The sequence below is a fragment of the Manis pentadactyla genome, chromosome X, assembly GCF_030020395.1.
Source record: "Manis pentadactyla isolate mManPen7 chromosome X, mManPen7.hap1, whole genome shotgun sequence".
Taxonomy (NCBI): Eukaryota; Metazoa; Chordata; class Mammalia; order Pholidota; family Manidae; genus Manis; species Manis pentadactyla.
The window spans coordinates 50,408,543-50,480,631 of NC_080038.1; the positions used below are offsets into that span (position 1 = coordinate 50,408,543).

At 42.8% G+C, this 72,089-nt stretch overlaps 1 protein-coding gene and 1 long non-coding RNA gene across 3 annotated transcripts; one reads left to right on the forward strand and one right to left on the reverse strand.

Moving 5' to 3' along the window:
• Nucleotides 1–16,127: 16,127 nt before the first annotated feature.
• On the forward strand, nt 16,128–17,545 carry MAGEH1 (MAGE family member H1). The gene has a single exon (XM_036930862.2). The coding sequence runs from the start codon at nt 16,368–16,370 to the stop codon at nt 17,025–17,027; it is 660 nt and encodes a 219-aa protein (XP_036786757.2). The 5' UTR covers nt 16,128–16,367; the 3' UTR covers nt 17,028–17,545.
• Nucleotides 17,546–21,106: 3,561 nt separating this feature from the next.
• LOC118934925 (uncharacterized) lies at nt 21,107–40,434 on the reverse strand. Of its 2 annotated transcripts, none has more exons than XR_008995204.1 (4): nt 38,211–40,434; nt 38,013–38,091; nt 33,851–33,980; nt 21,107–22,665 (listed from the first exon to the last, which is right to left on the reverse strand). It is a non-coding gene; the product is annotated as an uncharacterized LOC118934925 (long non-coding RNA). The 2 variants fall into 2 exon arrangements; XR_005033635.2 differs by having other exon boundaries at nt 21,107–22,653; nt 38,211–40,429.
• Between the last annotated feature and the right edge of the window lie 31,655 nt (nt 40,435–72,089).

The window sequence follows — 72,089 nt, forward strand, 5'->3', positions numbered from 1 at the left end:
AAAGGCCAGGAAAGTCTACTTAAAAGACTCAGAGTTAATTAATTAAAGCTCAAAAAGACAGGAGTAACTTGGTTTGGAATGTTTGAATATTCCTCAGATATAGGAGGGTACCTCAGCATAGCCTTTCTTTATTATGTTAATCATATAGGCCTAGCTGCTTTTTTTGTGTCTTTTTTAACTTTACTTATACTATTTTTTTCCTCTGATTCTAATCAAATAGTCTGCAACCCAGGCAATCAATTCAGCATGCAGGCCCAGCTGTAAACAACATAGCAAAAGGCAGGAAGGATTTCATTTCAAAGATTGCATTTTAATACCTAGTAGGTCAAGAAGCAAGATTTTCAACTTACTCATTAGGAAACAGACAATAAATCTGCCCCCTTTGGAAGAAGGGCAGCCAGTCTTGATATGCTCTTAAACCAGGAAGCTGTTATCCTGGGAGGGGACTAAAGCAGTAAATTTCTTGTGATACGCTAATTTTGCAGAATTACTTAGAGGACTGATAAGAAATACAGTGTCTCATCAAGGATACTTGAGACTACCTAACAGGTCTACACTTCCAGGTCTCTGATACATTCTTAAAGAATCTTTTAAAAGGGAACCCCCAACCCCTGGGGTGCTCTTCTCTCCGAGGCCGCCGGCACCTTTAAAGTGCACAACTTTTTAACTTCAAACTTTCTCTAGCTTCTTAGGGCACCCCTTCCTGCCGAGGCCGCCTGTACTTGTTCTCTCTCTCAGTAACTTTAAACAAAACTCTCACTCCGCCTCACCACCGTGTCCCCGCCCCTCAACTTTCCGCTGCGGCTGCGGTGGGGAAAGGGACTGAGGAAAACACACAACGCCACAACGCTCTCTCAACACCAGGGCTTGTCCTGGGAAGTCTCTTGTAGTTTCTCTGTAGTTTTCCCTTCTCTAGTGTTAGGGGAAATAGGGGAAGTGCCCTTGGTAACTAACAGGTGAACTGGAGGCTTTATTACTATCAAAAAAATAACTTAAACTTGGCAAAGCCAGTTTTCATCTGATCTAACTCAAAAACGCAAAATTTGATTATCTTCTGTTTGTCTTTAATCTGGTACAGGAGGCTTCTCTTCGTACCATAACCTTCACCCCAGCAGGTTATCTGGCGGGGAATTTCAAGGGAGCTCATCTGGTTTCCTTTCTCTGCTTCTCTAGGCCTAGAATTTGTATTTCTCATCTTTCAAGAGGTCTTGTGTCTGAGTTCCCTGTTTACTCAACCCCCATAATGGAAGCTTCTTGCACACACTCCGATATCACAGAACTCAGTCACACACACTCAACTTCTGAAAAATGCTCAACTACTAAGGCAGTACTTATAGCCCAATTTTTCTACCTTGGCTCATGCACGAGGTTGCTTGGTTGCTGCAGTGCCTGGGTTTGCTCTCCTGTATCGGTCACGCTGTCTCTGCACCACAGTCTCAGGTCTCCCCTCGGCTTCTATGCAAAGGTGTGATGCTCAGACACAGCGGGCTGCCCAAAGCCAGGCAGGATGCATCTTCCCACTCCACTTGGTCCCCCACGTCTCACAGTCAAGAGGATCCCGGATGAGCACCCAAACTGTGAGAAACACACTCATTGGTGCAAATTCAATAAGTGGACATGGAGACAAAGAGAACAGCAGAGCAAGGCTTTAATGACTGTCTTGCAAGATCGAGTGTCTGGTGAGCAGGCACACCTGGGGAGTTTGGCACCAATAATTTATCTCCTAGTTTGCGAGTCCCTCCCCTGGTTCTTCATTGGCTGAGTAATACAGGGTTCACATTCTTTCCCAGACGTCGCGTAAGCCAGTTTTATCTTTCCTTTACATTTGTCTTAATCTTACTGGTAGGTTTGAAAAACTCAAACAGGTATCGCCAGGCTCTTATCAATTCCCCCACCCACATGCTCAGCCTGAGCAGCTTTCACCACGTGGCCCTTTGTTAATAATTTACTGTTAAAATGTTTGAACATCTTAGTGGGAATAAATCACATTTAGGTTTTATATTCTTTCCTAACATAATGATATCAAAAATAAAATCTTAAAAATAAATTTAGCCGAGGAGTGAAAGATCTGCACAATGAAAATTACAATATCTTGAGGAAAGAAAATGAAGAAGTGGGAGGATCAGGGGAAGATGGCGGCATGAGTAGTTCAGAGGAAATCTCCTCCCCAAAACATATATATTTATGAAAACGCAATAAATGCAACTACTATTAAAAGAGACACCAGTGGATGCAGTACAACAGCCAGGATACATCTACATCTGTGAGAACTCAAAATCACATGAAGGGGGTAAGATACAAGCCGTGGGCAGGCGGGACCTGAAAAGTCCCCCACCCCAGAACCTGGCAGGAAGAAAGGAGTCAGAACAGGGAGGGAGTGAAAACCCAGGACTGCTAAACAACCAGCTCTAGAAATCCACACCCGGAGCACAGACACAAGGTGCACGGGGTGCTGGATATTAGAGAAAAAGAAAAGCAAAACATGTGGGCAGATCCCTGCAACCGGCGCCCCTAAGACAAAAGAAAAGCGAGTGCTTTCTGCAAGTCTTAAAGAGACAGGGACCCCATAGCTGGATGAAGTCGTCCCAGCAAACTTAGCTAGCAGCTGGGAATCCCGGGGGACCTTTGGCAACCTAAACCCCAGGGAAGCAGCACAGCTCTGAAGCCCCTCAGAAGACTAAGCAGCCTGCCAGTCATTACTCCAACTCGCACAACCCCGACACCCCGGCCCAGTAGTGGGAGAGTGGCAGAACGCGCTGGGAGCAGTGGCGCCGGAAGGGACCGGGAGCGGATCGTGTCTGCCAATGGCACCAGAGGGGAACAGGAGATGCTTGTGCGAGCCTGCAGCGGCGGCGACCGAACAGGCCCGATGCGGCTCACATGCACCGATGGCAGTGGAGCCAGAGCAATACTGGACAGGTCCACGTGGGAGAGCCCAGCGCGCACCTGCAGTGGAGCCAGAGGGAGCAGGCGCACTCCCAGCAGCCGATCAGAATGCCAGCCCAACGCACAGCTGCCCGGCCCAGACCCAAAGGCCGCTGCTGCCACACAGCTGCCCGGCAGGGGCGCCTCTATCACGGAGGAGTGCACCTGGAGTTCCTGCCACTCCACGCAGGGCTCCACGCTCCTCTGACAGAGCCCCCGCCCACAGCAGCTTAGGAGGTTAACCCGGTGGCTGCTCCAGGAGTGTGGGTAACTGACACAGGCAGCAGAGAAGGGCAAGGCATCCAGCAAGCAGGAAAGTACTTTCTTCTCCCAGCTGACACACCCTCAACCTGCCTACAGCCACTGCTCTCACCATGAAAAGGCAAAAAAATTTAGTCAAGTCTAAGATAGTTCAGACAACACCTGAGAGAGGATCTGCAGAGGCAGACCTAACCAGTCACCCTGAAAAAGAATTCAAAATAAAAATCATAAACATGCTGACACAGCTGCAGAGAAATATGCAAGACCTAAGGGATGCTGTCTGGAGAGAGATTACAGAAGTGAAACAAACTCTGGAAGGATTTATAAGCAGAATGGATAAGATGCAAGAGGCCATTGATGGAATAGAAACCAGAGGACAGGAACGCATACAAGCTGATGCAGAGAGAGATAAAAAGACCTCCAGGAATGAAACAATATTAAGAGAACTGTGTGACCAATCCAAAAGGAAAAATATCTGCATTATAAGGGTACCAGAAGAAGAAGAGAGAGAAAAAGGGATAGAAAGTGTCTTTGAAGAAATAATTGCTGAGAACTTCCCCAAACTGGGAGAGGAAATAGTTGCGCAGACTACGGAAGCACATAGAACTCCCAAAAGACAGAACCCAAAGAGGACAACACCAAGACACATAATAATTAAAATGGCAAAGATCAAGGACAAGGACAGAGTATTAAAGGCAGCCAGAGAGAGAAACAAGGTCACTTACAAAAGAAAACCCATCAGGTTATCATCAGACTTCTCAACAGAAAACTTACAGGCCAGAAGAGAATGGCATGATATATTTAATGCAATGAAACAGAACGGCAATGAAGCAAAGATACTGTATCCAGCAAGATTATCATTTAAATATGAAGGAGGCATTAAACAATTTCCAGACAAGCAAAAGTTGAGGGAATTTGCCTCACACAAACCTTAATCTACAGGGAATCTTAGAGGGACTGCTCTAGATGGGAGCACTCCTATAAAGAGCACAGAACAAAACACCCAACATATGAAGAATGGAGGAGGAGGAAAAACAAGGGACAGAAATAATCATCAGACTTTGTTTATAATAGCTCAATAAGCGAGTTAAGTTAGACAGTAAGGTAGTAAAAAAGCTAACCTTGAACCTTTGGTAACCACTTATCTAAAGCCTGCAATGGCAATAAGTACATATCTTTCAATAATCACCCTAAATGTAAATGGACTGAATGCACCAATCAAAAGACACAGAGTAATGAATGGATAAAAGAGCAAGACCCATCCATATGCTGCGTACAAGACACTCACCTCAAACCCAAAGACATGCACAAATTAAAAGTCAAGGGATGGAAAAAGATATTTCATGCAAACAACCGGGAGAAAAAAGCAGGTGTTGCAATACTAGGATCAGACAAAATAGACTTCAAAACAAAGAGAGTAACAAGAGATAAAGAAGGACATTACTTAATGATAAAGGGCTCAGTCCAACAAGAGGATATAACCATTATAAATATATATGCACCCAATACAGGAGCACCAATATATGTGAAACAAATACTAACAGAATTAAAGGAGGAAACGGAATGCAATGCATTCATTTTGGGAGACGTTAACACACCACTCAATCCAAAGGACAGATCCACCAGACAGAAAATAAGTAAGGACACAGAGGCACTGAAAAACACACTAGAACAGATGGACCTAATAGACATCTATAGAACTCTACATCCAAAAGCAACAGGATATACATTCTTCTCAAGTGCACATGGAACATTCTCCAGAATAGACCACATACTAGGCCACAAAATGAGCCTCAGTAAATTCCAAAAGACTGAGATCCTACCAACCAACTTTTCAGACCACAAAGGTATAAAACTAGAAATAAATTGTACAAAGAAAGCAAAAAGGCTCACAAACACACAGAGGCTTAACAACATGCTCCTAAATAATCAATGGATCAACGACCAAATTAAAATGGAGATCAAGCAATACATGGAAACAAATGACAACAGCAACACAAAGCACCAACTTCTGTGGGACACAGTAAAGCCATCTTAAGAGAAAAGTGTATAGCAATTCAGGCATATTTAAAGAGGGAAGAACAGTCCCAAATGAATGGTCTCATGTCACAGTTATCAAAATTGGAAAATGAAGAACAAATGAGGCCTAAGATCAGCAGATGGAGGGACATAATAAAGATCAGAGAAGAAATAAATAAAATTGAGAAGAATAAAACAATAGAAAAAAAATCAATGAAACAAAGAGCTGGTTCTTCGAGAAAATTAACAAAATAGATAAGCCTCTAGTCAGAGTCATTAAGAGAAAAAGAGAGTCAACACACATCAACAGAAATAGAAATGAGAAAGGAAAAATCATGACGGACCCCACAGAAATACAAAGAATTATTAGAGAATACTATGAAAACCTGTATGCTAACAAGCTGGAAAACCTAGGAGAAATGGACAACTTCCTAGTAAAATACAACCTTCCAAGACTGACCAAGGAAGAAACACAACATCTAAACAAACCAATTACCAGCAACGAAATTGAAGCAGTAATCAAAAAACTACCCAAGAACAAAACCCTCGGGCCAGATGGAATTTTATAAGACATACAGAGAAGACATAATACCCATTCTCCTTAAAGTTTTCCAAAACACAGAAGAGGGAATACTCCCAAACTCATTCTATGATGCCAACATCACCATAATACCAAAACCAGGCAGAGACCCCATGAAAAAAGAAACTACAGACCAATATCCCAGATGAACGTACATGCAAAAATACTCAACAAAATTTTAGCGAACTGAACTCAAAAATGCATCAAGAGGATCATACAACATGACCAAGTGGGATTCAACCCAGGGATGCAAGGATGGTACAACCTTCGAAAATCCATCAACATCATCCACCACATCAACAAAAAGAAGGACAAACACCACATGATCATCTCCATAGATGCTCAAAAAGCATTTGACAAATTTCAACATCCATTCATGATAAAAACTCTCAGCAAAATGGGCGTAGAGGGCAAGTACCTCAACATAATAAAGACCATATATGATAAACCCACAGCTAACATCATACTGAACAGCGAGAGGCTGAAAGCTTTTCCTCTGAGATCGGGAACAAGACAGGGATGACCACTCTCCCCACTGTTATTTAACGTATTACTGGAGGTCCTAGCCACAGCAATTAGACAAAACAAAGAAATACAAGAATTCAGATTGGTAAAGAAGGAATTAAACTGTCACTATTTGCAGATGACATGATATTGTACATTAAAAAAAACCCTTAAGACTCCACTCCAAAACTGCTAGAACTGACATTGGAATACAGCAAAGTTGCAGGATACAAAGTTAACACACAGAAATCTGTGGCTTTCCTATACACTAACAATGAACTAATAGAAAGAGAAATCAGGAAAACAATTCCATTCCCAATAGCATCAAAAAGAATAAAATACCTAGGAATAAACCTAACCATGGAAATGAAAGACCTATACGCTGAAAACTATAAGACACTCTTAAGAGAAATTAAAGAGGACACTAGCAAATGGAAACTCATCCCATGCTCCTGGTTAGGAAGAATTAATATCGTCAAAATGGCCATCCTTCCCAAAGCAATATACAGATTCGATGCAATCCCTATCAAATTACCAACAGGTTTCTTCAATGAACTGGAACAAATAGTTCAAAAATTCATATGGAACTGTCAAAGACCCTGAATAGCCAAAGCAATCCTGAGAAAGAAGAATAAAGTGGGGGGGATCTCACTCCCCAACTTCAAGCTCTACACAAAGTCACAGTAATCAAGACAATTTGGAACTGGCACAAGAACAGAGCCACAGACCAATGGAACAGATTAGAGACTCCAGACATTAACCCAAACATATATGGCCAATTAATATACGATAAAGGAGCCCTGGACATACAATGGTGAAATGACAATCTCTTCAACAGATGGTGCTGTCAAACTGGACAGCTACATGTAAGAGAATGAAACTGGATCACTGTCTAACCCTATACACAAATGTAAATTCAAAATGGATCAAAGACCTGAATGTACATCATGAAACCATAAAACTCTTAGAAAAAAACATAGGCAAAATTCTCATGAGTGACTTCTTCATATACATATCTCCCCGGGCAAGGGAAACAAAGACAAAAATGAACAAGTGAGACTATATCAAGCTAAAAAGCTTCTGTGCAGCAAAGGACACCATCAACAGAACAAAAAGATATCCTACAGTATGGGAGAATATATTCATAAATGACAGATCTGATAAATGATTGACATCCAAAATACAGAAAGAGCTCAAACACCTCAACAAACAAAAAGCAAATAATCCAATTAAGAAATGGGCAGAGGAGCTGAATAGACAGTTCTCTAAGGAAGAAATTCAAATGCCCAAGAGACACATGAAAAGATGCTCCACATTGCTAATCATCAGAGAAATGCAAATTAAAACCACAATGAGATATCACCTCACAGCAGTAAGGATCGCCATCATCGAAAAGACAAACAAGAACAAATGCTGGTGAGGTTGCGGATAAAGGGGAACCCTCCTATACTGCTGTTGGGAATGTAAATTAGTTCAACCATTGTGGAAAGCAGTATGGAGGTTCCTCAGAATGCTCAAAATAGAAATACCATTTGACCCAGGAATTCCACTCCTAGGAATTTACCCTTAGAATGCAGCACTCCAGTTTGAAAAAGACAGATGCACTCCTATGTTTATCACTGCACTATTTACAATAGCCAAGATATGGAAGCAACCTAAGTGTCCATCAGTAGATGAATGGATAAAGAATATGTGGTACATATACACAATGGCATATTACTCAACCATAAGCAAAAACAGATCCTACCATTCGCAACAACATGGATGGAGCTAGAGGGTATTATGCTCAGTGAAATAAGCCAAGCGGAGAAAGACAAATACCAAATGATTTCACTCATCTGTGGAGTATAAGAACAAAAGAAAAACTGAAGGAACAAAACATCAGCAGAATCACAGAACCCAAGAATGGACTAACAGTTACCAAAGGGAAAGGGACTGGGGCGGATGGGTGGGAATGGAGGGATAAAGGAGGTTAAAAAGAAAGAGGGCATTATGATTAGCATGTATAGTGCGTGGGGGGCATGTGGAGGGCTGTGCAACACATAGAAGACAAGTAGTGATTTTACAGCATCTTACTATGCAGATGGACAGTGACTGTGAAGGGGTATGTGGGGGTACTTGGTGAAGGGGGGAGCCTAGTAAACATAATGTTCTTCATGTAATTGTAGGTTAATGATACCAAAGTTAAAAAATAAAAAGTAAATAAATAAATAGTTGAAGAAGTCACAAACAATTAGAAAGATATCCCATGTTCATGTATTAGAAAAATTGATATTACTAAAATGTCTATACTACCCAAAGCCATCTATAAATTTAATGCAATTCCTATCAAAACTCCAATGGTATTTTTCACAAAAATAGAAAGAAATCCTAAAATTTGTCACAAAATAACCCAAATAGCCAATGCAATCTTGAGAAAGGACATTGCTAGAGAAGTCATATTTCCTGCTTCGAAACTGTACTACAAAGCTTTAGTAATTAAAACAGCATGGTACTGGCATAAAAAATAGACAGACTACTGAAACAGAACACGTAGCCTAGAAATAAACTCATGCCTTTAAGATCAATCAATATATGACAAAGGAGGAAAGAATATGTGATGGGGAAAGGGTAGTCTCTTCAACAAATGGTGCTGGAAAAGCTGTATAGTTACATGCAGAAAAATGAAATTGGATCCTTATCTTACACCTTTCACAAAAATTTAACCTGAAATGGATGAAATACCCGAGTATAAGACTGACAATGCAAAGCTCCTAAAAGAAAACAGGGAAGAAGCTCCTCAACACTGACTTGGGCAATGATTTTTCTGTTTTTATACTACACCAAGAGCACAAGTAACAGAAACAAAATTCAACAAGTGGGACTGCATCAAATGAAGAGCTTCTGCACAGCAAAAGAAACAATCAACACAATAAAAAAATATGAAATAGGGGAATTTATTTCCAAACCATATGTCAAATAAGGGATTAAAATACAAAATATACGAAGAACTCAGAGAACTCAGTAACAACAGCAAAATTCTGATAAAAATTGGCAGAGGAGCTAAATAGACATTTTTCCAAAGTAGACATCTAAACTCAACATCAAAATCATCAGGGAAATGCAAATGAAAACCACAATGAGGTATTATCTCACACTTGTTAAAATGGCTATCATTAAAAAGACAAGGGATAACAAGTGTTGGCCAGGAAGTGGAGATAAGGGAACCTTTGTACACTGTTTGTGGGAATGCAAATTTGTTCAGACATTAAGGAAAACAGTATGGTGGTTTCTCAAAAACCTAAAAATAGAACAACCATATGATTTAGGATTTCCTCTTCTGAATATATATTCAAAGGACATGAAAACAGGATAGTGAAGAGATATATGCACTCTCATGTTCACAGCATTATTCATAATAACCAAGATATGGAAACAACCCAAATACATGATGAATAATACATGAATGAATAAAGAAGTTGTGTTATATATGCAATGGAATATTATTCAGCTATGAGAAAAAAAGGAAATAGTTCTATCTTTAATTACATGGATGGCCCTTGAAGGCATTGCTCTATTTAAGATAAGTTAGAGAAAGATAAATACTGTATAATATCAATTATATGTGGAATCAAAAAAAGCCAAACTTGTAAAAATAGAGAGTATAGTGATGGTTCCAGAGGTTAGGTGACAGGGGAATTGGGGATGTCTTGTTCAAGGGTGCAAACTTAGAACTCTGTAAGATAAATAAGTCTTAGAGATACAATGTACACATAGTGGTTATAGTCAACAATGCTGTATTATAAATTTCAAAGTTGCTAAAAGACTAGATCTTAATCGTTCTCATCTTAAAAAAGAAATGATAATTATGTGACATGATAGAGGCATTAGCTAATGCTTTCATGGTAACCATGTTGTAATATACTTCATAAGCTTGGATTACTGCAAAGAATTCATGATACTCTGTCTTATTATTGGATGCCCCTAATCCAAACAATTCTCTATTTTATGAATACAGAAATGTTTCTGAATCAGATATTGCTGACTCTCCTCTTTAAAACCCCACAACTTTAACTTCTTGACCCCATTTTAAAAACTTGGTTTCTCCCTACACCTCTTTGTGCAGTGCACACTATTCAATTGTCTATCAAATGCCTTTCTTCTATTGGGCAAGGTGGAAAAGCCAGCAGCTGACTTGTATGACTTCTTGGCACCCTTCCAGGAGTACTCCTTCTATGCCAATTTTTAGATCCCTGCAAAAGGATTGTATGGAATACAATAGCACAGGCTGCATACAACAGCAAATTCTGAGCAAAATTATTTCCTCTATACATTACAGAAAATCATAACTAGAGAATGGAAATATTTTAGTAGCTTTCATGCATTAGGGCTTCTATAAGTCATGAATCATTAACTCCTGGCAACTATGGAAGAGGTGAAGTTGGCCTGTAAATAAGACCCATCCTAGGGGTCTTATTTAGATTAGTATTAGGGTTAAGGTTAAGGTTGGGTCTTATTTAGGTTATGGTTAGGGTTAGGGTTAAGAGCCATCCAGGATCTGAGTGTGCTGGGGAAAGGAGTGGGATTACACTCACCTGAGATATCCTCATTTGCCTTGTTACTTTCAATCCTTTACACAGTCTTTTCTCCTTCAGTTTGCTCCCACACATCAGTCTGGTACTGTGATTGGAGCTTGGACTATAATATCAAACAAAACCAGGTTTGAGCCCAGGCTACACAACTTAACTCTGATACTGAGCAAGTTGTATGCTCCTGCTGTCTAGCATGCCTCATCTGAAGAATTTTGGGCATAATCGTAAATACCTTGTAAAATTGCTGTGGTGGGTAAGTGGGACAATGTGTGCAAAATGCTTGGCACTGAGGAGCTGCTCAAGAAATGGTCACCATTATTATAGCTACTGTACTCCCATTCCTCTTCTGTGTCCATGCTGCCTACAGATGTAAGGAATCTACGAGTCATACTTCCACATCTACAAGCTTAAAGTGAGAGTGGCTGCTCCTCAGGAAAGCTGTAAACATTAAATGAGATAATGCATGCCACGTCTTGACCAAACAGGTACTGAGTAGATGATTTAACTCAGTGCAACCAATGTCAGAACCTCCATACAGAACCAAAAGCAAGCAGAGAGGTGAGCAAGAAAACTCTGGTGAACGGGTGGGCACCTACATGTTTATGTGTGCACAGGCATGCACACACAATCAGGGGCTGAGTCCACAAGGTCACTCCCTGCCTGGTCAGGAAAAGCTCATGACCTAGGCAAGCCTGGGTCTGGATGCCAAGCACACTTGCCTCCAGCTGAGAGATACTGAGGAGGGAAGATAAGTTGCCTCATTTCTACATTCATTCATTCATTTGATCCATCAGGTCTCAGTTTTACCCCTTTGGGCTAGCAAGGAGCCTGACACAACATATAAAGAGTACAGTCTGGGGTGAACAGTGAGTGGGGGAGCACCTCAGGAGGAACTTCTTATGTCCACATGCAAGGTGCAGTTGGATGAGGTGGGGTAAAGCCAGGAAGGAGCCTGCTGCATAAATCTAGGCATGAAGCCCTGTATATCAGGGTGATGTTAATCCAAATAGAAACATTAATGATTCAGAGGGGAAAAGTACAATGTCTCTGGTATTGGGATAAAAAAACCTGGCTTCATTACCTGTCAGAGATTTGATATCATGACACTGTGCCTGTCAGTCTCAGATACCTCATGTCTACATTGGGCATCGTAATGAGAATGACCACCTAGAGATAATACACATTAAGAATGATAGAAGGATGTTACTTATTATTGATATTATGAATAATAATAGGCTGGATATAAGATATCTGTTGAGGAAAGAAATGCAATAATTGGTTAAGTGATGTTTCAGTTAACAGCTAGAAGAACTTTAATGTGACTGTGTCCTTATTTTGTTTTCAGGAGGTAGATATTCAAACTCCCACTCAGAGTCATTTCCACCGTTAAGCAGAAAGTACAAAGAACTAGAATCCCCAAAGGAAAAAAGCTTGGGCATGTCTAGGTATAGCTAAGGAGGGACTCTAAAGCTTACCAGTGGTATGCACCTAGGGTCCACAAAAGCACACGGGCTGATTTCATGGATGTAATATTTGGCACCTTTTGTTCATGTTACCCCTGATGTCATTTGAGGCAGGTTGGCACCCTGAAGACCCCAGCTAATGTTTGACTGTACACAAAGTGGGGACTCTCTAAGAAGAAAATTTGATTTCAAAACAGGCAATGGAAAGGTCATGAGTTAGTGTTATGCAACAGAGGCAGGGTAGACTGACCCCTCCGTTTCCCTCCCTATCCCACCCCTAGCACTTAACCACCAGGTTGTGGCTATGGCAATGTCTTCCTATGCGAGAGCAATGCCTGTGAAAACATGGGCATATAGCCAGGACAGTGCCTGGGAATAGGTGGGTTTGTGGACAATCCCAGGGAAGAACAGTGTGCATCAACACCCACAAGAAGTGCTGCCAAGGTACCCAGTTCAATCTCATATCCCACCCCAGTCCCTCCCAGTACTTTCATTGAAAATATGGCAATTCACCTCAACAGTAATTATGGCTCTTATTTATTAGGCACTCCACATGAATGAGGCACATATGACTTGTATATTAGTTTCCTTTTGTTGATGTGACAAATTACGACAAATGTAGTGGCTTAAAGCAACCAAATTTATTATCTTACAGTTCTGGAGGCCAGAGGTCTAAAATGTATTCATGTCTGCATTCCTCCTGGACGCTTTAGGCTCCACTCCCTTATCTTTTTCAGTTTCTAGAAGGCCCCTTACATTCCTTGGCTCATACCCCCTTCCTCCATTCACAAAACCATCAGTGTAGCATCTTCTCTCTTCTTTGAGCTCTGCTTCCACCGTTAGATCTTTCACTGACTTTAACAGTACTGCCTCCCTTCTATAAGGACTCTTGTGTTTACCTGGGGTTCACCCAGATAATCCAGTACCATCTCCCCATCTGAAGATCCTTAAATTGCCTTTTGCCACGTGAGGTAGCATATTCATAGGTTCTGGGGAGAGAGATATGGACATCTTTGGAGTCTGGGGGGAATGTTTCAGCCTACCCCATCTTTCATGAGTTATTTCCTTTTAATCTTCACAACACCACTATGATAGTCCCACTCACAGATGGAGAAACTGAGGCTTAGAAATATTAAGTAACATGCTGGACTTGACTCAGCTTGGAAGGTGCAGAGACAAGTATGGAGAACCTGTCAAGATGAGCAAGGCTCACTGCCTTGCTCTTTCCCACATCTGTCCCTCTTCTCATCTCTTTCCCTTCTGCTCCTATCCCAAAGGAGCAAGAACCCTCCCTTCCATGTTAAGCTTCCTTGCACCACCAAATGTGCACTCAGTTGGAGCAACTGTGAAGTATATGATGGCAATCTGAAGATGTGAGTTCAAATACTAACATTCTACCAGCAGTGCTATGATCTTGGCCAGGAGAGTTAGCCTCTCTCTAATTTCAGTGGTAGTGGAAGGTTTTTGAAAGATTCCAGTGTGGAGGTAGTTTAGGTACAAAGCCTACCACAACAGTGTTAGTTTCCCTCCTCACTACGTAACTCCTAGGGCCTTCACAAGTCAGTTGCCCATTCTTTGTCATGTGCTACATACAAACAGACCTATGATTTGCAATGTCCCAAGGCATGGTTTTATGATTTCCTCCTATTAATACCATGTCTGTGCTATTTTGGCTACTAAATACACCGTGTTTATTGACTAGCAACCTCTGTGGCCTGTCTTATGTAAATGTGATTTCTGTTGAGCTTTTGGGAACACTCACAGTAGTTCACAACCTAAACCCTGTTCCTGATTACTTCTTTGAGGAAACTGGTTGGAAGCTGCAGCCTACATTGTACACTGCTTAAGGATAGGCTCTGATATAACCAGGGTGCTATGCATGGCGGCCTTGTCCTTTCTGTGGAATGGAACAAAGGGTCACTCAGATGAGGGCAGTGACAGAGAAATGGCACCCCCTGCTGGGAAGAAGGCAGTGCAGCAACAAGCACACACTGCCCCAGATTAGTTTATGGATAGGCTTCCCCAACAGGAAGCCTTGATAGGCTCTGGATATAAATAAAATTTCAGTTAGAAAGTGACTGTTGGAAAAAGAAATAGTTTGCTGGATTATACTCCCATAAAATCCCAACAGAATGGAGAATCTGTTTCAAAGAATACACGTGATTTTGCAATCCTCTAGACACACAGATTCACAAAGAGCTAACACAAAACAAACAGATGAAAAAACAACTGAAACTCAGAGGAACTGCTCTAATCCAGGGTTGCTGGTATGTGCAGTTGGATTTCCAGAGAGCACACTGTCCCACCCCAGATTTATTCACCAGCAGTAGCCATATCTTATTTCACAAACTCTGACAAGGGCTGGGAGACACCAAGGAGCAAGACAGGATCCCTTCCCTCAGTGGGATTACATTCTGAAGTCCTGTCAAGCAGGCATTTAATCTCTTCCGGCCAAACGGGTATATTCACTTGCTTTTAAAAAGTTCAGGAAGAAAAACGTGCAAAATCTTTTCCACCATGCATTCCTTCAACATGCATTTATTAAATGCCACTCTTCCACACTGCTTGAAACACCTGAGAAGCAAAGGCTGTGTTCCCTGTGTATTAATAGTTTTTGTTTATTATCTCATATAATTCTCACAACCCTCTGAGGCCGGTACTTCAATTAACAGTACTTTATAGATGAGGAAATGGAAGTTCAGAGAGGTGAAGTGACTTGTGCAAAACAGTGTCTTTAAAAGGACATAAAAAGGTACAGAGTACTTGCTATGGAGACTCCTCCCTCAGGGGAGCACCCTTTGGCACACCAAGACAACCTTCAAGGAGAAAGAGGCTTGTGACAAGTCACAGGGAATTTAGGTAGCTGGAAAGGCAAATCAGGCTGAGGAAACAGTAAGCAAACACCCAGAGTGAAAAAAGTTCCTAATATGCTCTGAATTACATTCAGACTACAGAATAAAAGAAAGAGGCAAAATAATCAAGTATCCAGGTAGACTTGAGGCTAGAAACTTTGGAGCCAACCTGCACTCCACCACCCTCTCTTCCCATACCCCACTTCCACCCAGTCAGTCTCTAAAGCTTGTCAATGATCACCCTTAAAATGCCTTTCTGCCTCTTTATTCCCATAGCAACGACCTTAAGGCTCACTTTCACTCCCTCTTGCTTCTTATTCTAATTGCTTCCTAAGTGATCTGCCAGACAATAGTCTGCTCCTCTGTGACGCTGTACAAATGTAAGTCTGATCCAGTCAGTGCTCTGTTTAATAATCCTGTGAGTATATAACACTTTGAAGGCTCTTCACTTCTTGCACACCATTTGCTTTTGCAGTCCCATCTCCTCTCATTACCAAGCACTTCAGCCATACACATCTTATCTGGGTCCTACATGGGTCCACAAATTAATCTGTATAAACAGTAACTCCTTCTGAAAACACGGTGAGTGAATGAATGTGGTGTGTAAGCCAAGACGGGAAAGGAGAGCTGGGACTATGTGTTTCTTTCCAAGAATACAGTACCCCTAACCTGTCACACACACAGCCAGCCCGTCCTCTGTGTGATTTAACCAGATAGTGCTCCTCCACAAGATCCTTGAGCCATTCTTGTACTCGTCTGAAAAATACAGGAAATCTATGTTACCCATTTCTCCTGTGCATATCCCTGCCTTTGCCAATCCCTAAATTGTCGTTCCTCCCCTAGTCCCAGCCTTGCTGTGGTCTTCCCTTTCTCCGTCTGACAGCGGAAGTCTGGGTGTGGGAGCCGCCTACTTCCTCTTTAGGGTTCGGCGAGTGCGTGGCAGAAGAGGTGGAGCCAATTTTGCCGAGCCTTCTTGCCCCTTTGCTGTTGTGACGAGTGCTGCTCAAGCAACTCGGGTTGTGTGGGAGTGAGCTCTTTTGCTGAGAACGTCTGGCTACTTGCTACAAAGACTCTATTGACATTGGTGGCTTCAGTGGCGGCCCCTTCTTAAGGTAGAGATAGTTGCTTTCTGCAGAGGTTACAGGCATCCTTTCCTAGGATTGCCTTAGGCTCGGCACCCCTAGCAGGAGACATGCCTCGGGGACGGAAGAGTCGGCGCCGCCGTAACGCTAGGGCCGCAGAGGAGAACCGCAATAATCGTAAGATACAGGCCTCGGAAGCATCCGAGACCCCAATGGCAACCTCTGTGGTCCCGAGCACCCCCGAGGATGACCTGAGCGGCTCGGAGGAAAACCCGAGCACTCCGGAGAAGGCTTCCACCACACCAGAGGAAGCTTCAAGCACTGTTCTAGCGCAAAAGCCTTCTGTAGCCCGGAGCAATTTTCAAGGCACCAAGAAAAGTCTGCTGATGTCCATTTTAGCCCTTATCTTCATCATGGGCAACAGCGCGAAGGAGGCACTGGTCTGGAAAGTGCTGGGGAAGTTGGGGATGCAGCCTGGTCAGCAGCACAGCATCTTTGGAGATCCAAAGAAGGTCGTCACAGAAGAGTTCGTGCGCAGAGGGTACCTGATTTATAAGCCGGTGCCTCGGAGCAGTCCCGTGGAGTACGAGTTTTTCTGGGGACCTCGAGCGCATGTGGAATCTAGCAAGCTGAAAGTCTTGCATTTTGTGGCAAGGGTGCGTAACCGATGCTCTAAGGACTGGCCGTGTAATTACGATTGGGATTCAGATGATGATGCAGAAGTTGAGGCTATCCTCAACTCAGGTGCTAGGGGTTACTCCTCCCCTTAGAGAAAACAGGGGGCAGACCCTACAGGGGGGTTGGAAAGAGAATCAAAGGTACCCCAAAGTGTAGATTACCTGGGTCCTGAGTTGAATATAATGGTGAAGAGTGGGGTAGATACTGTGTTTAGTATTTGTGATCAGTGCTAATTGCTTAATTGCAAAATAGAGTTTCCTTTGGATATTGTAAAATTTTATTCATCTTAATACAGTAGTTAAGATCACAATATGTTAAAAGATATGATTGAAAAATGTTTTCTGTCATTAAGATTAAATATAAGATTTGCTAACGTTATAAAATGAGAACCTTCCATCATTCTGTGATCTAGAACATATTTTAAATCATTGAAATAGGCTGTTCTTTGAAAGTTTGAAATAACCAATGATGTTAGAGAAGAATGGGGGACTTCTTTTCTGTGTGAGTGTTCTGGAAACCGTTGTGTCTGCTGTTGTGTACACTGACAACTACATTGGTTTTGCTTATTTACTGCAGAATATAGAAAACAATAAAAACATCATGACGAAGACACCTTGTTCATTTATTGACCACCGGTTATGTGTGAGGCACCAATCTAGTTTCTGGGTACACTCCATAGCACACAGCCCTCAGTTCTACGGAATTCTAGATTAGGTGGTGGGAGTGACAAATACATAAACTGGCAGTGTGGTGAATGCTGTAGTGGGGAGTGAGCATGGGGTGCCCATGAAAATTCAGAAAAGCTTACGTGACCTGTCTTGGGAGTGGGACAGGAAGGAGGCCACCAAAAGGTGCTATGAAAATCCAAGAGATGCTTAAATAAGCTTGGGGGAATTTGAAAGGGGCATCAGAGCATACTCTGACAATACTATGTTTTAGGTACTTTTTGGGTACTTAACCCAGCTGCGGGGAGGAGGCATTGGCAAAGGGAAAGGAACGTGAAGGGATGCTGTAGAAATAGAAAATACACTTAAATCAGCTTGAGAGAAGGGCAGAGGAGAGAGGGGTGGTTGCAGGGAAGAGGATGCTGTGGGATACTACAGAAATGAAAAGGATAGGACTGTCAGAAAATTCTCACTGCGATGACATCCTGAGGTCTGATAAATTATTGCCAGAGATGGGGAAGGAAGCAAATGTGAGGGCACTAAAGGCAACATGGACATTAAAGAAAAAACAAATTCTTCACTGAACTATTAAGGTTATGTCGAGGGGAAAGTGGAGTAAAAGGAATGAGGTAGGGAAGAGGGGAGCAGGGACTAGAGTCTCAAAGGTGGGAGCTACAGCTGATTTTAATGAGAACAAAAGTGATTAATAATAATGATAATCCTGGAACAATGGGAACAAAAGGAAAACAAAAATACTCCAAAACACCGGACCCTCTTGGATGAACCAGGGAGAAGTCTCAACCTGTGGCATCTCTGAAGGGTAACCTGGCACTTCTCTCAAGAAATACAGTTTGTTAGGGTGCACAAATTGTTTTATTAAAAATGTGTGTGTGTGTCTGTGTTTCCAGGGTGTGGGGCAGAATTAGCACTTTGACTCTCTCCTTCAGCCAGTGTAGTAAGACCAGAGGGCTTACCTGGCATGGTGGCCCATGGTGTCCTAAGGCATGTGGTATCAGGTTTCTTCCTACCTCTAGGAGCTTTCTTATTTTCTTACCTCATTGTACCAAGGAGCTCAATGTTCTTTCCATCCATTCTATCACTAGGGGCTCCTGAATCCTCTACCTCACCCTGCTGCAGATCTGGAGATGTGGGAGTCATCCCTCATACTCTCATCAGTTTCATGCAAAGGACACAAATAAGAAGCTCTGGTCACCCCCAAAGCCTACCACATTTACCCCCAGAGTTGGACACAGTATGAACTAAGCCACCTAATAGGGAGCTTCAAGGAAGGGTGCCTCACTTAGCCTTGTGGGGCTCGGAGGGAACAACTATCACACACAAGAGTGGCCAGAATACCTTCTTCTTTCTTTGCCCCCAGTCAGTCTCACCGTGCTCCCAGCTGTGTGCAAGGGAAAATCACTGGGGCTAGGGTAGGCTAGCAAATGACTTTCCGGCAAAGGCCCAGGGACCCATAGACATCAGCCTGCAGGCAAAGGAGGCTCCAAACAAAAGTAGATACTATGACCCTTCAGCAGCTCCAACTTCACTCAGCAAACAAGAAAATGGTGATAGTCTTCTATGAATGATTCAGGCAGTGTGAGGGAAACTGGGGCTGCAGAAAAACCAAAGGCATGTTTCTGGCCCTGGAGGGGCCAGCTTTGTCAGTACTACCTCCAGAGATAGAGAAGGTGTGAACCTGAGGTTCAGATTACTAAGTGGCTTTCCTGTCTAAAGCTACAAGGGTGGCAAGCAACAGATCCTCAACAAGACTCCATGCCTGCTCCCTGCTTCCTATAGGCCACCCTGCTGTCCTTCTCTGCCTGGCGATGCACTCAGAAGGTCTCTGTCTTCAAAAGAAATGTGTGAAGTCAGCGAGACAGCTCTCAGTAACCCCAACTGCAGCACCAAACCCTTTTGAGGACAAGGCTGACTTTAAATTCTCCCCCTTTTACTGATAAGGGCTCAAAGAAGTCAATCAGCTTCAGATCAGTCAGACAGTAAGTGGGAGAGCCTGCAGAGAGCAAAGACTGATTGAGCCTCTCCTCTGTATTGGGGGCTTGTCACATATTATCTCTGCCAGCTCGGTAAGATTATGCCGCATTTTACAGGAAGCTCCAGCTAGCTCAGGGGAAGAAATAGTGTCCCTCCGAAACCTGTCTGAGCCCAGGTTTCTTTGGTTCTGGTGTGGAATAATCACCCAATTGTCTAAAATGGTTACTTTGCAAGTGTGGGCCAAGATGCTTAATTCAGTTGGAGAACAAGTAGTTCCCAGTATAAAGGAAGAAGAGTGGGAGTTTACCACAAGCTGCACTGTAGAAGAGATGGCTGGGCTGCTGGAATCCTGAAGGCCTCAGGCATGAGGCTTCACAGGGAGGCATAAAGGATTGGGTGGCCTGCCTCAGCCCAGCAAGGAAGCAATCAATGGGCCAGGCCCATTCCTCCCTTGGCCTGGAGGTTTATTGTGTCATCCACCCCTCCCTGTCCCCCAAGACACTACATTGGTACTGCAAAGAGTTAATCTTCATTTGATTAAAGGCTGAGCAAGGGCAGGATTTCCGTTGGCTGTGAAACTCTTTACCTTGAGCACAGTGGAGTGAGTGCCTGGGATAAATAAAGCACAGGCAGCCCTGAATGACAGGGCTGAGGGAGAGGCAGGGAAAGGGGTTTCTGGAAGGTAGTGAGAAAAAGGGACTATTTATTGCTTCATTTACATAAATTCTCTGAGCTTGGAGCAGTATCCAGATGGGACACAAGCTGGGATCCTCTTGCAGTGTAAATCAGCAACCTGAGCTGGCCCCACGCTAACAGTCTCTACAAAGTGAGTGGAAAAGCTACAGTTGTAGTTGCCAGAATGTCTCTGAAATGGACTGAGTTTCTGGGTCCTAGAACACTCCAGTTGTTTAGTCAGCTCAGGGATAGACAGCCCGAGTCTGTAATGCATAGCTGGCATTTCCTGACTAATTGTACCAGGCACTTTGATGGCTGTTTTCATACATTGTCTCTAACTTTTGCAGCAAGTCCAGCAAGGTAGGGCCCACCAGGCCAAGTTTAAAGAGGAGAAAACTCAGGGTCAGATATGAGAAGCAAATTGCTAGGCCCAGCTTGTTGGTCAGTGACAGCCTTGGGCATGAACCCACGGCTGGCCAAGTCTGAAGCCCACACTGTTACACTAAAACATCAGACTGCATCATGAGGACACCTGGGGTTCCACCCAGCCTTGGGGACATCTTGTGTCTTCAATCTTCACTACAACCCAGGGCAGGAGTGAGAAGGAGCATGCTGGGGTGGGGTGAGGAGGTGTGGGAAAATAAGGTCAATAAGCCATTTGGGGATTAGCACTGGGCGTCCCTTTATTCTGATTTGTCACAGCCCCAGTCGCCACACATCCTTGAGCACCGTTTTAGCTTTTATAACTTTTAATAGTTATATAACTTTTAATAGTTATTACACATAGCTATTGTTATGTGTACAATAGATATTTCTTTCCAAGACAAGTGTGCCTTCCCCATCACAACATATTGCTCAGAAACTTTGCCCCCCTGAACACTCCATCAATTCTCAGATCTTAGGTCCTGGCTATCACACAGTGGGCCAACCAAGCAGAAACCTTTCTGGGACTGCAACGTTACTCACTGATGCTGTTTCCAACCCAGAAGGCACAACAGGCTGGCAGAGTGGAAGGCCTGGGATAAAACACAGGCAGCAAGCAGTGGGTATCTGCCCATGCAAGAGGTCAGGCTGAGGGGTATCCTCCTTGGTCTCGGTGTTGTGGACATGGCCTCAGCAGTCAGGTGCAGAGCAGACAATGGCCATGGTGAAAGATAGGTATGGATTCTGCCTGGGCTCACATTCGCCACTGTGAGATAAGTAGCAGTGGGACAGGGACCGTGGATGTAGTCAGAGTAGAGTGAGGGCCTCTGGAGGCGGCAGGGCGGGATATTTGCAGTCAGAGTAATGTAACTGCATGCAAGGAAACCCCCCTGCTAAAACTCGATGTTAAACATTGAGCTCTAGAATCACTCTTCAGTGAGATCAGTTAATGTTCCCCAGATAAAGAAGAGTAGCACATGTTTTATTATGCTAATCATTTGTAACCATGTGTAAGATTCACTTTAGCATACTAAAAGGCCCAGGCCTATGTGCTGTCTTTCCTCCTTCGGATCTGACGAGGTGATTTTGCAAACTGAGCAACTTACTTAGCATGCAGACCCAGCTGTAGACAACATGGTAAAAGGCAGGAAGAATTCCACCTTAAAGATAAGATTGCATTTTAACACCCAGGAATTTCAAGAGGCAAGATTCTTTAGCAAGTAGACAATACCTCAGCCCACCTTGGGGGCTGGGCAGGCAGCCTTTTGATGTGATCCCGGACCAAGGCGCCGGTGTCCCAGAGAGAAATCAAGGCAGGAAATTCCTTATGTTAATTTTTAATATTCAGGGACCACTTAACAAGTCCACACTGAAAGGGGATCTCGCCGCGACCCTCCTTACCCAGAATGACGCAGGAGACATGGGCCCACGCAAGAGAATTTATTATCTGAAGGAGAGAGTGGCTGCCCCAGACGGGGGTGGGGAGAGAGAGAGAGGGAGCAGCAGAGAGCAGTGGGACGCAGAGAGAGAGCAGGGAGAGCTGGGGGACAGAGAGACAGAGACAAAGAGAGGGCAGCAGCGTGGTACCTTTTATTGTGGAGGATCCGCTAGGCCTGTTGCCTTGGGGGAGGGTCGGGATGTTTAGAGATAAGGCGGGGTAAGCCCAGCAAGCCCCAGGCAAGCCCAGGCATAATTCTCACTGGTTTATGTGCTTGGGACCATGGGGCAAATGGAGGATAAATTATATATTCTTACATTCCTCCCTTTTCTGTTTTATAAGTGGTAGAGGATTTGGGAAGGGGTGAAGGTTAGTCTTCAGTAACTGCTTCCTGCTGATTAGGGGCGATGAAGTTCATTTTTGTATTGATGGGGGGCGGTCCTCAGATGAGCCCTTGGTCTGCAGTGGTGATGGCATTTTCCAGGTTCAATAAGGATCATCGTCTTCGGAGAGGGGTTGGTAATCCTGTAATATAAGCTGGTTAAAGGTTTGGTTAGAAATTTTTTGCATTTGGGCTGATTGCTATGTTTACATAGGGTGGCTGAATTAATAGCATTTTTGGGGACATATGTGCAGGCAGCAAAGCAACTTGTAGGGCAAAGGGAATCCTTGATGGTGCAATCTTTTGGACAGTCTGAAAGAGAAGAAAGGGCTGGCATTGGGAAGATAGGTCTGGTGAGAGAGTAAGTGTTGAGACCAGGGTTGATAATCCTGAAGCATGACGCATGGCGGTTGTAAGGGAGGTCTTAGGACTCTGTGCTGGCAGAAACTTCTTCAGTGATGAGTGGAAGTGGAGATGAGCAGCGCGAAATATGGAGAGTAAGAGGTCCCGTCAGGGTGGAGGAGTAGGAACCTGTGGGAGATTTGGTGGGAGAAGAATAAGATGAGACAAATGGCTTAAGGTGGAAGCTGTGTATCTAATGGGGAAGACCCTGGAGTTTAACTGCATTTGGCGTGGAAAGGATTACTGTGTACGGTCTTTGCCATTTGGGAGTTAGGGATGGTGTCTTTGTTGTTTGGAACGGGCATGGCTTGGAGAAGTTTTTTTTCCTGTCTACGGTAATGGCCTTGTAGCGCGGGGAGAGCTGAACTCCCAGGTATGTGACCTAAGCGGCAGACAGGTGAACTTTGGAGGGTGAAACTCGATAGCTGTGTTCTGAGAGAAAGTTTAAAAGGAGAATAGTATCCTGTTGAGAGGTTTGTAGGGAGGGACTACACAGGAGATCATCTACATATTGAAGGAGGGTGGAGCTCGAGAGAGTAAGGGATTTGAGGTCTTGTGTGTTAGAGCCTGTCCAAAAAGGTGGGGACTATCTCTAAAGCCTTGGGGAAGGACTTTTTAAGTGTTCTCTGAATATTAAAAATGAACTTAGCATAAGGAATTTCCTGCCTTGATTTTTCTCTGGGATACCAGCTTCTTGGTCTGGGAGCATATCAAAAGGCTGCCTGCTCAGCTCCCAAGGTGGGCTGAGGTATTGTCTATTTGCTAAAGAATCCTGCCTTTTACTATGCCATCTACAGCTGGGTCTGCATGCTAAGTTAGTTGCTCAGTTTGCAAAATTACCTCATCAGATCTGAAGGAGGAAAGACAGCACATAGGCCTGGGCCTTTTAGTATGCTAAAGTGAATCTTACACATGGTTACAAATGATTAGCATAGTAAAACATGTGCTACTCTTCTTTATCTGGGGAACATTAACTGATCTCACTGAAGAATGATTCTAGAGCTCAATGTTTAACATCGAGTTTTAGTAGGGGGGTTTCCTTGCATGTAGTAACATTGCTCTGACTGCACATATCCTGCCTTGCTTTCTTCAGAGGCTCTCACCTTATTCTAAAGCCTATGGTCCCTGTCTCATTCCCCCCTCTACAGATGGAGACTCTAGCTGCTGCTAGGGAAAAGGGGCGATGACCGCTCTGGCTGCTTCATGCTGAGAGAGGGTGCAGTAAAGGGTGCAGCTAGGTCTCCATCACTGGTCAGTTGAGAGGGCCTCGGAAGGTTGGCACTTCTATTCCAGGTTTCATTTCTATTACTATTTGCAGTTTTGTGGCTTCTAGGCAAGATAGAACAAATTGTTATTAGGTTAAGTAACGACATCTGGGGTTGGATTTTCCATTCTGGAAGGACAAACTTGACGAGGTTAAGAATGCATGGCTGCTGTGATGGCTGCCCTTGTACTGTTCACCATGTAACTTATTCACTATGTAAGAATCTGTTTTCCATGTAAGAACTTGTTTGTTATGCCTCAGAAGATTGGAGACTGACGAAAATTAGGCTTGGGGTGGATTAATGATTGTGCATTGAGCATTGACTCCCCTATACAGAATTTTATTGTTGTTAACAACCATTTGATCAATAAATATGAGAGATGCCCTCACACACACACACAAAAAAAGTACACACTTCCAATGGTAAAATAAATAAGTAACCGGGATGTAATGTATAGCATAAGGAATACAGTCAAGATATTGTTACAGCTTGGTATGGTGATAGCTGGTACCTAGAATTGTCATGTATATAAATGTTGAATCACTATGTTGTACACCTGAAACTAATGTAATGTAATACTGTGTGTCAACTACCCTTCAATAAAAAATAATTATCTACAAAAAAAAAAAAAAAAAGAATGCATGGCTGAATACGAAAACTAGAAATATTAAGAGTCTAATTTAGAGAATCATAGTCAGGTATCATGGGGAAACTAGAATTCTGGATCGAGTTTACATCTCAATGGCTAGTATTAGGATTTAGTATAGATAAGACTGCATTATTGAAACAATACTTTTCTCTAAAATCACCCTCATTTTTATTAGAAGTAGCCAGATTAAGGAAATAATTAACAGTTGGCTTGATTATTTGCATGAGTGCAGCAAGAAGAGTAATTGATTACATGGGATCTTTTAAATGTGCTTTGCTGGAACTTTTTGTAAGGAATTTCAGATTGAACTTTTAAGGGCTTCTTGAGGCCAGAAAGCCAAGCCAGACTTGCCATCAGCTTGTGCCTGCAGTACCTGTAGATTTGGGTGAACTCCTCTCTTCCTGAGGTTCCTGCACCTGCCAGAAAGTGACCTTCCTTACTCACCTGGTAAGGCTGCTGGGAACTCTGTAAGCAAGGTACCAAGCCAGTTCTTCTAAGGGGCTTTGTTGGCTTTATAAAGTCAATCTTAGTTCCTTAAAGCTGTCTGTTCATATCTGAGTTTACACACGTGTCTCTCAGGTGTGACATTCCAGTCAAAGCCTTGGTAATATAACCACTGTTTTTAATTAGTCCTCTTACAAGGAAAGCAGATTCTTATTGAACTTGTGCAAATAAACATACTGCCATGAAATATAAAAATAGTCACTGAGAGTTTTTAAATTCTGGAGGGATCAGGTAGAGAGAAAGATAAAGTTTCATTTCTGCTTATAAAGGCAGTCATTTACTAAACTGTTGTCGGCTTAAGAGAAAAAGCTTTAAACACTTTATCAACAACATTTGAAACAAAAAGCCACCAAATCATCTTCCTTAGTTTACTTAATCCTATGTAACTAATACCTGTTCTGCTGAAATCTAGTTTTTTACTAGTTTAGGAGTAATAAAACAGTGAGTATAGATGACAAAAGACTTATAAATGACAATGGTTAAAGATCTGATGAGAGCTTATTATAAGCCAGTTGTCATAAGGAAATTTGGATCTTTCTGTAACACAAAACATTCAGTAACAAAGTTTAGCATCATTCCCTGTGGCAGTGCCTTCTAGGTAATTAAGCAGGTAAATAAGCCAAATTAGCCAAATATTTTCCTCAATGAGAAAAAATTCCTCTGACATGTTCCAGGGGCCCTCTGGAAAATATCAGAGTGAACTTTTTTTCATTTGATTTTGGGAAGTTGTTAAAAGTTTTAAGGCACTTGCTTAAATAGTTACTCACATTAGACAAAGCTATACTTCACTTTAAGCATTTTTCTATGAAAGATTTAACAGATACCATCAACTTAAATGACTTTAGGTAAACTTAGGCAGCTGATATCCATAAGGACACGTCTATTCAGTTCAACTTAAATTAGCATTAATGCTTAATATCTTCTATTAGAATTTTCCGGAAGTTTTAGAATGCCCAGTTTTTACAAGCGCTTGTCTTTAAATCAATTTTTATTAATAGCATCCGGAGGTAGAAAAATATTTTTCATTTACACACTTAGACACAAACATACAGATCGAGACGTAATGATACAGTGAGAGGACAGACAGAGCTCCTGGTATGAGCTAGGAGGGGACAAGAGAGCCCATGGTGGTGCATTGTCTAGGGGTTTTATAGGCAGTTGAGGATATTTGGGAACGTGAAAAAAGCTTAGGGGTGTGGACTTTAAGGCAAGTAGTAGGTGTTTAGGATTGCAGGGGAGACAGAGAGAGAGCTTGGTTCGGAGGTAGGAGAAAGCCTGGATATATGGGATCTCTTTCCATTTGCCCGTACGCTCACAGACGTTGTATAAGTCGTGGAGAATTTTAGGATCTAAAGAGCCATTTGGGGTCCATTTAGACTGATTGTCTAAAGGATATTGTGGCCAGATCTCATTACAGTAGTGAACAAGCTTAAAAGGTTTGGGGTCTGGAGTGAGGTGGAGGGGCTTTAGATTATTGAGTAAGCACCCTAGCGGTGAACCTGCGGGAATGGAGGGGCCAGATCCCATGGTGAGAACGAGACCGTTCAGAAGTCGCTGAGGCGTCCCTGAGCGATTGAGAAGGTCGTGGAGAAGACCAGGTACAGTTAGGGGGTCGTCACCACCTCTAACTGTGGGGTCGGAGGCGAAAACGCCAGGGAGGCTCAGTACCTGGTACCAGGAGTTTTCGAGTCGAGTAGAAACATAGATAAAGGGAGACCGGGCCTCAGTGGATGAGGATTCTCACCATGGGGAGGCAGAGAAGGGTCGACTATGGGGATCAGCCATGACTCTGAAAGACATGGTTGGGGGTGCCCCTGTCCCAGAGGAGCCCTTGGGGGTGCCGGACACTCAACGGTCACTTCCCAGGTTCCAAAGGGACATTTAAGTCGACCATGAAGGGGAGACTCACCAAATCGAAGGCCAGTGTTGGGCGAGAAGATGAGCGACCGGGGAAGTGGACGGTGAGCCCGTGGGGGAGGATTGGGCAGTGAGGGTTCCCAGAGCAGCTCAGGTTCCCGGTGGAAGAGCAAAGTCAATGGGAGAGCCTCATCCGAAGTCACGGCACCAATGAAAGGATATCTCGCCGCGACCCTTATTACCCAGAACGACTCGGGAGACACGGGCCCACGCAAGAGACTTTATTATCTGAAGGAGAGAGTGGCTGCCCAAGATGGGGGTGGGGAGAGAGAGAGAGAGAGAGAGAGCGAGAGCAGCAGAGAGAGCAGTGGGACAGAGAGACAGAGACAAAGAGAGAGGGCAGCAGAGAGACAGACAGAGACAGAGCAGCGAGACAGACACACAGAGACAGAGAGAGGGCAGCAGAGTGGTGCCTTTTATTGTGGAGGATCCGCTAGGCCTGTTGCCTTGGGGGAGGGTCGGGATGTTTAGAGATAAGGCGGGGTAAACCCAGCAAGCCCCAGGCAAGCCCAGCCATAATTCTCACCGGCTTATGTGCTTGGGACCATGGGGCAAATGGAGGATAAATTATATATTCTTACACACACCCCTAAACTCTTTTTCACGTTCTCAAAAAATCCTCAACTGCCTATAAAACCCCTAGACAACGCACCACCATGGACTCTCTTGTCCCCTCCTGGCGTGAGCCGGGAGCTCTGTCCTTTCACTTTATCTCTAAATAAAAGCCTGTACCTTGCTCTCCTACCTTGACTGTTTGTGAAGCTCATTCTTCGGCTTCGTGAACAAGAACCCCGGCATCATCTTTGGGGGCTCGTCCGGGATAACTAAGGAGGTGAGTATCAGCATCAAAGCCTGCCTTTTCTTTCACTGTCCTTATAGAAGGAAGCCATCTGTGGCGCACAACATCGGGTGCTCGTCAGCCACTTAAATGGGACTAGCCCGGCTGCTGATCTCAGTCTCGAGCGACAGGTTCCCCTGCGTCTCCCTCAGTGGATCCCCCGTCTCCCTTGGGAGCCGGGAATGTCACCTGAGTGGAGGCCAGGATTCCCTTTCAGAGGCATCTCCTTGGATGCGAGGGACTGAGGAAAGCTGTGGGCAGCTGCGAGAGTCTCGGCTGAGGCTACACTTCAGTGGCTTCTCAAAGGTCCGCGTGTCTGGAATCAGACCCCGACAGCCCAACTGGGTATCCTTGAGGAGCGCCTCTCTGTCTCTCTCTCTGATTTCCAACCTGCTTCTTCAGGCCACCCTGGCCTCTGAGTGAGGCAGGGGACGTCCCTCTCTCCTAACTTCATCAATCTCACGGAACCTGATGCTCACCGCCGTAAGGTAGGAGACCTATGCTTCGCTCTTATTCCTAAGTGCTGTACTTTTGTCTCATAAAAATGTGTCTGGGCACCCGTTAGCCACTTAAGAGATGAATAGCATTGGCTACCAGTCTTAAGTCTCGGGTGAAAGGTTTCCTGGTGTCTGCTGCTCCTTGATCCCCCGCCTCCAGACGGACGGGAATGTCGGGGAGTGGCTGAGCCGATTTCCTACTTTCCTATCCTAATCTGCAGACTCCGAGGGCAGACCGGACTAGTAGACAGTGGTCCTTGGATCTCGGCTCTGGCCGACTGATCCGATGGCGCTGAGTGAACCTCCGGCTAGGCTGCTGCCTATGCGAGAGTTGAGCAGATGACACTCGACCTCTTGTCTCATAGATCAGATTTCTTACAGTGGGTGACTAGCGGGATAATTTCCAGGCAGTGGCAGAAACTGGTGTTTGAGAGTATAGCCCCCACCCCCCATAAATGTCCGTGGCAGCCCCTGAATTTTATTTCTGGCCTTAACAAAAATCTCCCTTGCTCCCCATTCAAAGCAGTCCCCTTAGGCCTGCACCACTTTCTCCTGTGTAATGTAAATGAAGTCTGTAAAGTAATCAAGCTAAAACCTGAGGACAACAAGTAAATGGCTCTTCTCTGTTGATTTCCTTTCCTTAGAGGCAGTTGTCCCTGGGACTAGGCATTTCCTTTTCTGCAGCCCCGGGAAAGCAAAACAGGCTTGTGACTTAGATCAGGGCTCTAGCAGCAAGAAGTCAAACAGTCCCTGCACTTATCAGACAGGCAGGGAGCGCTCAAAGAAAGCTCATGCAGAGAAAACTAGGGAAACTCCCAAAAGGCGTAAAGTAGGAGCACACTGGTAAGGTCCCACTAAATCCAGAGCTCCGAGGCGACTCTTGCTTAGTGGGAAGGCAAGAGGGGAATCAAGGCAAGGTACAGGCCACACTGGTAAGGAGTGGTTAAATCCAGTAGGCGTGGCAGAGGGGGTGATTGACCACTATCACCTAAGCTCCAAGCACAGTGCTAGACACCCGTGTCTCTCTCTCTCTCTCTCTCTCTCTCTCTCTCTCTCTCTCTCTCTCTCTCTCTCTCTTTCAGATGGGAGCATCCTCCTCAAGGTTAAAGCCAGACATGCCTCTGGCATGCAATCTGAGGAACTGGGGGCAATTTTGATCCCCAGACCCTGAAAAAGAATTCTTTTATCTTCTGCACACAAGCCTGGCCTCAATACAAACTCTCTAATGGAGAGGCTTGGCCCCTGAGAGAAGTATGCAATATAATAAGGTTATGCAACTAAATTTATTTTAATGCAAGGAAGAAAAATAGTCAAAAGTCCCGTAGACTATAATATGGAACTAGTTTTGTAAATTATTTTGGTAGAAATCTATTCTACTTATTGGGTTCATTATCTTCAAAAAGTGAGAGGTTTTTAAACTAGACTCCCTGAAACAGAAGAAATGTATCTTCTGCAATACAGCCTGGCTTTAAATGACTGGAGCTAGAATTGTGCTTGCATTTCATTTCCAGCCACCTGGACACACACAGTCCCTATCAGTTCAGAGCCTTCATCGGCCCTGTTAGTCTGGGGCCATCTAAACTTTAACCCAGTTATATAAACTGCTCACCCATAGAGTGTATTCTTGAAAACTGAGATACTTTTAGTCAAATACGCTAAAAGAAAAGGCATTGGATATCAGTAACTCAAGTCTCTGTGTCAGTTTATCTGTCTGTGTATATGTTCTTTTTATGAAGAGTGTTGCTAACTGTAGTCATTATGTCTCAGTCTGTATGCTTGTGTGTCTAAGCGTGTAGATGAAAGATTTTTCTACCTCCGGATGGTATTAATGAAATTGATTTAAAGACAAGCGCTTGTGAAAATTGGGCATTCTAAAACTTCCAGAGAATTCTAATGGAAAATATTAAGCATTAATGCTAATTTAAGTTGAACTGAAACGGACATATCCTTATGGTTATCAGCTGCCTAAGTTTACCTTAAGTCATTTAAGTTGATGTTATCTACTAAATCTTTTAAGAATAAAATGCTTAAAGGCTTGACTTTGTCTAATATTCAGTAAAGGTCTTGTAAGTAATCTAGCATAGTTGTTAGGAATGAGTGAACTAAATAAGTGTGGCAAGTGAACACCTTAATAATTGTGTGTTACAGTGTCTTTACCTACCTACAGCCTGAGAATCTTTGTGGTAACCTAAAACCTTAAAGTTTTGCTAAGTTAAGGAGATATACTTTGTGTTTAGTGAGAGATTGTGCTGTAAAGCTCATAGTTACAGAAATTATAAAATGTTCATAAATTTGTCAATCTAAAGAATGCTAGTGTAACAGTTTACAATAGCCTGCTTCTCAGTGTTCACTAAAAATTAAGGTACCTAATGGTTTTAAGTTCTAATTAAAACTACTTAAAGTAATAAGGAAAACATTTCTGCATCCTAAAGAATGTGTCTTTTGATAAAAGAAAGTAACTTTGTTCTAAAGTACAGCTGTTTTTACAGAGAGAATTCTAAATGTAAAAAGAAGGTTATAGAAAGTTTGTAGAAGAATTTAATATGGTCATGCTATATAAAATTACAGCAAACGAGTCTCAGTATCAAGTATACAGCAAAATTAGAATTTTGTTTTCAGTTAAAAAGGACAAAGTTTCCTTAACTGTTAGTCTGCTCTTAATATTGAAAGATTGCAATGGGTTCTCTAATTGTTTCATCAAAGCAGTTTCCCATGCTTACAGTCTCAGTGAGTTGTCGGAGTATTTAAGAAAATGAGATCTTAATATTAAAAGGACTAAAAGCTAAACTTTGCTAACAACTGTGTAACCTTCTTTATTTGCCTTTGAGGTATTTCGTTGTCATTCTAGTTAAATGAATAAGTATTGCTTCATGGCAACCTATAATCTTATTTAAGCAAATGCCAAACAAACTTTCTTCTGACAACTTTCCAAAATCAAATCCAAAAAGGTGCTTTTACCTCTAGTTAACTCTGATATTTTCCAGAGGGCCCCTGGAACATGTCAGAGGAACTTTTTTCTCATTGGAGAAAGTATTTGGCTAATTTGGCTTATTTATCTGATACATATTTACCTGGAAAGCACTGTCAAAGGGAATGATGCTAAACTTTGTTACTGAATGTTTTGTGTTACAGAAATATCAGAATTTCCTTATGTCAACTGCCTTACAGTAAGCTCTCATCAGATCTTTAACCATTGTCATTTGTAAGTCTTTTGTCATTCATAGCCACTGTTTTATTAATCCTAAACTAGTAAAGAACTAGATTTCGGTAGAACAGGTATTGGTTACATAAGATCAAGTAAACTAAGGAAGATGATTTTGTGGCTTTTGGTTTCAAATGTTGCTGATAAAGAGTTTTAAACTTTTTCTCTTAAGCTGACAACAGTTTATTAAATGACTAATCTTTATAAGCAGAATTGAAACTTATCTTTATCTCTACCTGATCCCTCCAGAATTTAAAAACTTTCAGTGACTGTTTTTATGTTTCATGGCAGTATGTTTATTTGCATAAGTTCAATAAGAACCTGCTTTCCTTGTAAGAGGACCAATTAAAAACACAGGTTATGCTACCAAGGCTTTGACTGGAATGTCATACCTGAGAGACACGTGCATAAAGCTCAGATATGAACAGCTTTAAGGAACTAAGGTTGACTTTATATAGCCAACAAAGCCCCTTGGAAGAACTGGCCTGGTACCTTGCTTACAGGGTTCCCAGCAGCCTTACCAGGTGAGTGAGGAAGGTCACACTTCCTGGCAGGTGCAGGAAACTCAGGATGTCTTGGGGACCACGAGAAGAGAGGAATTCACCCAAATCTACAGGTACTGCAGGCAAAACCTGATGGCAAGTCTTACTTGGCTTTCTGGCCTTGAGAGGCCTTTAAAAGTTCAATCTGAAATTCCTTACAAAAAGTTCCAGCAAAGCACATTTAAAAGAGCCTATGTAATCAATTGCTCTTCTTGCTGCACTTATGCAAATAATAAAGCCAAGTGTTAATTATTTTCTTAACCTGGTTACTTCTAATAAAAATGAGGGTGTTTTGGAGAAAAGTATTGTTTCAATAATGCAGCCTTGTCCATACTAAATCCTAGTACTAGTCATTGAGACATGAACTAGATCCAGAATTCTAGCTTCTTCAAAATATCTGGCTATGATTTCCCAGAGGTTTTAGATTTCTCCTATCATTTCAATTAAAGTTTTACTATTTCTAGTTCTCATATTCAACCATGCATTCTTAATCTCATCAATTTTGTCCTTCCAGAATGGAAAATCCAACTCCAGATATTGCTACTTAACTTAATAACATGATTTGTTCTATCTTGCCTAGAAGCCACAAAACTGCAAATAGTAATAGAAATGGAACCTGGAATAGAAGTGCCCATCTTCCGAGGCCCTCTCAACCGCCCACTGATGGAAACCTAGCTGCACCCCTTACTGCACCCCCTCTCAGCATGAAGCAGCCAGAGCGGTCATGGCCCCCTTTCCCTAGCAGCAGCTAGGGTCTCTATCTGTAGAGGGGAGAATGAGACAGGGACCATGGATGTAGTCAGAGTAGGGTGAGGGCCTCCGGAGGGGGCAGGGTGGGATACTTGCAGTCAGAGCAATGTAACTACATGCAAGGAAACCCCCCTGCTAAAACTCGATGTTAAACATTGAGCTCTAGGATCATTCTTCAGTGAGATCAGTTAATGTTCCCCAGATAAAGAAGAGTAGCACATGTTTTATTATGCTAATCATTTGTAACCATGTTTAAGATTCACTTTAGCGTGCTAAAAGGCCCAGGCCTATGTGCTGTCTTTCCTCCTTCGGATCTGACAAGGTGAGTTTGCAAACTGAGCAACTAACTTAGCATGCAGACCCAGCTGTAGACGGCATGGTAAAAGGCAGGAAGAATTCCACCTTAAAGATAAGACTGCATTTTAACACCCAGGAAGTTCAAGAGGCAAGATTCTTTAGCAAGTAGACAATACCTCAGCCCACCTTGGGGGCTGGGCAGGCAGCCTTTTGATGTGATCCCGGACCAAGGCGCCGGTGTCCCAGAGAGAAATCAAGGCAGGAAATTCCTTACATTAAGTTAATTTTTAATATTCAGGGCCCACTTAACAAGTCCACACCGCTAAGTTTTTTCATGTTCTCGAAAAATCCTCAACTGCCTATAAAACCCCCTAGACAACGCACCACTACGGACTCTCTTGTCCCCTCCTGGCGTGAGCCGGGAGCTCTGTCCTTTCACTTTATCTCTAAATAAAAGCCTGTACCTTGCTCTCCTACCTTGACTGTTTGTGAAGCTCATTCTTTGGCTTTGTGAACAAGAACCCTGGCATCAGCAGTCAGCCCATCTCCTTCCTTTCGCAGAAGCATAGCACTCCAGCTTTCTGAAGGAAATTCTTTTGAAGTAGTGCTGGTGGTGGAAGAGGGTGACTGAGACCTGTACTGAGACCTATATATATAGGTTACTCCAGGGCTAGCAAGTTAAACAACAAAGAGCTAATGGAATTTCTTTGAAAATCTGTGTGAGGTCACCTACACAAAAGAAGATCTCAGCTAGCTCAGCCAAAGCTATATGGAAGAACAACTCTGGAGTGATTCAGGGCTTTGGGAACAGATTTTGGGAGGAAAAGTGATCTATGCCTGTACTGCTCATCACCCAACAGGCTTGAAGCTAACACAGGGTAGTTTGGAGGGGAAGGTAGATCCCATAAAGAGCAGGTGAAAGTCAGGCCAAGTTCTTAACTGGTCGACTTCTGCCTCAGTTCCTGTGACAAATAACACCCTTGCAAATATGATCGCGAAATGTGCAACACATGAGAAGTGCCTGAAATCCGTCCTGTAATTCAGACCAAGGAGGCCCTTGATTCATTCCCAGCCTGTAAAGTCTCAAAAACAACTGTGCCTGTGTTATTTTGGATGTTGTGATTACCTAATAGCTCATCCATTTACTCATTCAACACGTATTTACAGAGGTCCATTTGTGCCAGTCACAGTTCCAGCCACCTGGGATGTATATATGAACAAATCACAAGCTCTCTTGCATAAAAACAGAAAATAAAAGGTAAACTTTTGAAATAACAAATTATACAGTACCTGTGAAGGTACTGGTTGGGGGAGGGAGGTAGTGATGAGCTCACACAGAAGAGGGTAAGGCAAGTTGGAAATGCCAAGAAAAAAAGGGAGTATTAAATTTAATACTAGGGGGTGGGCAGAGTAGTCCTCATTGGAGGGGTGGCATTTGAACAAAGAAATGAAGAAGGTGAGGGGATTCACCTTGTTGATAAACAAAGGGAGTGTTGGTCAGGCAGGAGGACCAGTTATTGCCCTGTCCCCAAGGCCCGAGGGTATCTGGAATGTTCAAGGAAGTGTCAGTGTGGCTGGCATGGAGTGAGCAACAAGGACAGGAGTTGGAGATCAGGTCAGAGGGATTAACAGAATCCCACACTATGTAGGGCCCACTAGGCCATTTTCAGGACCTTGGCTCTTGTTTGCAATGTGGAGGGGCAGGAGGAGGGAGGCAATGAGTGGTTGAGCAGAGGAGTTACAAGATCTGACTTTGATGACTTACCATGTTGATAATAGAGTGAAAACAGGCAAGGGTGGGAGTAGGGAGACCAGGTAGGAAGCTATTGCTTGTAAGTCAGACTAGAGACAAAGGTGGTTTGGGTCATCTACTGGTAACTGTAGATATGGTGAGAACTACTCAGTTTCTGGATACATTTTGAGGTTGACCCAACAGAATTCCTGATGGCTTGGATATAGAGTGTCAGAGAGGAGTCACGGATGACTCCAGAGTTTTTTTACCCAGGTAACTAATAGAATGGAATGGCTGTCAACTGATATGGGAAGCACTGTAGTTGGAACAGGTTTTACAGATGGGGAGGGGATCAGGAATTCAGTTATAGGCATGTTGAATTCAGTGTCTCTTCAACACTCATGTGAGTTGAATAGGCAGTTCTATAGAATTCAGCTGTATAGACGTCAGGACTTAGGCTAAAAGCTTGTGCCTAAGATGTATAGAAGGCAGGTGAAAGCCATGAGACTAGCCATGAGAATGGCTAGGGGAATGAGTGTGCATAGAGAAGAACAGAAGATCACGAACAGAGACCTGTGGTGTAAAGGGATCAGGGAGAAGAGGAGATGCCAGCTGAGGAGACTGAGAAGTTGTCATCAGTGCTATAGACTGAGAGTGTAGTGTCTTGGGAGCCCCATGAAACAGTGTGTCAAGGGAGAGCCAGTGGTCAGCTAAGCTTAAAGTCCTGATGCCAGGTGCATAAAGAGGAGGAGCGAGAATTGACCATTAGATTTAGCAATGCAGAGGTTCCTGGTGACCTTGATGAGAGCAGCTTCATTGGAGGATTGAGTGATAAAGCCTGCTTTGGACAGGCTCAAGAGAGAATGGAAGGTGAGGAGTCAGTGAGTATAGACAAGTCCTACAAGGAGTTTCACTGCAAAGGGGAGCAAAGAAACTGGGCAGCATCTTGTGGGGGAAGACGGAGTCAGGAGAAGATTTACTTCAGATGGAAGAAATAGCATTGTGCTGAAGGGAAGTGTACTCAGAGGAGAGGAGTGAAATCAACAGCACAGGGGAGGCAGAGAGAGTGTTGGAGCAGTAACTCTGAGTAGGCAGGAGAGCCCGTGGACCTTGCATAAAGAAGAGGGCTGGAGCATGCACGAGGGGTTACAAATCCTGTAGTTACCAGTTTGTGCAGAGGTCAGGTAGCTTTCTGGTTCCCCTGAACTCCTCTGCTGCCATCAGTCACCAGCCTGTTTGTTGACCCTCCATGTCTGCTGAGCATCTGTTATGTGCCAGGCACACTTCAGAGCACCTTAGTAACACTTAATACTCCAAATAACTCAATAAAGCAGGTTATAATCATGATCCCCATTTTACAAGTTAGAGATGTGCTACACAAGGTAGACAGATGGATCGGCCAAGGGCACTTAGCAAACAATCGGAGGAGTACAATTTTGAGCCCACAGTCTGATTCTCGATACAGTCTTATAGCTATAGGTTCAAACCTGGTGGCAAGTCACTGTGGAATTACTCCTGCTGCCTCTTTCACTGGTAACAAGCCTGCCCGCCACACCACAGCTTCTTCGAATGACCACACGAAAGCCACAGTCTGTGTTCCAAGCACCTGCCTCAGTGTCCTGTATGGCATTGCTACTTCAGTGATGGAACTCTATTCTGAGTCTGAGGCTGAGTGGCAGAGCCCCCACGATCTTGACTTACTTAAAACAGGCCCCTCCTCTGAAGATGGCCCAGCTCCAAGTGGAACAGACATCTCTGTCTCTCTCTGTCTCACACACACACACACCACAGTCTGTTTGTCCTCTGTGGGGCTTCCTCCAGCTGGCTTCATTCTGTTGTCTTCCTACTCCCTACCAAAGTTGTCTGGCAAAAGATCCCATCTGATACGACACCAAGGAATTTTACAGTGAGGTGGAGCCCCATCTGCAGGGCAAGCCTGAGGCCAGATAAGGCTTTTACAGGATTGGGTCTCAGGTCACAGGGTCCAGGTCTATCCTGGGAAAAGAATAATCACGTGGCTTATCTGAGCCAGTGAGAATGAGTTCAGACTCCATGAGAACAAAGGAACAGAGGAAGAAGAGAGGACGCTGGGGCCACTAAACACCCAGATTTGGAGGGCAGCTTATTTTAGATGAGCACCTCCAAGGCACACACTACTCCAATAACCACCAGATGACACACAAACAGTGATCAAGGCCTTCAGGTACTCACTCCTCTGCAAATGGATATTTAGTATCATTTCCCTGTTTTCCCTTCAAAGAGTGCTTTAATTAACATGCTGGAAATTGTGTCCCTCTTTTCAGAGACCAGCTCGTCCATGATGCTCCCCAGCCCTGCTGCAGCAACTGCAGTAAAAGCTGTCCTTGAGCTGGTCCTGAGGCATCACTGGCCCATATGGTGCTGTGAAGTAGAGAGCAACCACCAGGAATTTTTTGAAACAGCACTTTTGAAGTCCTGCTAAGATAAATGTAGTGCTGGGCACCAATGGCGCAGTAGTTGAGGAAAACTATGCAGGTTGAGTAGGAAACACGCTGGTCCTACATGATACCTTGGGGAGTTAGTCAAAGTTATCTAACTTGTGTCAGCCTCTGTGTACACCATCAAAAACATGAATAATGCCTCCTGCTTTATAGCAACTACTGTGGAAAATAAATCAGTCAAACTTCACAAAGCCCCTAGACTGCTGCTTATCTAATTATCTGTAGTGAAGTTAGAGTATTTGTATTTTTTCCAAGTTAGTCACTCATGGATAAATCCATTTGTACAATGCAAGGAAAATTAGTTAATAGAAAGAGGAAAAATGGCAAAGACACACAAAATACAAGCCCCATTTTTTTTAACATCATAGAGACTCTCACCACATGCCATAGAACTTTCTAAACATGTACTTTGAAATTATGTACTTACCGCAGATCAGTAACACACTTTTGCAAAGCAGCAAGTGTCCACAAACTGCAGTTTCATCCTTTCTGCTCTGACACAGTGCCTAGTCCATGAGAGACATTCAATTGCTGGTTGTTATTGTGAGGGAACTGTTACAAAATGTGGTTCTTATCATGAAGGAGATTAAATAAAAAGCAACTGCAAGAACAAAAGAAGAAATACCGAATGATTTGATTGCTGACGGAGCATCAGGAGAGTTGTGTGCGCAAGAAGCGTTAAGCAGTGTAAGAGTTCAAGAAGATATCACAGCGGCCAAGACTTCTGCTGGGCCTTGACAGTCAAGAAAGGATGGAACTTTGTAGCTTTTTGTATTTCAGCATTGTAGGAAAGCGTCACGCTCATTGCACACATTTCTGCAAGCCCTGAAACTATAAAGAGTTTGGGAAAAATTTAACCTTAATCCCACCATCCCGAGGTTATCTGTGCTAACATTTGTGTGTATATTTTCAATGCCTAGCAGAAAGATGATGATGATAATAATAATGAATATAAAAATTGTAATAACCACTATGTATATAGGAAATGAATATATACTTAATGCTACACGCACATGCATTTGTAAACATTTATACCGGTTTTCTGTATACCGATACAAACAAGTACCATGACTCAGAGCCTCCTCTATTATCACTGTTGACCTCATCAGTCGCCTTGGCAAAGATGCAAAGATTCCCATAGTTGTTATGTCTGCGAGTCCCAAAAGGGTGACACAAATTGCTGTGAAGACCTGTCTGTTCACTGTAGTCCCCAACAAGCAAGCTTGAAGTCCCCTGAGAGAGCTTCAGTGAGCCTCCAAGTAAGATGAAGACCCTCGTGATGTTGACATCGTGTCCAGTTCACACAACTGCCAGGGTCCAGGTGCCAAAGCCAAGGGCATACTATACAGCGGTGTGTGGCATGGCCCTGTCCCCAACCCTGTACACAGGCATGGCTTCTAAAACAGCTCTGCCAAACCCACACTGCTCCTCTCAGGGTACCAGTCCCCCTCACCTCCTTCCCTCCCATCAAGGTTATCTGCAAACAAGTCCTGAATTTACAACACAGCGCACCAGGCAGTTGGAAGCTCTAAAACCCAGATTTGGGCAGTTTACAGTGCACATGCATGTGTGTGCATGCATACTCTTGTACCTACCTACACATATTTTTGCATTGCTGAGGAGGAAATGCCTAGCTGGGGAGACAACAGTTATCAGAGGTGCCTCTCTCTAGGTGCATCCTGGATATTTCAGAGAAGCTGGCTGCTCCCTAACTCTGGTTTCCCCACTCTTGTTGTGGAGGAATCCCCTCTCCTCATGTCACACAGGGCAAAATTATTATTTGCCTTGAGGGACTGTACTAAGGGGCAAAAGGGAAGGCCAAACAACAAGCAAAATACAGTCCTGCAAACATCAGGATAGAACTGCTCTTTCTCCCAAGGCTCATCACTAAAGTCAGTCCACACATCACCTTAGGCTGGTAAACATCTCAGCCATACAGACCCTGGGGCTTGGCTTGGTGCTAGTCCATGCAAGTTTAACCCTCAGGCTGAGGTATGTGGAAGATGGCACCACAGCCCAGCCAGCTGGTGGGGGGGCCTCCTTTTTTCTCAGAACCTGTTTCCTTTTCTGCTCTCTGGCAGGGCCCACCATCCCTCTATGCTCTTCTGCACTTTGGCACTTTGGCTACAGAACATCTTCCTGTTGTCCACTGACTACGTCTGATCTATCATCTGGGCTGCCCCTGTCACCCCAGTCCCTGACACAGCTCACAGAAGCCAGGATGCCATGGGTCATTCTAGCACCCTCCTGTTTGTTCCTGACATGGTTGCTCTGTGCTCCCAGTCCTGGAAGCCTGTCTGACCACTCCTGTTTTGGAAGACCTCCTGACTTCTCTGCTGTGCCTTCCTGTTCCAGGAGCCCCAGCTCTCATTCTCCACTCACTGACTGAGGAACTGAGGATTTCTGACAGGCATGTCTTGGGTGCCAAAAGTGATAAAGTAAGCCTCCCTTTCCCCAGAAGGTGACAACCCCACCTTGCCTCCCAAGTCACACAGAAAGACATCAACCTCTCCCTAAAGGTGCACTCATGTGCCCCCCCCCAATACCTGCAGACAGATGCCTCACACATGTTCAGACTCTCCTAAGTGGGACATCACCCTAATCTTCATTTCTGAGTGTGTGCTTGTAGGCTTACATTCCCAGGCAGACACACGCACACCCAGGTGTACGCAAACAATCTGGTGTCCACTCACCATATGTACACCCCATAAACATACCATATTTGCTTCTACACCCAAAAACCTATCTAAAAAAGCATAGGTGCCTTATAGTCACACACAAGTACACAATTATACACACATGTACACACAAGGAGAGAGAAAATCTCAGAGGGGCATATGACACCCAGAAATACACATAAATGCACACATACCTAGAAAGTAACACATATTACAAAAACTGGTACACAAAGACAAACATGCACACACACACACACATGAGAAGGAGAAGCAAGTTTTATCTACCAAAACTATCCAAATTTTGAGAAAGAAAGAAGGTTAAAGATGCATTCCTAAGCCCTAAGCCTCTGGCTCTTTCCTCTTGCCAGGCCTAGAATACATAGATGAGAATCTAATCATCTGAGAAGCTTGCTCCACCTCTCTCTCCTCTCTGTCTCTCTCTCTCTCTCCCTGTCTCTCACAAAAGCATACACCATACACACACACACACACACACACACACACACACACACACACACACACATCTTCCACAGAAATTGTAGGGTGGCAAGTTGAAGGTGGGCCACATGGTTCCACATCCTGATCAGCAGTAACTTGTTAGTAGGTGACACCTACAGCCTCCCTGGAGCCCTGAGGCACAAAAGAACCCAGTTCGTGGCACCCAGCCTGGACAGCTCCACAGGCAGCCTGCTTCTCCGCTCCCTCTGTTCACTGTTCCCTGCTTCCTCTCCCTACTGTGAGGCCTCCCTTCCCCTTGGCATGACCCTCTTGGAATGTAGATGCAAAGTGTTTGACAAACACTACTCCCAAGCATCCCGCCTCAGAAAGAAGACAGACCGCATGTGTGCAGGGGGCAATGAAGGAGTACAAACGACCTACATGCCAGGACAGGGAGTAGGAGATCAGTGTGCAAAGCAGCAAACAGGCATCTGGGAGGAAAAAGGGAATGAGGAGGGAAGACAGTGGAATGCTATCCTGTGACTGAGAGAGCTGCCGACACAGCAAATATTTTCTCAGAACTCCCAAGGGACCTCCTGGCGCCCCCTTCTCCCTTCAGCTCTGTAAAATAAGACTGATTCCCCAAGAAAACCTCAGTCCATGGCATGCTGACCTTTGATATGAGGCTTGGGACCTGTAACTAACAAATACATAGCCTGAAAACTCCTGAAGAGCATCAACAGCAGAGTGCCTCAGCACAGGGCCTTGGCCATCCAGCTCATGCTGCCTGCAGAGGAGGAGTGGCCCCCCTTTCCTGTTGCCATGTGACTGATGTCCCCAAAGCCATCCGCCCTCTCTCAGTAGAGTCCCACAGGGCAGGGTACAAAACTTCAGTGGCTGGAAGATGGCGGCATGAGTAGAGCAGCGGAAATCTCCTCCCAAAACCACATATATCTATGAAAATATAACAAAGACAACCCTTCCTAGAAAAAAGACCAGAGGACATTGGACAATATCCAGACCACATCTGCACCTGAGAGAACCCAGCACCTCACGAAGGGGGTAAGATACAAGCCCCAGCACGGTGGGAGCCAAGCGCCCATCCCCCCAACTCACGGAGGGAGAAGAATAGGCAGAGCGGGAGGGAGACGGAGCACAGGACTGCCGAACACCCAGCCCCAGCCATCCGGGCCAGAGTGCAGGGCCCTGGATACTAGGAAAACAGGGCAGCAAGAACAGTGAGCGGGCACCAGAGGCCGGGCGCTGGAGGACACCAGAAAAGCGAGCGACCAATTTTTTTTTTGCTGTTTTGATTTGGCGAGCGCTTTTTGGAAGTCTTAAAGGGATAGGGCCCCCAATACTAGGGAAACAGGGCAGCAAGACCGGTGAGCAGATGCCTGAGGCTGGCGCCAGAGAATAAAGAAAAACGAGTGGCCACCATTTTTTTTTTTTTAATTTAAATATATATATATATATTTTTTTTGTGGTCGTTGTTTTGCTTTGGCGGGTGCTTTTTGGAAGTCTCAAAGGGGCAGGGCGGGACACTTAATCCAGAGGTAGGGAATCCGGGGATCTCTGGGCACCCTAACCCCTGGGCTGCAGGGAGCAGGGAGGCCCCTTACGGAGATAAATAGCCTCCAGGCCGCTCCCCTCCAAAGCGACTCCACCACTTTGGAGCAGAGGTCCGAACCAGGCCACGCCCACAGCAACAGCGGAGATAAACTCCATAGCAGCCGGGCAGGAAGCAGAAACCCTGTCTGAACGCAGCTGCCCAGCACAAGCCACTAGAGGTCGCTGTTCTCCCAGGAGAGGAGGGCCACAAACCAACAAGAAGGGAAGTTTTTCCAGCTGTCACTCGTCCCAGCTCTGCAAACAATTTCTATCACCATGAAAAGGCAAAGCTACAGGCAGACAAAGATCACAGAGACAACACCAGAGAAGGAGACAGACCTAACCAGTCTTCCTGACAAAGAATTCAAAATAAGAATCATAAACATGCTGACAGAGATGCAGAGAAATACGCAAGAGATATGGGATGAAGTCCGGAAGGAGATCACAGATGCCAGAAAGTAGATCGCAGAAATGAAACAACTCTGGAAGGGCTTATAAGCAGAATGGACAGGATGCAAGAGGCCATTGATGGAATTGAAACCAGAGAACAGGAACGCATAGAAGCTGACATAGAGAGAGATAAAAGGATATCCAGGAATGAAACAATGTTAAGAGAACTGTGTGACCAATCCAAAAGGAACAATATCCCTATTATAGGGGTTCCAGAAGAAGAAGAGAGAGGAAAAGAGATGGAAAGTATCTTAGAAGAAATAATCGCTGAAAACTTCCCCAAACTGGTGGAGGAAATAATCGAACAGACCACGGAAATACACAGAACCCCCAACAGAAAGGATCCAAGGAGGACAACACCAAGACACATAATAATTAAAATGGCAAAGATCAAGGACAAGGAAAGAGTTTTAAAGGCAGCTAGAGAGAAAAAGGTCACCTATAAAGGAAAACCCATCAGGCTAACATCAGACTTCTCGACAGAAACCCTACAGGCCAGAAGAGAATGGCATGATATATTTAATACAATGAAACAGAAGGGCCTTGAACCAAGGATACTGTATCCAGCACAACTATCATTCAAATATGACGGTGGGATTAAACAATTCCCAGACAAACAAAAGCTGAGGGAATTTGCTTCCCACAAACCACCTCTACAGAACATCTTACAGGGACTGCTCTAGATGGGAGCACTCCTAGAAAGAGCACAGCACAAAACACCCAACATATGAAGAATCGAGGAGGAGGAATAAGAAGGGAGAGAAGAAAAGAATCTCCAGACAGTGTATATAACAGCTCAATAAACGAGCTAAGTTAGGCAGTAAGATACTAAAGAGGCTAACCTTGAACCTTCGGTAACCACGAATTCAAAGCCTGCAATGGCAATAAGTACATATCTTTCAATAGTCACCCTAAATGTTAATGGGCTGAATGCACTAATCAAAAGACATAGAGTAATAGAATGGATAAAAAAGCAAGACCCATCTATATGCTGCTTACAAGAAACTCACCTCAAACCCAAAGACATGTACAGACTAAAACTCAAGGGATGGAAAAACATATTTCAAGCAAACAACAGCGAGAAGAAAGCAGGTGTTGCAGTACTAATATCAGACAAAATAGACTTCAAAACAAAGAAAGTAACAAGAGATAAAGAAGGACACTACATAATGATAAAGGGCTCAGTCCAACAAGAGGATATAACCATGCTAAATATATATGCACCCAACACAGGAGCACCAGCATATGTGAAACAAATACTAACAGAACTAAAGGGGGAAATAGACTGCAATGCATTCATTCTAGGAGACTTCAACACACCACTCACCCCAAAGGATAGATCCACTGGGCAGAAAATAAGTAAGGACACGGAAGCACTGAACAACACAGTAGAGCAGATGGACCTAATAGACATCTATAGAACTCTACATCCAAAAGCAACAGGATATACATTCTTCTCAAGTGCACATGGAACATTCTCCAGAATAGACCACATACTAGTCCACAAAAAGAGCCTCTGAAAATTCCAAAAGATTGAAATCCTACCAACCAACTTTTCAGACCACAAAGGCATAAAACTAGAAATAAACTGTACAAAGAAAGCAAAGAGGCTCACAAACACATGGAGGCTTAACAACACGCTCCTAAATAATCAATGGATCAATGATCAAATCTAAATGGAGATCCAGCAATATATGGAAACAAATGACAACAACAACACTAAGCCCCAACTTCTGTGGGACGCAGCAAAAGCAGTCTTAAGAGGAAAGTATATAGCAACCCAAGCATATTTAAAAAAGGAAGAACAATCCCAACTGAATGGTCTAATGTCACAATTATTGAAATTGGAAAAAGAAGAAGAAATGAGGCCTAAGGTCAGCAGAAGGAGGGACATAATAAAGATCAGAGAAGAAATAAATAAAATTGAGAAGAATAAAACAATAGCAAAAATCAATGAAACCAAGAGCTGGTTCTTCGAGAAAATAAACAAAATAGATAAGCCTCTAGCCAGACTTATTAAGAGGAAAAGAGAGTCAACACAAATAAACAGTATCAGAAACGAGAAAGGAAAAATCACGACGGACCCCCACAGAAATACAAAGAATTATTAGAGAATACTATGAAAACCTATATGCTAACAAGCTGGGAAACCTACGAGAAATGGACAACTTCCTAGAAAAATACAACCTTCCACGATTGACCCAGAAAGAAACAGAAAATCTAAATAGACCAATTACCAGCAATGAAATTGAAGCAGTAATCAAAAAACTACCAAAGAACAAAACCCCCGGGCCAGATGGATTTACCTCGGAATTTTATCAGACATACAGGGAAGACATAATACCCATTCTCCTTAGAGTTTTCCAAAAAGTAGAGGAGGAGGGGATACTCCCAAACTCATTCTATGAAGCTAACATCACCCTAATACCAAAACCAGGCAAAGACCCCACCAAAAAAGAAAACTACAGCCCAATATCCCTGATGAACGTAGACGCAAAAATACTCAACAAAATATTAGCAAACCGAATTCAAAAATACATCAAAAGGATCATACACCATGAACAAGTGGGATTCATCCCAGGGATGCAAGGATGGTACAACATTCGAAAGTCCATCAACATCATCCACCACATCAACAAAAAGAAAGACAAAAACCACATGATCATCTCCATAGATGCTGAAAAAGCACTCCACAAAGTTCAACATCCATTCATGATAAAAACTCTCAGCAAAATGGGAATAGAGGGCAAGTACCTCAACATAATAAAGGCCATCTATGATAAACCCACAGCCAACATTATATTGAACAGCGAGAAGCTGAAAGCATTTCCTCTGAGATCGGGAACTAGACAGGGATGCCCACTCTCTCCACTGTTATTCAACATAGTACTGGAGGTCCTAGCCACGGCAATCATACAAAACAAAGAAATACAAGGAATCCAGATTGGTAAAGAAGAAGTTAAACTGTTACTATTTGTAGATGACATGATACTGTACATAAAAAACCCTGAAGACTCCACCCCAAAACTGCTAGAACTGATATCGGAATACAGCAAAGTTGCAGGATACAAAATTAACACACAGAAATCTGTGGCTTTCCTATACACTAACAATGAACCAACAGAAAGAGAAATCAGGAAAATAACTCCATTCACAATTGCATCAAGAAAAATAAAATACCTAGGAATAAACCTAACCAAGGAAGTGAAAGACTTATACTCTGAAAACTACAAGTCACTCTTAAGAGAAATTAAAGGGGACACTAACAGATGGAAACACATCCCACGCTCATGGCTAGGAAGAATTATTATCGTCAAAATGGACATCCTGCCCAAAGCAATATACAGATTTGATGCAATCCCTATGAAACTACCAGCAACATTCTACAATGAACTTTAACAAATAATTCAAAAATTCATATGGAAACATCAAAGACCCTGAATAGCCAAAGCAATCCTGAGAAAGAAGAATAAAGTAGGGGGGATCTCACTCCCCAACTTCAAGCTCTACTACAAAGCCATAGTAATCAAGACAATTTGATACTGGCACAAGAGCAGAGCCACAGACCAATGGAACAGACTAGAGAATCCAGACATTAACCCAGACATATATGGTCAATTAATATTTGATAAAGGAGCCATGGACATACAATGGCAAAATGACAGTCTCTTCAACAGATGGTGCTGGCAAAACTGGACAGCTACATGTAGGAGAATGAAACTGGACCATTGTCTAACCCCATATACAAAAGTAAACTCAAAATGGATCAAAGACCTGAATGTAAGTCATGAAACCATTAAACTCTTGGAAGAAAACATAGGTAAAAACCTCTTAGACATAAACATGAGTGACCTCTTCTTGAACATATCTCCCCGGGCAAGGAAAACAACAGCAAAAATGAATAAGTGGGACTATATTAAGCTGAAAAGCTTCTGTACAGAAAAAGACACCATCAATAAGAACAAAAAGGAACCCTACAGTGTGGGAGAATATATTTGAGAATGACACATCCGATAAAGGCTTGACGTCCAGAATATATAAAGAGCTCACACGCCTCAACAAACAAAAAACAAATAACCCAATTAAAAAATGGGCAGGGAAACTGAACAGACAGTTCTCCAAAAAAGAATTACAGATGGCCAACAGACACATGAAAAGATGCTCCACATCGCTAATTATCGGAGAAATGCAAATTAAAACTACAATGAAGTATCACCTCACACCAGTAAGGATGGCTGCCATCCAAAAGACAAACAACAACAAATGTTGGCGAGGCTGTGGAGAAAGGGGAACCCTCCTACACTGCTGGTGGGAATGTAAACTTGTTCAACCATTGTGGAAAGCAGTATGGAGGTACATCAAAATGCTCAAAACAGACCTACCATTTGACCCAGGAATTGCACTCCTAGGAATTTACCCTAAGAATGCAGCAATCAAGTATGAGAAAGATCAGCGCACCCCTATGTTTATCGCAGCACTATTTACAATAGCCAAGAATTGGAAGCAACCTAAATGTCCATCGATAGATGAATGGATAAAGAAGAGGTGGTACATATACACAGTGGAATACTACTCAGCCATAAGAAAAGGGCAAATCCAACCATTTGCAGCAACATGGATGGAGCTGGAGGGTATTATGCTCAGTGAAACAAGCCAAGCGGAGAAAGAGCAATACCAAATGATTTCACTTATCTGTGGAATATAAGAACAAAGGAAAAACTGAAGGAATAAAACAGCAGCAGAATCACAGAACTCAAGAATGGACTAACAGGTACCAAAGGGAAAGGGACTGGGGAGGATGGGTGGGTAGGGAGGGATAAGTGGGGGGGAGAAGTAGGAGGGTATTAAGATTAGCATGCATGGGGGGGTAGGAGAAAAGTGAGGGCTGTACAACATAGAGAAGGCAAGTAGTGATTCTACAACATTTTGCTATGCTGATGGACAGTGACTGTAAAGGGGTTTATAGGGGGGACCTGGTATAGGGGAGAGCCTAGTAAACATAATATTCGTCATGTAAGTGTAGATTAGTGGTACCAAAAAAAAAAAAAAGGGCAGTTCCTGTGTGGTAACCTCCAATGAGTTCTACACAAGAGTATAAAGGGCATATAAAAGTGCAGGCAAAGGGTCTGTTTGTGTTTATACAGAGAATCAAAGCCTAATTGGGCTACCCCGAAAATGAACTAAGATACGATATGAAAAAGAACTTCCAACATTAGCACTCTCGGGAAGACTCATGCCAGAAGATGATCATCAGAAAACCCCAACAAAGATCCACGCACTGCTACAGCTGTAGATGCACTCATCCCACCAGCTCCTGGACTTGCCATGGGAATGAGGAAGGAGATATCTAAGCTGGCCTGTGCATACAGTAAAACAACAAATTTGACTGGATCTATACTGTTGGAACTCAATCAAGAATTAGGAGAAGTGCAAATTGTAGCGCTCCAAAGTCTTACAACTACAGACTATTTTCTGTTAAAAGAACATAAGGGATGTGAAGATTCCGCAGGAATGGGTTGTTTTAATTTGTCTGATTTCTCTCAGACTGTTCAAGTTCAGTTGGACAATATCCACCATATCATAGATAAGTTTTCACAAATGCCTAAGGTGCCTAACTGGTTTTCTTGGTTTCACTGGAGATGGCTGGAAATTACAGGTATGCTTTGGTTATGTAACTATACTCCTATTATGTTAGTGTGTGTGCGCAATTTAAGTAGTAGCTTAAAACCTATACATGCTGAAGTTACTCTACAAGAAGATATGTCAAAGAAATAATCAATCTTCCCATGTTTTCTTCTGCCTGCTACTTGTATAGCTTTTCTTCTTCCTTCCTAATTACAACCCTTAAATAGAATTCGTGCCTCATATCAAATTTACCGAGTATCATAATTCTTCCAATTGGTAAAGATACCTCAAGACAAATGCTGGGCATAGAAGCGACAGGGCATAAATATGCAAAGAAATAAAAAGCTAACCATTTCAAAAAAAAAAAAAAACTTCAGCGGCTACCCAGGCAAGACCCTGGGGCCTTAGGACCAGGAAAACCATGACACCCATTATTCCCCTGCCAGGCTCCTAAATCAGGAACTTTGTGCCTCTCCAGTCCTGGCAAGAAGTGTGTGGATCAGTGATGAGATTACGTAAGAATAAAACCAGCAAGTAGATTTTGAAAAACTGCCTCTGAATGAACAGTTTTAAGAGAAGTGTCAGGACTGGGCATGCCAGGAGAATGGGAGGAGCTGTATACCTAGAGCAGGGACCCAGTTAGACTCTACGCTAGGGTTTTCCTCGAAGTAGTCCACAGTCTATGCACATCAGCATGTGTTGCCATATGTACAGAGAAAACAGTTCCATGAGTGCAGCTGGCACCAAAGTGGAGACGGGAAAGCAATGGGGGAACTAGTGGGATGCACCATATTTACCACCCCAAGAAACCATGGACCGCGGTAGCCTTCCCCCTTACACTGCACCCGACTGTGTACTGCTTTGTTGGAGGGAGGAATCACCAGCCGAAAGACATGTCTGTGGCTTTTGGATGCTAATGGTGGTAGCACATTCAGGGGCTGTTATGTCTCTCTCCCTAAGGCAGTGAAGTCAAGGTTCCACCAGCTGCTGTGAGTTCCTTCTCCATATCTAGGCCCCACCCCCATCCCAACTCTGCTCTGGCAGACTGTACAGGGTACTCGTCTCTTATAAAGAAATGGGTAGGAAATCGCTATCCTTTACCTGTCTTGCATGATCAAGAGTGTGGGCCTTGCTGCCACTGATCTCTGCACAGCGAGAGAAAGACTGGGTGGGAGAGACGTTGTGGTGCTTGGGAAGGGAGGATGTGGGCCGTTCATCCTCGGACTGGTAGAGTCAACCAGCAGGCCATAAAATATGGTACTAACTCCTTGACTGTGGATGGGAGCCCCCAGTGCTGCAGAAACATCACTGATTGCACTGAGGTAATTGCCTTTTGTTCTTTGATAAGCACTCTCTCTTTTGGTGACAACTCCCCACCCCCACTGCATCCCCACCCCTACCACACACACACACACACACACACACACACACACTCACACACGTCCTGCCCTGCACACCCTGGTTGATGATCATCCATTTTTAAAACCCTCATGGGTTGGGGCTGCTTGTACTAGTTATACCACTGGGAAAAGAATGGGATTTGGAATCAGAAGGTTTGACTTCTTCACTTTTGCTGGGACATGTGACAGTGGACAAGGCCTTTCACTTCTTTGAGTCTCAGCATCCTCAACATAAAGTGGATATAACAACGATAATACCTACTCAACAAGATGGCTAGGAAGAGTTAAGTGAATTTCAGTGTGTACAACTGCTTTGTAAAGTGCCAGGGGGGCTAAGCAGAGAGCATGATTCTTATCATTGCTAATAATATTATAGACAGGAAAGTTATACCATGAAGCTGGTCACATTCCCACCAAAGTGGGAAAAAAGCTTGTCTGTCTTGTCTGATTTCTCTGGAAATCACAGCAGAGTCTATGACCAGAGGGTGACTCCAGAGGTCAATCCTCTTACCATCATTTTACTAGAATGCAAGCCCCATGGGATTGGGATTTTGTTTGTTTGTTTTTGCTTCATTCACTGATATATCCCAGGTGCCTAGAATGGTACCTTGTGCATAGTAAACAGTCAAAAAATATTAAGTCCATGAGAGAATCAATCTGTTTGAGCATCTAGTGGAAAAGATGTCAATGATAATGATGCTAAACACTTTCAAGTTATTGAGGTAATCCCGCAAAGAAATCAGTGCCAGCAGAGGATTACCTCACACAAATAAATCAGTGCCAGCAGAGGATTAACCTCACTCATCTTTAAATGAAGGATATGGAATTATGTTAAAACACGATGACCACCAAAGCTTGGGGCACATGCCATGAATCATTAAGCTAAAGGTAAAGTGTGCAATAGCAAAGCCAGAGAAGTTGCTAGGATGCTTTGAAGGTGGTAGAGGATTCTTCCCCCAATCCTGGGGCAGATTCCTCAGTGAGGAAGGAATGTAATTCATAGGTACAGCTTATATTAATGGAGTACAGCACCTCTTATGATCTCTGCATATATTTACGTTATATAATTTCACCCTCACCACAACCCAATGAGACAGGGCTTATAACCCCCCATTTTCCAGGTGAGATAACTGGGATTCAGAGAGGCTAGGTAGCTTATATAGGCCCATGCGAAGTCCTTGTTGAATGACAGTGATTTGAAAACAGGTCTCTCCAAACCCAAATGATCTACTTTGCTCTTGAATATTCAATGATCCTGCCCTCCATTATCTGTGAGCTGGATCAAAATGCCAATTGGGATATGCCAGTTTTCAGGTGAAGTTTGAAACCACTAGAGGGATATAGACACCATAAGTTGACAGGGAGGCACATGTTCATAGACTGTTAACAGGATCTCAAAATTTAATACAGTACGCTCTGTTGTGCAAAAACAAAATGACTTCTTTGTTTTCCACAACTAACCCTGCTTTTTGAGTATACACTCCAGTGGGTAGTAAAGGTGGACAGGGGATGACCACTCACATTTCATGATTAAAGACTCTTCAGGCTCTTCCAGTTTGGCTGCTTCATTTCAGGCAATTATTGAGTCAGTTCTAATTGCGCAGTAATTCTACTGACTTCTCTACGAATCAATGTCTGGAGGTTCAAGGAAAGGATGCAGCTTAAGTGATATCATGGTGGCAGTGCAGAGGCACCCTCCAACTGAATGCTATTTTTTGGATTCTGCTTATGTGGCTATGCAACTTTGAATACTGCTTTCTTACTGAACCGTTCTCTTGCTAGACTTATGGATCCCCCTGAGATTTGGTCGCAACCGAATGTTGACTCCAATGTGGGTGCCCAGTGTAACATTTGCTACAACAATGGTCTGTGATCATTTTTCATTATACACTGCACTGGGTTGAATAGTGTGCCCCCAAGGTTCATGTCTACCTCTGAATATGACTTTACTTGGAAAATAGGTCTTTGTAGATGTTAGTTAAGAAGAGGCCATACTGAGTTTCAGTGGGCCCTAAATCCAGTATGACTGTTGTCTTCATAAAAAATAGAGAACACACAGAGACACAGACTCACATGGAGGAGCATGCCATGCAAAGACAGAGGCAGAAATTGGAGTGATGTATCTACAAGCCAAGGAACACCAAAGATTGCCACCGCCACCAGAGGCTAGGAAGAGGCAAGGAAGGAGGCTCCCATAAGAGGCTTCAGAGGGACCGTGGCCCTGCCAACACCTTGACTCAGACTTCTAGCCTCCAGAAATGTGACAGAATGCCTTTCTGTTGTTCCCAACCACCCTGTTTGTGGTAATTTGTTACAGCAGCCCCAAGAATCCAGTACATGCACCAGTAATAAATGATTTTGAGCACATACCTCCAGTATATGTACACTTATTAATTTATAAGTTATATCCTGGTGACACTGCATTAGTATGTGATGTTCATGATAAAACACACACAAAATTTAGAAATTTAAAAGGCTGTGATAAAAAAGAAATACACTTAGAATTTCAATGTCTCCTTCCCACACCTCAGTAGCTCTTCTTACCCATCTTGTATGTGCACACACCCCACTTTGTAGACCAATGTGCTCTGAGATCCCTTCATCCCAGTTAGAATGACCCTTGTGTGCTCAACAGCAAACATTCAGCTGCCTTCTGCACCCTTCCATGAGGCTGGTGAGGTAGTCTTGATCTCTTCTAAGGCGAATGGAGGCCGAGGAAGTTTCAGGGAGTGCAGACATGGGTCTGATTTCTCCAGATCCATTCTGAGTGAGGTGTCTTCAGACTGCAATAAAGCTTTTGTCTTCCAACAGTCATAATAGCCCCAGTGTCGTTGGCACATGCTGCCTCTATATCCAGCTTTCCCATCCATCTAGTACCACCACTTACTGGATTTTTCAGAAGACAATATGAGGACACACATGCCTAGCTAATTTTCTCCTCTCTCTCTCTCTCTCTCTCTCTCTCTCTCTCTCTCTCTCTCTCTCTCTCTCCTTCCCCTCCCATGCTTCTTCTGAGAAGAAAACACTCTCTTTTACTCCTTCTTTGTAACAGACAGTGACCTAATTCTTCTTTATCATGCCATCCTTCTTCTCAAGGAGACATATACACTTTCCCCCACCCCAGAGCCATTATGACTGCTGGAAAGTAAGAGATTTATTGCAAAAATAATGACAAATACTTAAATTTATTATTTTAAACTAGTATGCCCGTTATACAATTTTGCTTCTGGAAATTACGCAGCCCTGTAAGCAGCAGGTAGTGAGAACATCATGCATACTACCCCTGGCCTCTGTCACCTCTACTGATCCTACCTAGATGAGAAGTGTCAAGGTGGGGCTGTTCCTTTCTTGAATATAAAACAAGAGGAGATCGCAGGGAGCCTCAGAGGTGAAGATAATAGCTCATACACCAGTTTGAAATTTCTCCTTCTGTTTCTTGGAGAACCTAGTAAACTCTGAATGCAGTGGGTCTGAGGGGCCTTTGTTCCCTGGGGAAAATGCAGGGACATGCTTAAGAATCTTCCCCTTTCAGTAGAGGAAATTAACCTTTCCAGGTTATCCCTGCCAAGATCTACCACAGTTCTTCTGGTGCACTAGTAGTAAGGAGGGAAGTACCTGATGGAGACAGTTCCCAGGACTGGTGTGTTTGTTTGTGGGTCAAAACTTGATGGGGGGAGATGAGCCCTAGTTCCCATGAATGGAATGTGGGATATGTACCCATTCCACAATGACAGTAAAACCCAGGGCACACGGTCTGATGAAGCACCTTTGTTTCTATTTACATTTTCTACTTTTCATTATAAAAGCAATACACGTTAAACACATGAAAAAAATTTTAAATAGAAAAGGGAAGAAAGGAATGAGCCAAAAGCTGTCCAGATCTTACTACCCTCTGGCCCAAGGATTAGGAAAACTGTGACTGCCATTATGCCCCTGCCAGGCTTCTAAACCAGTACCCCTTTGTTTTTCCACTCCTGGCAAGAAGCGAGTGGATTACATTTTCTTCAACAAATAAATGGCATGGAAAAGGTGAGGGGGAAATGTAATACATTAAAAGGCTCTAAGCAACATACCAACCACATGCCATGGGTGGAACATTTTGGATCCTAATTTGATCAAACAAACTATATAAATATGCTTATGAGACAATTGGAGAAATGGAAAAGTTATCGGGTAGTAGATGATGTTAAGTCAGTGTTGGTCATTTTCTTGGGTATGATATTGTGCCCTGGTTACGTTAAAATCGGCCTTTATCTGCTAAAGTGTATTTCTGGATGAAATGAGTTGATTTCTACACTTTGCGTCACAGTAGTCCAGAAAAAAAAAATTGTTTTTAGCTATGCTGGGAGATAATTGAAACAAGAATTGAAGAAAGTTAATGATTACTGAAGATGATGATTCCTGAACTTAATGGGTACATGGCATGCACTGTACTAGTCTTTCTGCTTCTAGTGTTTGAAATTTCCCATAATAAAAAGTTAAAAATAAAAAATTAAATGCTTGGATTACTGAGGGTAATGTGAGGGCAAGAGATGAGGAACAAAAAATATAAGAAATAGTCATGTTCGTGGTAACAACAGCAAATGGTATATGAAAAATGCCTGTGAAGTATCAGTCACATATTCACAGACATCATGCCGATTGTAGATTCTGGTGGATATAAGCCATCGTTAAACAAGGAAATGGCTTAAAGCTGGAAATGGCTCCAAAACTTGAAACAATGTTTATTTACCCAGAGAAAGAACTTTGAACGAAGAGGAGGTATTCCTGATTTCTTAAACATATTTTATTTTTTAAAAATCACTTTACTTTTGTTCTTGTTGAAGGACATACAAGGAAATTATGTATACCATAAAATGCCCCTCTGGTAAGAATGTTGAGGGTGGCATGCTTGAAATTTTCTTACCTACAAGAAAACAGGTGGCAGGAATTATTAACTCTGTCATATGTAAGGACGGTAGAGAAAATAACTGAGGTGCAGAGAGGTTTTTTTTTAGGGGTCAGAACCAAAGTCAGCACCATTTGCAAGGCAATAGCAAAATAGCAAAATAATCTTGCAATTTTCTACAAACTTCTGCCTAGGGGATCCTCTGTCTCTGGGGACCCATTACCCTGGGACAGGGAGTGATGGCACTCTTTCCATAGCCCCCCAACAAATATCACACCTCTGTTCATTGCTGTGCTAGTGGTAGAACAGGGTACGGAGACAAGTTCCTAAAATTGAGTGCGTGCGTGTGTGTCTTTGTGAGCAGGCGTGTGTGCATGTGTGTAGATGTGATGGGTCCTCGCTGGAAAGGGGAGGTGAGAAGCTGTACCACTCTGCAGAAACTGTATTTTAAAAACAAAAACAGAGAAGGGGTATGCGAAAAGGTGCTACTATTTTCTCATCTGTCATTGAACCTATAGCATAGGCACATGATAACAATTTGTGGACCATAAATTCCCACTGTTTGAATTGCAATATATTTGCTCCTCTCTTATACTCCGTGCATACACATGCCCTGATTTTTCTTTTACTTGACTTTGTTTGATTTGTGAATGTAGGCATATGAGTCCTCCTAAAGATATAAAAATTGAATCACAGTTGCCCACACATTATACAAACTGTAGTTTTCAAAACGATAAAATTAGACACAATCAGACCTGTCCCTGAAAACCCAGGGCATTTGATCTCCATAGGTATGACTGGCTCTGATGGCAGATGGAAGGAGCTCCAAGTCCCCCAATCACTGGCAAACTGTGAGGCGGGGGCTGGCAGGAGGAGAGGAAAAGGAGATGGCTTAGGGTTGCCACCCAGCACTAGAGTCACTTGTCCTTTTTACCATTCAGCTCACACAGAGTGGGCCAACCCCTGCTCCTGGGCACACAAGATGGCTAAAAATGGAGCTGTAATAGGATATATCCTAACGAAAAATCCAGAAGGAACTGAGAGCTGAAGAGAATCTATCCTGATTCCCAGAAACCCTTCCACTTCTGGAAGAGGGACTGCATGGGAAAGAAGCCTTGAGATCACATCCACGCAACGATGACGTTAAAAATGATTTACAAAAGGTATGGTGACTTAAATCAATGTGTACATCAGTATATAAATGACAAATTTAAATGTACTCCCCTTTTCCCCTTGAATAAACTATTTATGATACAACTACTTAACACATGATAGGAGTTGTAGCTTAACAGCCAATTTCTATTAAAGTGTATAGGCTTTGCTTGATATGACTTCTAAAAGTCTGTTGCAGCTCTATCACTATAGGGAGCCTGTTGAGGTCCAAGTATTCTTCCTATTGTCAGTCCCCTTCCCGCCTCTGACCCGCAGATAAGGGAGGAGACGCGATGAGTTGTCGAAGACCTGAAAGGACCAGCCAGGGGGCTCAAGGTGTAACAGCTCAAGAGCCATGCCAAGAAGGCAATTCTGGTATTTATTGAATAAATGAACTTACAATGAACTCAAACATCATTCTCTGGCCTTGAGTCTAGCCCAAGGACACGACGCTTCTCAAGGATACCAAAACTGTGTGAAGGTGGCTCCGAGCTATGAGAACTGCTTTGGTTCTCATCACTCAGTCCTTGATTACACATCAACAGAGTGTGTGGGGAAAAACAATCAAGTCATGTGTGCTTATACATTTGATTTCTACCGTACTTGAATTATGTATTAACCCCATCAATCCCACACCTGTTTTCATTATTTCAGTGTCTAGTTTTTCAGAATGTTCATTCTCTCTGATGGTTATCTAAACATGTTTACTGGGAAAAGATGTTTGACTATTTCCTTTTCATTTTTTTGTGTGTGCCAGACAGAGATAATTGAACATGATGACTTATCACCAGAGTAAACGTTTGGGAAATTATCTGACAGGTGGACTAGAATTCCAGACTTTCTCCCTAGCATTACGCTGGTAACATGGTTTCAAATTTCAATACATGTTCATCTGAGCGTTTTCTCATTAACTCCATTCTCTCAAGCACACACAATAAAGTTTGGTCAACTACTTCAGACAGTGTTTCTTCCAAACTTCACATTTTAAGTAAAATTTTGCAAGGCTCTTTGGTTGAAAGACTTGCAGGGCGACCAACTGACCAGGTGGCCTAGTACTATCCCGATTTTAGCATTGAAAGCCCTGTGTCCAGGGAAACCTGTCTTCAGGACATGAGAAGGAAGTCCCGGGTCTCACAGAAGGATGCAGAAAGTTGAGGGGAAAATGCAGAACTCTTATGGCAGCTCCCAAAATAGGGCCTGAGAGCAACAGTGGTTTTAGTGTGTGTCAAATGTGGATTAGCTTCTCTAGCTTCTGTGGCGGTTTTGTCCCCTGACTGTTGATATAGACAACCATGATTTGGGGTTCACAGTAATGGATCATGCATTGTTGCATCATTTTGTGTGATGCGACTTGAATGTGCACCTTAAGCATGTTGTGACCTTGAGTGTGAGTCCTCAGTGGGGCACTCAGTAGACACATAGCAAACAGTTTTTCAATAAATTTCCAGGTATTGTCCTACTCATAGACACACATGTGTGAAATCACGCTGCACAAGTATATTCTTTGCAGCACTGATTGCGGTGACAAAACGTAGGAAATAACCAAAATATCTACCATCAGCTATTGTACAACTTAAGCCTGTTGTTATCCTTTCTTTTACTTTGCTTATGCATCAACTATAGTTATTTGTATTGTGATATGCTAGATTAACCTTCTACATAGTGAATATTTGAACCATGTCGTCTACGTATTCAGATAATGAAAATGACAGTGATTATAATTTTAATTCCAGGATAACCCCTAAGGAGGCCTATTATGTTTTTTAATGACAGATGGAAGAACATACACAATGGGAGTAGACAGTTAAGTGACCAAGACCGAACTTAGACACAAAACAGAAAAGTATTTTGTTTTGTCTTGGCAGACAAGGGGATGGAAAGTAATTGAATGGCTCCCCAAAATACGGTCAATAATATTATACCAATTTTGTATGGTGATAGATGGTAAGTATACTTACTGTGATTACCGTTTCATAGTGTATATAAATATCAAATCATGTTGTACACCTGAAAATAATGCAGTATTGCATGTCAATTATTCTTCAATTTAAAGAAAGACTCTTCCAAAAGACACCAATTTCCACTTGTAAACAGAGGCTCCCAATTTAGCTATTCTTACCACTCTGAACCATCATACATTATCATTTCCTTCCCTTGATCTCTCTTGAAATCTAGTAAAATTACATATCTAGATTTAGAGATGGTAATAGAAAGGTAGATGACCACAAGGGGAATGTTTGATCAAAACTGCATTCAGTCCTTAATGCCTATCGATGATTCTGTCAGATTTTACCAACCATCATACCGTCTACAGTGTATTAAGTATTGCATCAATTCACAGCAAAGACAAAAAAGTTCCTTCTATGTTCTGTGTTCTTTGATTTGAACAATGGAGTTTCAGTAGTCTTCTTGAATCCCATGAACATTTTAATGAAACCAGAGACATAGAAAAGAAATGATTGTTAATATCTTCTTCAATACAACCTAGATTTTACTCATCTTTCTGCATATTGCAAAGACAGTACAAACATAAAATTTGGCAGTTCCATTTAGTCTACTAACTTCTTACCAGAGAAAGTGGAAAGATGTTATCTGCTAAGTGTACCATACAATTTGTCCAATGCTGATAAAAAAGGTGTGTGGTTTGCTTACCTGCTATTTTGAAACTTACATAATGAAGTGTGTGTTCACTTCTTAATTTTCTCAAATCATGCAGAAGCAAGTAATGAGAATTTTTATTGTAGTTATAATTCAATATACAATATTGATATACAATATGATACATAATATTACATTGGTTTCAGGTGATTGGCAACATGGTGATTTGACAATTATATACATAGCCAAGTGCTCACCATGACAAGTATAGCTACTGTCATCACACAAAAATATTACAATATTATTGATTATATTCTGTATGCTGTACTTTTATCTACATGATTAACTTATTTTATAATTAGAAGTTTGTACCTCTTTATCCCCTACACCTATTTTGCCCACTCCCCATCCCCTTTTCCTATGGCAACCACCATAAGATCTTTTTATGATCTATTTCTATTTTGTTTGTTTATTTGCTTGTTTTGTTTTTTAGATTCCACGTATGAGTGAAAGTGTTAATGAGATTTTAATGAGACATGGGTCTACAAGCTGGCTGTCATTAATGCCAATATAGAAAAGATGCTAAAATGTCAACCTGTCCATAAAATTGTATTTTCAAAGTATGGTACAAAAAGAATGTCCTTCTCACATTTGGAAATATATCAAAGATGGTAATCGAGAAAGGATTACAGTAAAGCAGGAATTTATGTGCTCTTTCTCCAAAAAGTTTGAATATCTTTGAAGAAGCCATGAGGAACCCAGGGAAGTGTCATCTGACTACAACTGATTTGTTCAATGTTATGTGTAAGTTGCAACTAATATTCAAGTAGCTAAATAAATTACTCAGGTTTTGGAAATAAGACTGCTTAAGAAATCAAGAGAAAAAGGTCACCAAAAAAGGATAGCTAAATTTAATAGAACTTTACTGACTTTTTAAATAAAAATGTAGCTTATATGGAATCCAACTTCAATTTTGCAAGTTCAAATTTCCTTTGAGCTTTAATAATATCTTTCTTGAGAAAGAGTGATTTCACGTATAAAAACATTTAATGCATTGCAGAGTGTTTGGAAATTCCAGATATTTAGACATGGACATTATTGGGGACATAGAAACCAATTTCTACAAATAAAAAATCTGCTCTTACTAGTAAGCAAAATCTATGCTTTAATGCTTTTGTTGAGAGGATATTAATGTCATCACACTGGGCTGACCCTGGGAATCAATTTAAGGGACTGATAAGAGGAGAGTTACAAGTCTTAGAAACTTTTGATTGTATGCTGTTTAACCACATAAAATTTTTTAAAAGAAGGATGTCCTGAAGGTTGTAGGCAAGTTAGAGAAAAAATGATAGAAAAGGAAACAGAAAGAATAATACTATCTTACTGTATTGTGGGACAGAATGAACCAAGTTATTATCTGTTTTCACTAAATTTAGGTAATATCTGTATAATTAGTCATGCTTTATTTGCATTCTCTTTTTATAAAATCTTAATTTTGGGCATGTTAAGAATAAACAATAATGTAGTCAACAAAATAAAAAATTTCTATAAAGTTCTTCTTTTAAAGAATTAAAATAAATTGCTGTATTAGAGAACACAAGAAGCCTTATAAAAGTATTGTATTTCTCACACACATATAATTTATCCTCATATTAATTACTGTTATGACCACTGTTAATGACTCCTATTATTATTTTGCTTAAGCATTAACATTTATGAAACAGAAAAGGAAATATTTCATATTTTGTGTTAAAGTTATAATATATGTGTGTATAATTATTTATTACATTATGCTTTCTTGTCTCCTATGGCTCTATTCAAGGTTAGCACCCTAAAAAATTGATCACCAAAAGCTTCATTTTGTGATTTCTAAGATTTTTTAAGTTTTTCATTTCAGATTTCACAAGAGAGACTGAGTGTAAATTGCAAGGATATACACATCATCTCTTTTTATTGAAGTGCAATTAATATTTCATGGCTGAAAAATATTATTTATTACACAGTATAATTCTTAAAAATTGTAACATTTTATGAGTACTTTTTCATTTGAGCACTCAGATAAAATATTTTTTAATTTTCTATTATTTCAATTGCATGATAGTGTAGAACTCATACATAGTGATTGTTTAATTTGTTCATTATTGGTAAGTATAAATTTTATTTATTTGACCCACCAATGTAACAGAACAGGACTGGCAGTCTGTGAAATGTGTGTGTTTAGCAATTTCAACTTTTAGATATAACTTTTGAGGACCAGTTGCACCCAACATTTATATTATTTGTGAAAAGAAAACAATTCCGGCTTTGTGTCAGATGTCTGGGGTTCAATCCTGACTGTTATGGGTTGAGTTTGATTTCCTCAGTTATTGTCCCTGCTGCAACAAAGAATTTAAAGGCAGAGACAAAATAGAAAGGCAGAGTGAAAGTTTTATTTGAATACACTCCAAGGGAAGAGCAGGCCAGAGTCAAGGTAGATAAAGCAGTGGACTTGCAGGCGGGAGGCCTTTATATTGCATTCTGGCTAGAAGTTGTCTCTTTGACTGACAAGGTGGGGTTATTTGATTTACAGGTCCATATATATAGCCATCCCTCTCAGTGAGCATGTCCTTTCCCATGATGAGATGTGATTTGTGCAGTTCTTAGTTCTGTTTGATAGTGCCCACACTAGGATCTGGTTGGGAAGGAAGTTATCTCCCTGAAAAGCCTTTGTTGTCTTCACATGGGACCCCCTACCTAGGCTGAGTTTGGGTGGATTTTTCTTTGAACTTTACCTTCCCCTTTTCCAGCTGCTCATGTCTATCTTTCTATCTAACATTCCTAACAACTGTATCATCTATTAGCTGTGTGACATTGCACAAATGTCTCTACTGAAAGGGTATCTTGCCACGACCCTCCTTACTCCAGAATGACTCAGGAGATACAGGCCGAAGCAAGAGATTTTATATCTGAAAGAGAGAATGGCTGCCCCAGAGAGAGGGAGCAGTAGCTCGTGGGTGAGGAAGTGCAGTTTTAAGGAGTAGGGGTAGGGTGTGTTCTGCGTTGGTGATTGAATCTTAAGGGGTGGGTGACCATCTGGTCAGTGGTGATTGGATATATTGGGGATCTTAGCGCACCAGAATTTGCCTTCATTCCCATCTTTTTCTTTTCCTAATTGGGCCTCTGGAGAACTGGGCATAGAATCTCATTCTCAAGCTACTTCTTGCTAGAAGGGGGCACAAACTCTGGGGTTAGTGAGGCCATTGCTGTAGATTTGGGGAAAGGTGGGCATCTTGAGATGATTCGTGATGTCGTCTAGCTGGTTTCATTATTCTTCATGAGAAAGCCTTGATAGCCCAGCCCTGGTGGAGTAACTGGCTGACAGTACTTTTAGAAATTTTCAAAATTTGATTTTGAATTAATTTTTGGAATAGGTTAATGAAGCAGTGAAGGAAAAGGAGAAGAAGAATAAAGGTAATAGGGGTAGGAAGGGCAGGAGCCAGTTGAAGGGGTAAGGGAATGGACTGTTAGGGGAGTTTTCTAGGAGTTTGGAAGCTTGTTCACGGAGGTGTTTTGCGCCATCCCAGGTGAGACTGGATTTGTTGATGTAGAAGCAGCATTGTTCTTGGAGTAGGGCACATATGCCGCCTTATGCAGCTGTAAGGAGGTCCTGTTTGGGTTGTAGAGTAGTTACTGGAGGATTTGTAGTCCGTGGAGTTAAAGGTGTAAGTGGTCCCACTGGGATGGAGGAGAATTGTGAAGAATGCATTTTTGAGGTCAAGGACAGAAAAGTGGGTGGTGAAAGCACGAATGGTGGGCAATAAAGTATAGGGGTTAGGGATTACTGGATTGATTGGAATAACAGCTGCACTGATAATTCTTTTTTTTTTTTTTTTTTTTTTTAATAATTATTTTTTATTGAAGGGTAGTTGACACACAGTATTACATTACATGAGTTTCAAGTGTACAACACAGTGGTAGAACATTTATATACATAATTCTAGGTTCCAGCTATCACCCTACCAGGCTGTTACAATATCTTGACTATATTCCTTATGCTATACATTACATCCCGGTTACTAATTTATTTTACCATTGGAAGTCTGTCCTTTTTTTTTTTTTTTTTTTTTTTTTGTGAGGGCATCTCTCATATTTATTGATCAAATGGTTGTTCACGACAATAAAATTCTGTATAGGGGAGTCAATGCTCAATGCACAATCATTATTCCACCCCAAGCCTAATTTTTGTCAGTCTCCAATCTTCTGAGGCATAACAAACAAGTTTTTACATGTAGAACAAATTCTTACATAATGAATAAGTTACATAGTGAACAGTACAAGGGCAGTCATCACAGAAACTGCACTGATAATTCTTAAATGTTGAACTAGCCTATAAGAGCCATTAGGTTTTTTGATAGCCAGTATCAGGGTATTGTAAGGGAAATTGGCTGGTCATAGTAGCCGTTTGTATAAAAGTTCCTGGATAATTGGCTGCAGGCCCAGTAAACTCTTGATGGGCAATGGGTACTGAGGTTGAGAGGGAAAATAGGTGGGGTTTTAAGTTTGATAATTACTGGGGTCAGGTGGTGATAGAAGGGGTGAGGGTATCCCAGACTACAGGGTTGACCAGATGGGGTGGCAGAGGAAAAGGAGAGGGATGTGGGTTTGCAGTTGGTTGGAGGGCGAGTAAAAGTGGAATTGAAGGTGAGTCGGGGTTGAGGCGCATTCCAGGAGCAAAAGTAATGGAAGCTTCATGCTCGTGTAACAGGTCTCTTCCCATAAGGGGTATGGGACAATGGGGAACACCAAAAAGGAGTGAGAGAGAGTAATGCCCTTAAAGAGGCAGTGAAGGATGGGAGTTTGTAAAGGTTGATAAGGTGTGCCCTTTGCCCCGACTATAGAGGACTGTGTGGGGGAAGTAGGACCCCAAAACTCCTTCAGGACTGATTAGGTGGCCCTGGTGTCCAAAAGGTCTACCCACTACCACAATGGTTACCCTGGGCTCCTGTACAGTGATGGTAGTGGTCATGTGAATGAGTCCCAGGCCCCCTCAATCATCAGTTGCCAGGCCCAGAAGGTCTATGTGTGGAGTGTTAGAGCTGGATGGCCTGACACCTCTCGGTGTGCGAGGACAGTCAACAGCCCAGTGTCCCTCCTGATGGCACTTAGAGCATGGACTGGGAGGCTTCCAGGGATTTGGGCAGGCTCTAGCCCAATGACCCATTTGACCACATTTGAAGCATAGACTGGGAGGTCCTCCTGGCTGCTTCTTAGGAAGTGAGGATACCCAAGCACCAGTGGTTGAGATAGGTTGAAAGACCTTAGCCAGCATTTGATATTTTTGTTTACAGGCCTTTTCATCTCTTCCATATACTTTGAAGGCCACTGCCAGGACTTCTGCCTGAGGAGTTAAGGGTCCCTTCTCTAGACGTTTAAGTTTGGCCTTAATGTTGGGGAAACTCTGGGTGAAGAAGTAGGTCATTAATAATTGTCTCCCATCTGGGGTCTCAGGGTCTAGAGTTGTATATTGTAAAAGAGCTTTGGTGAGGTGGTCTAGGAACATAGAGGGCTTCTCAATTTTATCCTGAATAACCTCTTGGAGTTTTTCATAGTTAATGGCTTTATTGGCTAACTTCCTGAGACCCGCCATGGGCAGGTGATGAACTGATCTCAACTGGTGACTACCCCTGCCATATTATAGTCCTAATTAGGGTCTCGGTCAGGAACTGCCTCATCACCAATTGGATGAGCTGGAGTAGTTTGGTGAACCTCATCAGCATGAATTCTAGCCTGTTCCCTGACTTGCCTATGCTCCTTGGGCAAAAGTGTGTTGGATAGGATCATGTGAATATCATGAAAGGTAAGATCATATGACTGAGTTGGGTACTGGAACTCTTTTATGTAAGTAGCTGGGTTGGAGGTGAAAGAGCCTAATCTTTTCTCAATTTGAGATAGGTCGGAGAGAGAGAAAGGGACATAGACCCAGACAATCACTCTTTACCGGCTACTTCCTTCCCATAGTGGCGCTAGGATCTGGATTCAAGAGTGAGTGACTGGAAGGCTTGGCACAGGACTGGGTGAGGGAAGGGGAACTGGTTGTGGAGGAGGAGGAGGTGCTGTGGCTCCTGCAATGGCACTAGGGGCTGGGAGGGTTGGGATTTTGATCTTGCAGAGGAGGAGGTTGGGGTGGGAGAGGAACTGGTGGTTGAGGGGGAGCTGTAGGGGTTTGAGATCAGTAAGGAGGAGGTTCATCAGCAGGGTCAAAGTCAGAGGATGTGGTGGAAATTGGTGGGTGGTGGGGTGAAGTTTTTTAGAGTGAGAAGAAGATGTTGAGGATTGTAAGGGAGACAGAGGGTGGGCTTGGTTCAGAGGTAGGAGAAAGCCTGGATATATGGGATCTCTTTCCATTTGCCCATGTGCTCACAGAAGTTGTATAAGTCGTGGAGAATTTTAGGATCTAAAGAGCCATTGGGAGGCTATTTAGACTGATTGTCCAAGGAATATTGTGGCCAGGTCTCATTACAGTAATGAATAAGCTTAAAAGGTTTGAGGTCTGGAGTGAGGTGGAGGGGTTTTAGATTATTGAGTAAGCACCCTAGTGGTGAATCTGCAGGAATGGAGGGGCCAGATCCCATGGTGAGAATGAGACCATTCACAAGTCGCTGAGGCATCCCAGAGCGATTGAGAAGGTTGCGGAGGAGACCAGAGACAGTTAGGGGGTCATTACCACCTCTAACTGAGTGGTTGAGGTGAAAACGCTGAGGAGGCTCAGTACCTGGTACCAGGAATTTACAAGTAGATAAAGGGAAACTGGGCCTCAGTGAATGAGGATTCTCACCATGGGGAGGCAGAGAAGAGTCAACTATGGTGATCAACCATGACTCTGAAAGTCGTGGTTGGGGGTGCCCCTGTTCCAGAGGAGCCCTTGGGAATGCTGGACACTCAACGGTCACTTCCCAGGTTCCAAAGGGACATTTAAGTCGACCATGAAGGGGAGACTCACGGAATTGAAGGCTGGTGTTGGGCAAGAAGACGAACGACTGGGGAAATGGATGGTGAGCCTGTGGAGGATGATCGGGCAGTGAGGGTTCCCAACGCAGCTCAGATTCCCAGAGGAAGAGCAAAGTCAGTGGGAGAACCTCATCCGAGTCATGGCACCAGTGAAAGGGTATCTCGCCATCACCCTCCTTACCCCAGAACGACCCAGGAGACACAGGCCCACGCAAGAGATTTTCTTATCTGAAAGAGAAAGTGCCTGCCCCCAGAGAGAGGGAGCAGCAGCTTGTGGGTGAGGAAGTGCGTTTTTAAGGGGGAGGGGTAGCATGTGTTCTGCATTGGTGATTGGATCTTAAGGGGTGGGGGACTTAGCGTGCCAGAATTTGCCTTCATCTACTTTGTCTTTAAAATGAGGAAGATTGTAATAAACATCTCTTCTATTTTTTTCATTTAGTCAACAGATGATTTCAAAGGTTTGATATGTGCCAGGCTTTCTTCTAAGCACCAAGAATATAGTAGTAAGCAAAAAGAAAACCTTCCTTCCCTTGGTCCCCTTTGATTCTATTGAAGGAGTTATGGTGTAAACATGTATTATAAAATGGCTAATAAAAAAAATAAGAGGAATAAAGAAAAAAATGTCAGAAAAAGGAAAATAGAAAGAGTTTGCTGCCTTAGATGGCTGGTTAGGGAAGGCCTCTCTGGGTGATATTCAAACAGAAATTTGAATGAAGAAAAGATAAAATGTGGGGGAATACTGTTTCAGGTAGAGGAATACATACAAAGACTCTGAGATGAAAAGAAGCTGATGTTTTAAGAGAAGCATAGAACTTACATGTATTTAGCCTTTATCATGTAGAAGGCTCTGCTCTACACACTTAATATTTATTATCTATTGGATCTTCTCCACAACTCTCAAAGTTAGGTACTGCTATTATTATTAGCCTCATCAATGAGGAATTCAAGACAGTATGTTTAAATAACCTGCTGGAGGTCACATAGCCAGTGGTGGATAGTCAGGATAAAAACATGTTTGAATCCACAGTCTGTGGTTCTAATCACCAAGCTATTGTTTTATACCTCTGGTACCTCCCACATAACTAAAGGAAGAAGGGCCCAAAAAGATATTAGGCAGAAAAACAGACATAGGTGGAATGGAGAGAGAATAAGCCAGTAAAGCCCACTGAAAGGATTCAAAGAGTTAACCAGATAAAACCAGAGAGCCAGAAAGGACTCACAGAGTTAATGAGTTGAAGTTTCAAGGACCAAGAGTGGCTTGAAATGTCCAGACATTCCCCAGATGAAAAACAACTCCCCAAATAAGAGTTTTAAAGCACAGACAATTCCCAGATAAAGAAAAATATCAGAGCAGGACACTCCCTAGATAAGAAAAAATGTCAGAGCACAGACACTCCCCAGATTAAAAAAAAACACATCAGAACGAGCCCATGTCTTCATTTTATCAATTAGATCAGGCCTCCAAGGTTTTCAATCAAGAAATTTTCTGCCTTGTGAAAAACCCCGTAAAAGAAGGCTCACAACAAGCAGCAGATGCATGTCTAACCTTAGGCAGGCTGTGGGTGAAATTTCAAAATTTCCAGAATCTCTTGCCTGGCCTTCGTGTATCTCCATATCAATAGGTGTTTCCAAGAGGTGGAGAGAAGGAGTCCATCTCCATATCAGTAGGTAATTGCAAGGGCAAGCAAGGGCCTATCTGGACTGGAGAGCTTGGGTTGGGTTCCTTTTTTGCAGCCAGGTTGTGAGAGACATGGGCCAGCAGACGTGGTTGACTGACTGCTTGTAAGCAAAAAAAGGGTTTCTCCCACTTTATTTCTCCCTTTGACTGATTTCAGCTTCAAAGGTAATTTACCCCTGGCTGGGAACATATCCCCCACCCACCCCCAGAGTTACAACAAGGAACAACATTTCAATAAATTTACAGGTATTTGTCCCACTGATAGACATATAGATATATGAAATTACATTGTACAAGTATGTTCTTGACAACATTGATTACAGTGGGTAAAACTGTACATTTCCAGAGTATCTCGCCTGGCTTTAGGGCATTTGCATATCCTCAGGGGTGGAGAGAAGTTCATCTCCATATCAATGGGTAATTACCTGGGCATCCCACGGTGTGTCTGAACCTGAGAGTTTAAAGGGAGGGGCTTGTTAGGCTGGAGAAAGGAAAAACAAGGACATGCAAACAGAACAGAGAGATACCATAGGGGGAGAACAGACCAGATCCCAAAGTCCGTGCCATATATGGAAAGGGGACAGCTCTCCCTGAATTCCATCCTGATGTGCCAACTAAGACCCGGATATCAGCCTCCTCCCTCTTGGAAAGAAAAAAGTTTCTAGTTGTCTATTATGTCACCTTTAGCCAATCGTACTTCTCAACACCCCCCTAAGATAGTTTGCCCACTCCTCCCCCTCCTAATCCCTTATAAGCGCCCCACCTCCCTAACCTGGCGTGACTTCTCTGGCCTCTGGCAAGAAGGCCATAGAACCTCACCCGGGGGTATTTAAATAAATTACCTGGCCCTTTGTTGCCTTTCTTTGCCTGCTTATTCCGGCTAGAATTTATCTTACATATGGTGCCAAAACACGGGAGGAGTGTGAGCGTGAGGCCCCGCCCGGCCACCGGCGGCCCCGCCCCCTCCTTCCCCGACCCGGGACCTCAGCCTGCTCTCTGCTGCGTGGACTATTTTCCGGTGAGTCCCTCAGTTTCCCCGGTCTGCTTCCCTTCCTAACTCCGTTTCACCTGGTCAGTCCGAAATCGTAGCTACATCCAGGTCCAGGCATTCAGCCCATCCGTTGCGAGTATCCAGGATACTAGCCCCTGGCCCTGCGGTGGGAGAGACGTCCCTCACCCAGGCTCCCAGGCCGTCTCCCCTGATTTGGTGCACTTGGGACGCTGGGCACTCCTCTCAGTGGGTTGTTTTTTGGGAAGTGAGCGCAGACATGAGAAACCAGCCCATGAAAGCAGAGGCTCAGACCCGGCTGCGGTGTCTCATTTCTTATCTGGCTATTCTGTTTATCCCGGGAAATTCGCAAATGGAAGTTAGTCTTCCTTTGCTCTGAGGCCGGGCCTCAGTATCCCTTGGACAACCAATCTCGCTGGCCCCCTGAGGGAACTTTTGATTCTAGCCTCCTCACCGACTTAACTAATTATCGCCACCGGAGCGGAAAGTAGAATGAAATCCCATATGTGCAGGCTTTTTGGGCTTTGCACTCCCGTCAAAACCTTTATGTTAAGTGTTCTATAACTCAGGTTCTTCTGGCCCGATCTACAGTTAAAGATTGTCAGCCTCTTACTCTGCTCAGTCCTTCCTTTTCAGATCTGCCAGAAAACCTCAGTCGCCCACCTCCCTCAGCTCGCAATCCCCTCCCCCTCTCTCCACCACCATCTCTAAGCCCTTTGTCTTCCCACGTGTCGCCTCCATCTTAAAGTCCTGCATTCTCAACCATGCCGTTGTCCTGCTCTCCTCTTCCGGTGGCTGCACCACCCCTCCCCCTCTCCTTCCACCTTCACCGCCCTCTTCCCCCACCGGAACACGCCCCTCCCGCCATCTAGTTCCGGAAGCCACAGACAAGAAGCTGAGAAGTGAGACGGCAATTAGATATCAGTAACTTAAGTCTTTGTATTGGTTTGTCTATCTGTGTATATGTTTTTACGAAAAAAGTGTTGCTGACTGTAGTCATTGTATCTCAGTTTGTACGTTTGTGTGTCTAAGTGTATAGAAGGAAAACATTTCTGCATGCTAAAAAAATGTCTTTTCATAAAAGAAAGTTGTAAAAAGTTTGTAGAAGAATTTAATATGGTCATGCTATATAAAATTAAAGCAAATGAGTCTCAGTATCAAGTACACAGCAAAATTAGAATTTTGTTTTCAGTTAAAAAGACAAAGTTTTCTTAACTGTTAGCTCTTAATATTGAAAGATTGCAGAAAGTTCTTCTAATTGTTTTATCAAAGCAGTTTCTTATGCTTAGAGTCTCAGTGAGTTGTCAGAGTCTTTAAGAAAATGAGATATTAATATTAAGAAGACTAAAAGCTAAACTTTGATAACAACTGTGTAACCTTTATTTGCCTTTGAAGTACTTTGTTGTCATTCTAGTTAATTAGATGTGTTGCTTCATAGCAACCTAATGGTCCTATTTAAGCAAGTATCTTAAAACTTTTAACAACTTCCCAAAATCAAATTCAAAAAAAGTGCTTTTGCCTCTAGTTAACTCTGATATTTTCCAGAGGGCCCCTGGAACATGTCAGAGGAATTGTTTCTCATTGGAGAAAGTATTTGGCTAATTTGGCTTATTTATCTGATATATAATTACCTGCTTAATTACCTAAGAAGCACTGTCAAAAAGAATAATGCTAAACTTTGTTACTGAATGTTTTGTATTACAGAAATATCAATTTCCTTATGTCAACTGTCTTATAGTAAGCTCTCATCAGATCTTCAACCATTGTCATTTGTAAGTCTTTTGTCATCTATACTCACTGTTTTATTACTCCTAAACCAGTAAAGAACTAGGTTTCAACAGAATAAGTATTAGTTACAAAGAATTAAGTAAACTAAAGAAAATGATTTTGTAACTTTTTGTTTCAAATGTTGATAAAGTGTTTTAAGCTTTTTCTCTTAAGCTGACAACAGTTTAGTAAATGACTGCCTTTATAAGCAGAATTGAAACTTTACTCTCCGTGACTATTTTTGTATTTCATGGCAGTATGTTTATTTGCATAAGTTCAATAAGAATCTGCTTTCCTTGTAAGAGGACCAATTAAAAACACTGGTTATACTACCAAGTCTTTGACTGGAATGTCATACCTGAGAGACATGTGCATAAAGCTCAGATATGAACAGCTTTAAGGAACTAAGGTTGACTTTGTAAAGCCAACAAAGCCCCTTAGAAGAACTGGCTTGGTACCTTGCTTACAGAGTTCCTAGCAGCCTTACCAGGTGAGTAAAGAAGGTCACTTCCTGGCAGGTGCAGGAACCTCAAGAAGAGAAAAATTCACCCAAATGTACAAGTACTGCAGGCACAACCTGATGGCAAGTCTGGCTTGGCTTTCTGGCCACAAGAGGCCCTTAAAAGTCCAATCTGAAATTCCTTACAAAGTTCCAGCAAAGCACATTTAAAAGAGCCTGTGTAATCAATTGCTCTTCTTGCTGCACTTATGCAAATAATCAAGCCAACTGTTAATTATTTTCTTAATCTGGCTACTTCTAATAAAAATAAGGGTGATTTTAGAGAAAAGTATTGTTTCAATAATGCAGTCTCATCTATACTAAATCCTAATACTAGTCATTGAGATGTAAACTCGATCCAGAATTCCAGTTCCCTATAATGGCCTGGCTCATGCCCCTGCTGGGCCCCTTAATAACAGTTTGTGGTTTACTCTTAGTTACCCCTTGTGTCCTCAGGTTCCTCCAACAGCGGCTAACCCAGATGACCCGGTCGCCACCAACCAGATGTTACTTTACCGTTACGCACCTCTTCCCACTGAACCCCCTCCTTCGGCCTAATACCAGCCTCAAACCCCCACGACGCCCCTTGTCAGCCGGAAGTAGCCAGATTGAGTCGTCGCCCATTATGACCAAAAGGCTGGAATGTTAGGTTGGAGAAAGGAAAAACAAGGACATGCAAACAGAACAGAGAGATGCCATAGGGGGAGAACAGACCAGACCCCAAAGTTCGTGCCATATATGGAAAGGGGACAGCTCTCCCTGAATTCCATCCAGATGTGCCAACTAAGACCCGGATGTCAGCCTCCTCCCCCTTGGAAAGAAAAAAGTTTCTAGTTGTCTATTATGTCACTTTTAGCCAATCGTAACTCTCAACACCCCCCTAAGATAGTTTGCCCACTCCTCCCCCTCCTAATCCCTTATAAGCGCTCCACCTCCCTAACCTGGCGTGACTTCTCTGGCCTCCAGCAAGAAGGCCATAGAACCTCACCTGGGGTATTTAAATAAATTATCTGGCCCTTTGTTGCCTCTCTTTGCCTGCTTATTCCGGCTAGAATTTATCTTACAGGGCTTTCTTGCTTGTTTGCTTGCTTCCTCAGGAGCAGAGGACAGAGATGGCCCTGGACTGCAGTTTGTAAGCAATAAATGGGTTTTAAACTTTATTTCTCCCTTTGACTGACTTCGAATTTTAGAGGTATTTTGCCCAGGGATTTCCTCTCCCTGGACTTCCAATTACCATAACAAAAATAACTGAAATGTCTATCATAAGGGAACGAGTTAAAATTATCAAGGTAAGAAATCTTACACAGTCATTAAAGTATAAGACAAATTTCCATGTTTTTCTGAAACTATGATTAAAATGCTGTTTTATGTTACATTTTTCTTGGGATTCTTGCTAAGTTGCCATGAGTTTATGGGGAAGAACTACTAAGAGCTCATAGTTTTAAAGCTTGCAAAGAACTTTGGGGACAATCTGAACAAAACATGTCTTATTTGGGCAAACTAAGTAAAAATGATGTGTAACCTGCATAATAACACCTCTCTCTGGATCCTCAAGCAGTTGTAATTGCTCTACATTATGAGGACCAGGAAGCCCTGGTAGTGGGGGAGCAAGTAAACATACAAGGCCCTTGGCTCCATTTGAGAGGTTTTTGTCCTCATTTTTTTCAGCAAAATGTACCTCTTCCACAAAGAAGTTTGTTTGAGTCAGGCACTGCAATTTTTCT

Bases quoted from the DNA above. Each gene is read 5' to 3' on its own strand.
- MAGEH1 (XM_036930862.2), top strand. From the start codon at position 16,368: ATGCCTCGGGGACGGAAGAGTCGGCGCCGCCGTAACGCTAGGGCCGCA.